Source organism: Coffea arabica, chromosome 5c, assembly GCF_036785885.1.
Source record: "Coffea arabica cultivar ET-39 chromosome 5c, Coffea Arabica ET-39 HiFi, whole genome shotgun sequence".
Classification (NCBI taxonomy): domain Eukaryota; kingdom Viridiplantae; phylum Streptophyta; class Magnoliopsida; order Gentianales; family Rubiaceae; genus Coffea; species Coffea arabica.
The window spans coordinates 652,930-725,018 of NC_092319.1; the positions used below are offsets into that span (position 1 = coordinate 652,930).

Sequence of the window (72,089 nt, forward strand, 5' to 3'; positions counted from 1 at the left end):
TACAGCCAAAACCAGCCCTTAGTATGCCATGTCCTGCAAGGTACGGTGGATGTTGGTGCTCAGAAACCAAGCTGCCCCAGAAACTGCCAATCTCAATATGAGGTAAAGCAATTTATGATACATTTTGTGACACAAAACCACAAAGATCCATATTTCTCAACTCAGAACCAATCCTTGCAGACTCTGCTGAGAAGCATAATGACCAACTTGTGTCAAAATTGAATTGAAATGTCCCTAAAACAGAAGAAAAGCGTTTAGTTAGCAACAATGTTACTATTGTTCCTTGAGTTCGTCGAGATGATAGAGTTGGCGTCATGCTTTTCTGTCAATTCGGATTCGAACCTTTTATAGACATCTGCTTGTCGCGTGGGGCTTGTCTAGTGCGTCTTACTTCTCCGTGTGGTTGGCAGACTATTGCACAGGGTGGGATTTATTCATTGCGCAATCTCGAATAGCGGCTACGATTTTCTTATATATACATATATATATATATATAAAAGACTATTACAACTGAAAGATAGGAAGGTCTTGCATGCGTTTTACACCCCTTTAAGAAATAAGATATTTGTAATATGTATTCTTTTGACGCATCTAGCATTTTGAGTTTTTCTGTTGCAACTGGAGCCAAATTGAAAACACACATCAACTTAAAATAAAGCCCGATATTCAAGAGTAAACTTATTGGAATTAGGCTCCCACCAATATGTTTTCACCAACAGCTTTTAGCCAAGTGCGCATCAACCTTCGATTTTAGACACAAACTTGAGTACTACACCCATTACATTTAGTTTAAAGTACAGTTTTAGTTCATTCACATGATTTTTCACAAAAAATAATTTACCATAAATTTCATAGGGATCAATGTCGACGTCTCTTCGCCTGATGATCCACTCCATAGATTCACCACGATTTTCCCTTCTCTTCGATCTTCATACAATGATTTTGAGAATGAAAGTTTGTTTAATTGGCTTGCTTGCACCGCTCTTTTTTTCTTTTCAGTTGATGCATTAATGTAAGTAAACGGTCAGTGGATTGACAACAAAATTGCCCATGTGGTTTGCCATGTGTAATGCTAATTTCAGAAATTAAGAGCCATTACTGACGAAGTAGGCACGGGTGGACTGATTAAGTTGTTTAGTGGTCAATCATTGACAAAAAATAGTTCGATAGCCAAAACATGATCCTAAAAAAAGTTTAATGGCCGCCCAAGTTTTTTGCCCATATCTATATGATGGTAGGCCACAAAGTTTTTTTTTTTTTTTTTTTTTTTTTGCCTTTTGATGATGGCTGTCGGGCTGACATAGTCTGGTAGTCATCCGTTTTTTTTTCAAAAATCCAACTGGACTCAGCCCGGCAGCCCAGCAATTTGAAAAAAAAAAATTTGTAGATTAAGCCCGACAGGCATAGTTCAATACCTTTTCCTTGTCAAATCAATACTTGTACGATTTTTTTTTAGCAATAAATAAAGGAATTCGCTAGATTTAACGCTATTCGACTCCATCATTGAGCCTAGTCCACGGAAAGAAACTCATTCTTTTTTATGAAAAGAAAACCCTATGTAATAATACAATTTGAACCCAAGTCTAACTCTTGTATGTCATTTCTCATCTTTCAAGAACTCTTTCTCACTCTATGTATAAGGATACATGTCGTCTTTTTGTACCATTTTATAGTATGTTGCTTGGCCAACACCCAAATAATAACAGAAAATAACTGATAATTTCTAATCTCATACGAAATAGGAAATAATTTCTAATTTCTAAACTTCTATAAATAGGAAATTCCTTGGCTACTATTTCAAATAACTAAAATCAGTTAGAAAACTAGTTATTTCAACACAAAACAAGAAGCTTGCATAGAAGAAATTAAGTCAATTTTCTACCAAATTTTTACCTTGGTGAATATTTCTTTTAGCAACTATTTCCTTTAACTACCAAATAATATGGTTTCGAACTACACATTCGAATCAATACAGTCATAACACCCAATTGATTTAATTAACAAATGAACATGTATAGTTACCCCAAATCTAATTTCTTGTTGACTTGCGAGAATGTGCCTCAATTTATCATTTCTTTTTGCAGGATTTTTTCTTACCACTACTTGCAATTCGGAATCTTTTATGAATTCTATTTTTAATCATTGGAGCAATTAAGTGGTAAAATTACCATATTCTTCTCATCTTTAGAATTGTCTTACTTTTTTTTTTAAGGCCAATAGAACTTTTTTTTTTGTTTTTTTTAAGGAAACTTTATTAATAATAAGTGAAAAGTACAGGGCAAGAGTATATGATATCTGTGGACCTATCATGTGGTCGCACTTGACCTCTTGGAAAATCTAAACCTCCCAATCCCAAACCTGTCAACAGTGCACAATCCCCGCACCATTCGCGGCAAGGATTGGAATGTAAGATATAAGCAAAAATTACTAGGCCGACTCCCCAATGATGCCAAAGCATCAGCAACAGCATTCCCTTTTCGATGCGTATGCCACCAGGAGGACACCATTGTAAAGAGTTGCCGAATGCAACGAAGGAGTGGCCATAACGATGTTGGTGCACCCACCGCCCCCTATACTGCTTGGATAAGAATCATGGAATCACCCTCTACTACGAGTGGACCATACCCCAAGATCTTACACAATTCCAACCCAGTACACAATGCCCTAGCCTCAGCTCGCAGGGACGTGACATTTCTGTAGGACTCTGAAAAAGCAAACACCACCTGACCCACTGAATCTCTCAAAATCCCACTACCCCCTGCCCAGGAGGGATTCATAAAAGAACCATCAAAATTCAGTTTGGCAACCCCCACCGGAAGGCGGGCCCAAACAATATAACGTGTCTGGATCGGCGGGGGAAAGCTACCCACACCTTGAACAACCTCATACCAACTGCTACCCAAAAACCTACTCTGGAGGAATGGGAACTATATGACAATTAAATCTCTTAAGTTCCCCAGGATCCTCTGCGAGATGGTATCAGCCGAGAGGACATGTCCCTCGTATGTAAACAAACATCTCGCCCTCCATAAGTGCCATAAGATAACTGCCGGCCCTATCCGTAGCACCCATCGTAAGATCCAATATGCCGACGGAGTAAGCCACCAATATAAGCATCGGTCCTTAATTGTCCTGCCGAAGGAAGAAATACCAAATGGCATTTCGAACAATTTCCAGACTGCTATGGGGGTGTCTCCCAGTGAGAAGACGTGTTGCAGCGTCTCTAAGTGATTATTACTACAACAAAAGCAACGTGACGGGCCATGGACATTGAACTGATAGAGAATATCTGAGAGTGGGATCTTGGAATGCATTATACACCATAGTATACAGGAGAACTTCAATAGCAATCCCTTCACCCATATTTGCTTGAATACCCAAGAGTCCGCGGCACTTGGCACAATAATTGGGATTACAAACCGTATACTGAAGTCCCCGGACTGCGTCCCAGACCAAAACGGAACATCCCTACCTCCAACCTACCAGCACTCAAATCGCTCCTCAATTTTATGAAGGACCTCTTCTAGCAATATGCAACATAATTTCCCAAAGTCCCAGTTACCATTCACCCAGTAACTTGCCACCACTTCGGTGCTGGCCAGATGTGGGAACCGCCATGCTAATGGACCGTCCCCCAACCAATTATCCCACCAGAAATCAACCTGACCTGCAACCACATCCTAGGTTAGATGTGGCTCCACCCAAACTCGAGCCCACAACATTCTCCTCCATGTGCCCGAAGCAGTTGGAGTATTTTGTACCTGATTCGGGTGACTACCCTTGCAATACTGTGTCTTCATGAAATCTGCCCACAGAGATCCACCATTCCTAAACCTCCACCACAACTTACAAGAGAATGCCTACACTGTCGTATAGAGTGAGCGGAGAGCCAAGCCCCCATTTCCCCATTGCTAACATACCGGCGACCAAGACATCCAGTGACGTCTCTTTTTCCCATCCACGGCCTCCCACAAGAAGTTCCCTAGTAACTGAGGGAGACGATCAATCACTCCCTTAGGTGGAGCCAGCACCGAGAGTAGGTATACCGGCATTGACAACAGGACAAACTTTATCAGGACGAGACGCCCGCCGAACGATAACCATTTTGATGTCCAAGCCCTTATCCGCCTTGCAATATTGTCCTCTAGCTCCGAGAATAAGAAGCTAGACTTCCTCCCGGTAAATAGAGGGCAACCCAAATATCTAATGGGGAAGGCCTTAAAGGAGTACCCCGTCTCCCTCGCAATCAGTGCGCGCCTCGGTGCTGGGCTTTTATTTGATGTGAGGAAACAACTCTTACTATTATTAATCAGCTGACCGGAACAAGCTTGGTATTCCTGAAGCACTCTCATCAAGCATCAAATAGATCTAATGTCTCCACGAAAGAAGACAATAATATCGTCAGCATAGGCGAGATATGTAATTGGGTCCGCCTGTCTACCTGCCAGAAAAGGAGTGAAACCCGACTCCTCCAATAGCGCATTTAGACCATGCGAAAGAACTTCAGCTGCAATAATGAACAACGCCGGAGAAAGCGCATCCCCTTGCCTCACCCCATAGGTAGACTTGAAGAAACCACAGGGTTGTCCATTAACCAGTACCTAAAAATGACAGTTCGAAATTAACCGCCATACCATATCTATAAATGCCTCCCCAAACCCAAACGCACGAAGAACCGATATAAGAAATACCCAAGATACTCTATCATAAGCCTTGACCATATCTAATTTGAAAGCAACATTACCCCCACGGACCTTTTTATTTATCGCAGAAATCATCTCCTGTGCCAGCAAAATATTATTCGAAATTAACTCCCTTTCACAAAAGCACTTTGTTGGGGAGAGATAATCCTATGAAGGATTCCTTCCAAGCGAGCCGCCAACAGCTTGGAGATAATTTTATTGACAAAATTACATAGACTGATTGGGTAGAAATCCGAAAATTGTGATAGATTCTCCACCTTCGGGATTAATGCTAGTAAAGTAGCTGTATACCCCACCGGTAGATTGGCTCCCACAAAGAAGTCTTGAACTACTAAGACCATGTCATCCCACACAATTTCCCACGTGGCTATGAAAAACTTCCCCGTGAAGCCATCTGGTCCAAGCGCCGAATCACCATCCATCGAAAACACAATCTTTTTAACCTCCTCCACCCCCGGAATCTCTTGTAAAATCTCATTTTCCATGTCCCCTACCAATCTAGGAATGGTCCTTAACATGTTGGTGTTATCCTGGTGTTCAAAATTTGACGGTCCCAAAAAGACAGCAGAAAAGAACTATTCTGCCAAAGCCTTTATTTGCACGAAGTCCTCTTCCCATCCATTATCCTTGTTCTTAATGCGATGGATGAACAAACGAGCCCTTCTCTGCCGCACTGTTGCATGAAAAAACTTAGTGTTGGCATCTGTCTCTTTGAATTATTTGAGCTTAGCCTTCTGTTTCCAGAAGTCCGTCTCCCTACATAACTCCTGTCTCAATTTTGCTTGGGATTGGTGTAAGAGACTCTGATTAAGGTCCGACGAGTCTGCTTCCAAAGCCAGTTCACTCAACCTCACTGCCTCATCTGCCTCCTTGACCCTGTCATAATATTATCAAACACCTCCCTATTCCAGATACTCAAGGCTGCCTTAACATTCTTCAACTTCGATAACAATCGCCGAATGGGTCGTCCCTGTACCGGTTGCCCCCATGCATCCTTAACCACATTTAAGAATTGGTGATGGGAACTCCACACATTCAGGAATTGGAAACTGCGAGAGGACTGAAGCCCAATGCTTCTTGAAGAGACCAGTAGAGGGGCATGATCTAACATTAACCGGTTTAAGTGTGTAACGGACACCGCAACCTTCAAAGTATCCCAAACGGAATTAAGTAGAAACCGATCCAACCTCTTCCACACACGGGCCTTTCCAAACCTGTTATTACACCAGGTAAACTTAGATCCCGAAAACCCCACATCACATAACTCCGACATGTTAAGAAATTGGATAAAGTCTGTCGCCTCCGACAGGGCAAAAGGTCTACCCCCATTTTTCTCCTCTGCCGCCAGAATAACATTAAAATCACCTGCCATAAGTACAGGTAGGCGGGTAGAACATACGAAAGCCAAGTCCCTCCATAACTCAGACCTCTCCTCTCTACTACACGCTGCATGAACAAATACTGCAACAAACTCCTGACCCATATATAGGTGAGTTATTCGTAGGGCAATAAACTGTGAATTTTGTGCCACGATCACTGCCGTAAAAGAAGAATTGTAGAAGACCCAAATCCTACCTTCCAAATTTGCCAAAGCATGATGAAAATTTAGCTTGACCCATTTGTACTCCAAACGAGACAAATCTAGCAACGGCTCATATAATGCAACCAGAGACAACGCATGTACACGACACAACTTACGTAACCTTGCTAGAGTAGATCAGTTACCCACCTCCCTAACATTCGAAAATAAAGAGTTGATCATGGAAACAATAAAGAAGAAGCTTGAGAAGAAGAACCTTGCTTCTTGGAACGGTGTGCAAGTGGCTGCCAATCATCACCCAATCTAAAAACATCAACCGGTTACGAAATGCCTCCATTGATTGGCTTATTATGGACACCTTCCTCGGTGACAGATTCATCCCATTTATCAAACCATCCTGCTACTGTGAGATCATCGAGACCATGCCATCATCAGCCTCCAAACCAGCATCTGTACCCACCTCCCCCGCCTCTGCGCATACCAGGTCAGCCAGCCTTTCAATCACTTTCTCCGCCGCAACTTGGATAGCTTCCTCTACCAATTGCCCCTGCCCAGTCCCAACAAAACTGTCCATGCTTGGTATCACAGCCCCTTTCCCCTCCAGGCCGTCAGCACATGTTCGGAAGTCCGGAAATACCAATGCAGCAGGTGTGTCCTTCCCCTCCTCCTCTTCGCAACGCTTCTCCTCATGCAGTTCCTTTGGACTGGTGGCTACCCGCTCCTCCCTAGCCACCATCTAATTCTGCTGCCGCCCCTGCCGTCGCAACATCCCCAACGGCAGCGGCTTTCTCCATTCGTACCACATCAACAGTAGGCTGAGCCGCCAAGGTCCCGGCCTCTCCCTGTCCATTCGCACTCGTCGACGCGAAGACGCTTCTCGACTGGTAAACTTGTACCACCTTTCTACACTGATCTTGCACAGATATAGGCTTCAGTTCTGGGTTTTTAACCTTGCATTCAGCCTCATTATCTCCCTGATGGAAACAGTGCCCACAATACTTTGGGAGATTTTCTGGAATCAACGGCTTCTAGAAGCCCGTCCTATCCCCCACTGCAATCCAAACCCTAGACGGGAGCTCTTTCAACAGATCGACCTCGCAACAGACCCTAGCCATGTTCGGGGGTGAGCTCCTCGCAGTTGCAGCATCCACACATAGTGGCCGACCCAAGCAAGCCACTATGGGAAACAGGCACTTTATGAAACAGATGCACCGGCAGCTTTGGAAGCGCAAACCATACAGGAGCCACGGATGTTTCTCTATCAATATGAAAATCGATGGACCATTTGAAAACCCTCATAGGGACCTCTTTAATGTACCAGATTCCTCTAGCCCACATACGGTAGTAGTCAGCTTCAGTTGTTAGCCGTATCAGTACATGTCTACGATCCAGCAAGCCGATAGAGAATTCTGCCTTTAAATCTAGAATGTGGAAAAATTTTCTTAGATCTTCCATTGGCGGCCGCCCCTTCGAAAACTTACCCATCAAGGCGTATTGAAACGGAGCAGCAATACGTTCCATATCCTCCATGCAAAAGTTCACTGCCGGTTCTCCCCTATGTGTAGTTGCAATGGCTTGCACCCGAGCTGTCGTAGATGTAGACGCTAACGAAGCGAAAGACTTTGATTGGAAACCCATCGCCGACTTGGATGAAACTACCTCCGCAAAGGACAAGCCGGTACCAGTATGGGTTGTAACCGAAGGTGGTATCCCTTCCTCTGAAGAGGGGGGACGGCCTGCCATGACGGCCACAGACGTTGATGCAGTAGTGGAAAAACCTTAAAATTCTAAAAATAGAAAGTTTTTTAGAGAAAGTTTTTGAGAGCCCTAGAGTTTATTATGGTAAGTTATGTGTGTGTATTCTCTAATTTTTTTTTAAGACTATGAGTGATTTTCAAGACTCCATTTACAAAGAAAAAATCGTAATTGTCAGAGTCTTATAGCACTTGAAAATTAGATTCCATTGCTTCTTTGGGACATATGCTACATCACCCAAAAAACATAATCTGAATCTAAAAACCATCCAAGATGAAATATCAACTGTTGGAGTTGTGAGAATATCTCCATCGATTTACGTCCAAAATCAATAATGGACTCCACTTTTTTCTTGATTCTTAAATCACTTGCCTAGATTTATATTGTCAAGTGTTTCCATGCTTTCCAACTTCTCATCCTTTACCATCAATGCGTCTTGCCAAACTATTGAAACAGGAATACCAACCATTAAATTGTTGAATTGGTAATAGCCACAAATTCACTTGTTCTTAATAGTCAAATAGGATCCAACCATGAACCCTATTCTAATACCAGTTTGTTGGGACCAAGCACGAAATAACAACTATAGAGACATCAAGAATATAACAATTTAATGACGAATAAGTCACAAACATGAAAAATAAATGACACACAAGATTTAATGTGGTTCGCCTTCATCATTGTGCCTACGTCTATAGAGAGAAATCCGTTTTTTATTATGAGAGGAAAATCCTATATAAGAATATAATTTGAATCCAAATCCAACCCTTGTATGTCGCACTTGTGTGCCACTTTGTAGTATACCAACCTCACCTATTTATAAGTTACATTACTTGGCTAACACCCAAGTAATAACAAGAAATAATTGCTATTTCTTAACCTTATATGGAATAGGAAATAATTTCTAAACTCATATGAATAGGAAATTCCTTAACTACTACATCAAGTAACTAAAACCAATTAAGAAACTAGTTATTTTGACACAAAATGAGAAATCTGCCTAAAAGAAATTAAGTCAATTTTCTAACATATCATTTGTCCATAAATTATACCAAGGGTAATTTTACCCAGGAAATTTTTGGAATATTACCTAAGAGAGAACTGGATTCTTCAAGACAACTTTGCTACACTTGACACCGTTTGGCTAAGTGTATGCCTTTATCTTTTGGACTTTTGCTTTGGATAAGCAGGCACAATCAACTTTAACTTGTTTTGTCACCATTTGCTGTTGATATGGTGCTGAAGTTGGATGTTGAGAAACTTATCAGATTGTGGATTTGCAGGTTATTGAACATCTAGTACTTCAAGTACCTATCACAACGAAAATAGATATTGTGTAGTTGAATAATGAATATCCTTGGTTAGTTGGAAAAAGGATATACCTTATAAAATTTGGACTTCGGATGAATTGGATTCTTGCATATTCTTGCATTATCATTTGGTTGAAAGCATCTCTTGCAATGTGTAGCAAGTTCCTTACTCATTGATGTCTGGCCTTTCCTTGGTTCATCAACTAATCTCTTTCTCATTTTTTGGGCCTTCCAGGCATCTTTCGTACTGTCGATGGATTAATGGGGTCCTCAAGTGCCCTTACCTAGTACTTGACACTTGAAATAGGATTAATCACGTGGGCATATGTCTTCAAGTATGTCACCCTGCTATAACACTTACGCACATATCATAAAACTAGTCCTTTTTTTTTTTGCCTGTATTTTAGCACATCCATGTACTCAAGGACATCCATTTAATTGAAATAGGTCATAGGTACAAGTCCAATCTTGAAAATTCACAACTACTTCATGTTAATGCCAGAATCTCATATTCCAAGCCACTAGCCATATATTGCAACACACAACCTACTTTACTTTACATTTCTTTTTCAATTTTCTCCTGGATATTGGGACAAATTTTGCCTTGAAATTTTTTCATACCAGCCCTCTTGACTTGAATTCAATGCATTAACCTTCTCCTAGTCCATTCAAACATAGAAACCATTGCCAATTCCCTTACTTTAAGAATATAGTTGTTAAAAGACTCAATCAGCTTATTTACCAATATGTCATTCTTGCTACTTACTCCAAAATGAGATCTGGACCACAATGTTAAGGGAAGCTGGGCTAGCCATGCTGCAGCATCTTTGTTGGCCTTTTCCAGGTCTTACATAGCAACCTTCCAGTTATGTTCATTACCATCATCTATGGTCTCTAATCCTTCTTATAACTAGCCAGGCTCATCATTCTTCTTACTTTGGTTCACATCAGCTCTAGTTGTGTCCTGTGCAATATGCTTGTTCCCTTTTCCATTGGCTTTATTTGGTTGGTCGATATGTATACCTTCCTTTCAATAGTACTAACTCCACTAGCAGCATATAGGGGTGGCTCTTTAAATGCTTGTTCCCACTTTCACTATATATTACGCTTATAGGAAGGTAAAGATGTGAAAATTTCATGAGATTAATATCATCATTCCCTGTAATTGATAGTAATCCACTATCTATGTCTAAACCAGGGAAACACCACTAAAAATTAACCTTGGTTGCATCAGGGCCCACTTGCTTAAACATTCTCCATAGCCAAATTATAGACATTTCATTTGGATTTTTATTCTTCCATATGCCTATTTTATACTCTCCTATATAAGCAATATTTGGATCACTTCTAAATTTTCCCCCAAAATACATGTAAATATCAACCATTTTATCTCCTTTCTCATTTTCTTTTGTTTCATAAAACAAGACAAAAAAAGCAAATGGGGTTTTAGCTTTGAAATTTGTCCAGCTTTGAAGTTCTCTCATCCTAGGATTTTCTTGCTCGTTTTTGTCTCTCTCTATCTCTCTTCCTCAATCGTTCGACTACCAAACCAAATGGATGAAAGAGTCTTAGGGTTTCATTATTTACAAGGGGTAATTGTGACATTTTGCATGCTAACATTAATTTAGACGATTTTTGTCTAAGTTACACTTTAGTTAAAATCACAGGGAGCTAAAATGTAGGTTTTTGAACTATAAAGAAATAAATTGAACATTTTCCAAACCACAAAGAGTTTTTTGGTATTTTACCCTATATCTTTCAAATTGAAACACGACAAGTGCTTTCCAAGAATCTACGATCCACAAGAATAAAACACTCACTCTTCACTCAGTACTCATCGTTACCAGTTGCTAGGTAAAGTAGAGTTCAACCCAAACAATACAGAGCTCAGTTAATCCCCAACCCATTAGTGCTAGCATTAAATCCAAGTTTGGGCTGCAATAGTGTGCTTCAACACTCTCTTAACTTCGCAATCTATTACATTAAACTTTCAATTTTTAGCACCATCAAAAAATCAAGCAAAATCTAATTAAAACAAAAGAGATGTGACTAGTTTACCTCAATTTCTTATTGTAACTTTCAAAAATACCCTAGTAAGATTTTAGAAAAAAAAAAAGGTCAAAATTTTAAAACGCACAAATTTCTTTAAAAACACAGTCGTCGTACAAATTAACATCTAAAAACTTAACAAAAAAGAAATATAATCAAAAAGTAAAATTAAAAAAAAACCCACCCCCCCCACAACTACACCATCACCACCACTATAACCTCTTGCCTTCACTATTACAATATCACTATCACTTTTCAGAACTCATCAAAACCACTATAAACCTCTCTATAATCACCAAACCAAGTAGTACCTCAAAACCCATAAAAAAAGGAAATCTATATCAGAAAATATCCTAAATCTAAATTTAACCACCATCAATAGCCATATTACCACAATTATAACCTTTTTAAATCCATCAGAAAACTTAGCACCCAAAAAATCATCAGATGGAAAAGGACAATTAAATGATATACCATGTCCAAATCTACCTACCATTGACAGCACTACCATTTAAACCCCATTACCACCCTAATAATCTCATAACCTCTCACTCCTAGTAGAATCACGAACTCTTGTACAACATAAATAGAACTAAACTTTTTCTTATTTACATCACTAGGGAGGGAATGCCCGTGCATCATGCAAGTGTTTGGTGCGTGTGGTTAAAGAGAATTTTTAAGTGCTTGTGATGAGTAAGTAAATGAAGATAAATATAAGATAATAGCGCATATTAAGTAATACTAAGAAAATATAGCTTCTGCTGAAAACCATTATCAAATGCTGAGTGTAAAGGCTAAAAAAATAACGCAATCCTGAAAGTTGAAAGGGGGAAAATTGAAGAATGTGGAGAAGGAAGAATTGAAAGAGCCATAACTGATGCTCAGACAATAACTCAGCAGCATACCCACATTTATTGGCCATTTAATTGGGATGTAAACAGTGTTTTTTTACTAGTAGAGAAATTGTTTCAAATGGCTAAGTTTCAAACATAGGAAAACAGGTGTTGATATAATTATGAGTGTTTCGAACAACTGAATGGAGTTATACTACAATTACTGAGGTTATCAGCAACGTGGCTCTATTTTAATTACATAATAACCCTATTTCAATAATTGCACAAAATTACATGCTTATATGAAATGGACCAAATGCACAAATGATCGTCAAATAAACCCACATTCCACAAAAATACCCAAATGTGTCTATAAATACAAGTTTTAAACGTGCAAACATGGGGGCTTTAATGTAAAAACACCCAAATACATGCTGCAATCAGTTGTACCAAAAGTTTGAAAAAAATAACACATTTTCTAAATTTCCAAACTGCCCCCGTCCATGCAGTTGAAATTCAACTCTCTCTTTGATTAAAACTCAATCTTATATAGCATAAGGAATCAAGATCATTTTTTTACATCAACTCTTGCCAACACCAGATTGGATTGGAATCCTCTATCACCATTTTTTTGGTCAAAAAAATAAAAGAAAGAAAATACATCCTGAGCCCCTACTCTCCTTGTCACCTTTGTCTTTTTCAAGGCCATTGGTAGGAGAGGGGAGCTATCCTATTGCTGTGTCTTCTTTAGGTGAAGAGTTGCTAACGCTAAGACAATAGTGTTGTTATGTCTTTTTTAGGTGAGGGGCAAGGAGGGGGAGAAAAGGATGGACGAAAGCAAGGGCATTGTTGTTTCTATTTTCTCAAATAGTGATAGGGTTTCAGGACTTCCGTGGGCGACCGTATTTTGAAATTTGTAAGGTAGATTTTTTTTTTAAATTTTCATTCCGTAAAGTTTGTGTGCTAATGTGCGATGATAGAGGGTATTTTTGAGACAAAATAAAATTAAGGATGAAAATAGTCGTTTTAGCAATTGAAATTGAGTACATTGAAATGGATTACATAAAGTACAAAAAAAAAAACTCCCTATGATTAAGCCCAACCATAAAGAAGTATCCCATGATTTGAAAACATACATTCTGACCCCTCGTAATTTGAACTAATTTAAAATAACGACAGAAATCATCAAAAGTAATAGGGGCAATCGAAATGATGCAATTGCATAAGATATTAAGCAAGGTTAGCTGAAGAAATTCATTTGTTTCCTTCATTCTAAACAAACAAAGAGAGAGAACATTTTTGGTATATTGATAGTAGAAATGTCTTCAATTTGTGAGTTTTGATGCTAATAAATAAGGAATTTGCTATTTTGATTAATTTAAATTCATGATTATCTAATTCTCAGGCTTGTTTGTACTTGAATAAAACTCAACTAAGTATGACAATGTGTTTGAGTAGGACTCTTATAAATAACTGTCAAAGTCAGATACTTAATGAGTAGTTTGCACAAGACTAAGGTAATCTATTGCACCGTTTGGTCACTCAAATTTTTTTTTCGGATTCTCCAAAAAAGTCATTCGTCTCTTTGAAGCAATCCTTTTAGGTCATTCTGACTAATTCACTCAATTTATTTTACCATTTTTCTTATCACGTTCTTCCTCTTATTTTCTAGTAAGAGCTTACAGGCCATCCATGGTGGATCCGAGCAGTAGTGGCTTCCGTCAACTGCTGGCAACACCACCTTTGGTTATAGAACTAAGCAAAATTCGTACCTTAGAGTCTATTTTTATGCGTAGATCCCGACTTCAGCATTGCTTTTGGTTAAAAAAAAAAAAGAAAAAAGAAAAGTGGTCAAATTTGCAAAAGACAGCCGAGTCCTCTTTCTACATTCTCATCCAAAACCAACCCAAATTTCACAGCAACCTCCACCAAAATGAACCTCATACACTCCGTAATGCAACCATATTTCCAATTTATCAAACAAGAGCATGAATTCCACAGCTTGAAGTAAGGACAGAAGCTCTCTTAAAAAATCAATTTATTTAAACTTTAAAGTTCAAACCTCCAAATCTTGTTCAGAAAATCACCACAAAGTTCAAATAATTAGCCTAACACTCGAGTGAACATGGAAGACACAATCCCATTGAACCAGCAAATTCCTCGTGCGGGTCAAGCAAAGAAAGCTGTAAAACTTTAAATTTTAAACTGTAAAATACAAAGAGGAAGAGAAATATTCCGGTATTGGCTGGATTCTTGGCCAAAGCAAACAAACCAAAATTACAGACCTCGTGCAAGCACCTTAGTCTACTTCTGCCAAAAGATTTGCGTGTATTCTGTGTGATTTATGATTTTTCTGGTGTGTGTGTGTGTGTGTGAGGGAGAGGGAGAGGGAGAGGTGAAATTACTATAAGATCCAAAAAAGACAACTGCTTTGTTCACATAAAAAAAAAAATTCCCCAGGAGGGGAGAGTGGATAACAAAATAATTGATGGCACTCCAACCATGATTTGAAACTTTACTTAAGCACCAAGTATGAAACATTTCAAAAAAAAAAAAAAAAAAACATAAGAGGAAGGGAAATTATATATATTTTTTAAAAAAACTGCAAAAGCGCGCTGTCAGCCCTAAATCTTTTAGCCCAAAATAAAGAAAGCAAAACAGTTAAAGCAAATAAATCCAGGCAAACTAATTATACTGAGAAGAAGCAAGTAAATTTCAGGCAAACTAAAATACAAAAATATGCTGATAAGGTACTTCCAGACATTTCTAATTCTAATGAAGAATCTTAATATCCCTGCAGAAGATTCTCAAAGAACCCGGGAGCTGGCGATAATTGCGACAAAGAACACATTTCAATGGGGGAAGGGTCAGGAGGCATCCGGAGACCTCTAGTTGAGAAGAAGAGCATTGTGTCATGCAATTCATTAAATTATAACCCTGCAACTGTTTATAGCCTTAGCACTTGCACTTCCTGTGACACCAGAAGAAGTAAAATTTTACTCCATCCAACTCATTTACCTGCAAGAACTACCAAAACTTCCTTCTTCAACAGAGCATAGTCATAGCAATATGTATTCGTGTCTCTCTTATGATTCCAGAAATCTCTGGTGCTCTTATATATCAGGACAGGAATTTCCACCCAGTTGTGTCATGAGCAGCATACTAGCAGTCAATAAATCTAGTCAAATGAGCTGCAAGAGTATGTCTAACTTCCAAAGGTAGAGAGAGAAAATGGAAATACAATACCAATTCAAATGTTCTCTTGGGAAAAGAGCAGCAGGGACATCTGAATCTCTTCCTGGACCTCCTTTTTAATTTGAGTAACTCAGGAGGCTGAATTGCAAATCAAATTCACAAGGCAACAGGTCAGCCAATAAAGGTGCATCATCCTCATGCATGCTTAGCACTGCCTCCAGGCAACTGACCAGATCTAACATGGGAATCATCCTGATATAGGGGTGACACAAGGTGATTTGTCTCCTTTACCTAACCATCACAATGCTACTGGAACACAATAACATTGCTTATTTAAGGGACTGACCTGTAATCCATAAGTAAAACTTGGTGGTCTAAAATCAAGATTCCCCTGCATAAGCAAATATTCAAGTTTCCGAATGTGAAATAGCCAACTCATTAAGGTATCAAGAAGTAAAATACACTACCAGTCCATGCATGTTTTGCTGAGTTCCAAAAAATCCATCCTGGCTAGGTGCAATTGAATTTAATTGACCCTACAATCAATTCAAAAACTATTTAACTGCTTAACTTCATGCTTCATACATTGTAAACCACCCTTTTTTGAACTATTTATCTGATTTCACCATGGAAGAAAAGCCTAACATACAGAAACAGTTTCACATACCAGTCCTTGCATGTTCTGCTGATTAACATAGTAAGCATCATGAGGTGGCTCCATCAAGTTCAACTGTATCTGCAGCTTAACACACAAGTAAGATTACATTACCCTTGCTCAGGAGCTTATACCTTAGCATTTTTATAGCTTAAAGCAAAATCATTAACAAATGAAACTTGTAATCTGATCAAGGGTTATAAAGTTCATACGAGTCCCTGCACATTCTGCTGGCTTCCATAATAGCCATTGATGGTCATTGCATCCGAGCTGAGATTCTCCTATGAGGAAGAAAATTCAGTTTCATACAGTAAAATCAGCTAAGAAGACACATACTTGTGAAAGTCAACTAGATTTCTTATTCTGATACTAAAACAAGGTCAATTGAGAAGAAACCATTGGCTGCAAGCTGCCTTCAACTTGGAGAGTCGCAACTTCTGAATCTGATTGTACCTGTCAAATACATGGCCTCTTTCAATCAAGAATTCAATGGAGAGGAACTGTAGAGAAGAACTCACCAAATAATTAGAGAATATGAACAACCTTTCTTTTCTTGTTTGAGATCTTCTTTTTACTTTCTTTAGTAGAAAGGACTCCATGCTTCTCCTCTTGTGCACCTCGGAGTACAATAGGGTTGCTGCTATACTCGGTACCAGTTTTGTTGTTAACATCTACACAGTTCTTCAAGCCTTCAACGAGTGCATGAAAAGCGATATTGTAACGCTCCTCAGATAAAGACCCTTCTTCTCCTAATTCAATTGCACGTCTACATAAATCATTGTATCGTTGAACTCTAGTCAGAATCCTTTCTGTTCCATCCACCACAGTTTGCCTGTTCTTTACATCTTTTGTCCACCTCTTTAAAATGTATCGAAAAGGGATGCTAGAAAGACCACACATTTGCAGAACAATCATAGCATGTCTACAAAGAAAACCTTTAAATTCAAACATAAGGCATGAACAAGAAACCTCTGACGTTGCCTCATTCCACATGACAGTAAAATCTTCACCTTTTTCACAGTCATCGACTCTAAAAGTCACATCACTTCCGTTCTCACTTTCCTTCTTAGGATGGCAGCCCACTACACCCAAAACCTCCACTTGAAACTTCTTGAAAATTGCATGTGTGTAAATTGTTGACATTTGTTTCTCCCAAGGAGAAGGGGACTTCAGTGCTGGTTGTTTGTGCCACGTATCAAAGTCAGCTATGGCTTCTTCTTCATACCTATTTTGAAGAATTGTACCATATTGTCTAATAAACTCTTTCAGACTGATCTTTTTATGTATATATTTGTCAAAAAATGAAATTAAACTTTCAGATCGTTGAATTGTTGACATCCCTGCCAAAAAAGCATCTCGCAAGAAAGCTGGTACCCACTTTTTGCGGTCTTCATACAAAGAATGAATCCATTCATTTTCATGTAGTTCAAATCTTCCAACCATCTTCCACCATTTCATATCAAACTGTTCATCTGTCAGCGACTTAAAAACACACTTGCTGAATTTTCGTGTAAAACTTTCATGCTGTTTAATTGTATGAGAAAGGGTATCAGGTAACCTTTCCATTATGTGCCAAAGAGCAAAACAATGGCGTGAATTGGGGAGGACTTCCTCCACGGCGACCTTCAATGCTTTATCTTGGTCAGTAATTATCACTTTAGGAGCTTGTCCACCCATTGCTTTATGCCATGTCTTCATTAACCAAAGAAATGTCGACACAGTTTCATCTGCTAACAATCCACATCCAAGCAACATCGGTTGAAAATGATGATTTACTCCAACAAACGGAGCAAAAGGCATTTTTTCATTTCCTTTCATGTAACTTGTGTCAAAAACAATGACATCATTAAAGCTTCTATAGTCTTTCCTACTTTTTGCATCAACCCAGAACAAATTCCTTAAACGCTGATCTTCATTCACGTCAATTGCATAGAAGAAATAAGGGTTTTCTCTTTGAAGGTGCATGAAATATTCAACCATTAATTGAGAATCTCCCTCCTCTACCACCAGTGAACGGCCTCGATCAAGCTGGGAGTCTGAGCCACTCCTGAGGAAGCCTATTTCAGGACTTCCACCAGATTGTCTTGACATCTGGACATACATTTTTCTTGTCCTTTCGCTGACAGCATGCAGAATATCAATGTTATTCTTTTCAGCTAATTTCACATTTCTATGTATCCGGAAATGATAAGCCAGGGCTGGTAAGAGTTCATGATTATGTTCTTTTAGGAATTCATGGATATACCACTTTCCATCCTTCTTTCTCTTGACGTGCATGCTAGCTTTGCAATCTGTCTTTTTCACACTAGGACGTCTACTACTGCCCCCATCTGATTCAGGTGTGATACCATATCTAGAACAAGCAAATTTAGCATCAATGAATTCTTTTGATTTCTTTGATCGTCGACTGTTCTTTATGGAGGTGGTGAACCCCATTGACTTGGCATATTCCTGATAAAACGAATAAGCCGCCTCATGAGATTCAAACTCAATACCGTCATGGGGCTCAAATTCAGTAACCCCACCAAATCCAGTTATATCCTTGGCGGTTGAGTGGGCAATCCCCACATCCCTGTGAGATGCTTGATCGGCAACATCAACCATATGTGCAGTCACTTGGATTGCATTTTCAGAACTATCCACCATACCCTCAACCACATCCACAAGTTAGATTATCCAAAAACGTTCAGTAGCCAAATGCAACCTTTTAGTGCATATCCTATTCCCCAAATTAATAAACTAAGAGCTGCAACCGAAACAGCAGTTCAAGAGCAGACACAAATAGTTACTATAGATTTAGCAAATGGGACAGCAGAGCTTACATTTCCTGCTGGCTTTCAAATAAAGTTGTAATACACCCAACAAAGCAATGACTAAAGCAGCTAAATTCAAAAGAAAAGAAGAAATGAAAAGAGACGGCCACCAAATGAAGCACCAAATGAAACACTACTCGATAATCGGGAACATTATCACCAAAATATTTATTTATCTTTTGGCGGAGAGTTTTTTAGAATAGAAGAAAGTATTGAAATTATGCACAAATAATACTATAAAGCTGTATTTTTAAAATAATAAAGGAAAAACGAAAGAAACCCTAAAGCTACGAGTCAAAAAAAATTGAGTACATGCTTACTTCAGACAGAGAAACCACCTAAGATTCCCACGTTCTGACAATTGACAGGCGGAAGCCAATTGGTTCGGGAGCAATCACGGTTGGATGTGTGGGCGGTAGAGGAATCCCAGCCAGAGAGGTGATCCTCTATTCCTCTGTCACGAAAAAGTTCAAAGAGTTGTACAGTAATTGGTGGGACTGGAGAAGGGTGGCGTTAACTTGGGGCGCGTAGCAGAGGGAGAAAGATATATAAGGCTGTGTTTGATAGCGCCATAAAGAGATTGCAGCCGTAGGAATGGGTTTTGATTTGGGAAGAGAAGCGGCGCGTGGGGGGAGAGAGGGGGGTGGGGCGAGGGCGGCCCTAGGAGGAGGAGGGTAGATAAAATAACATTAGTGAGGTTTGATTATTTATTTTTATTTTTAAAAAGGGATAATTTCAGAAACCCCCCTGAAGTTTCTAACAATATCACTGGCCTCCCTCTAGATTTTTTTATTAGTTAATAATCTTGTTACATGTAAGTCCAAGGAACAATAAAAAAATGATATCAAGAGAGAGAAAGTTTTTTTATTCCATCAATGCCCTTCAATTTAGTACATTGTGTAGTTAATGTCTACAAAAAAGTAACAACATATTTTAACACAATAAAACATTAGGGGGTGTAAATACAAATTTTGTGAAAATTGCATGAGAGAAGCAAAAGTTAGGAACAGATAGTTATGCTGCACAATGGCTCTCTTAGTGTGAGTATATATAACAACAAAAACAATGAATTTGGTTGCAAACATTGTGGTGCTTTGTTAGCTCATGAATTGGAACTGTGGTCACAAGGCCACATTTGAAAGAGATGAGCACTTAATGTTCAAAGAGAAGACCAAATCCAGCTACCCCAAAGAGGAACTCCCTAATTCCATAATCAACATTGTAAAAGTTGTCAGATGAACGTTTACAAGGATTCAAGAGTTCTGCAAGAATTGTTCCAACCATTTGTGTCCTATCTGGTTGTTAAAGATTGAAACCCAAAGGATGAGAAAGTTGGATTTCTGGATTAAGCCAAATAAGGAAATAGCAAACATTGTACTTTCAGCTATATTTATTGTATCTTTAGACAACAAATTTCCAAACAAATTTCTAAGAAGACAGACATTGATCACCAGTAAATAAAGTAAAGAAGCAAGCCACATAATATAATAACTAACATTAGATTAGACATCATAATCATACAAAGTCACCTTTTCTTAATCTATTCTATAATCCTACAATGCAAAACACCATCTACAACCAAGTAGGCCAGAGATGATGAGGATTGCAGAATGCTAGTTCATTATCAGTAGTACACTAATATGCTAAAATACCTAGTGGGCAGCAAATTCTGCATCACAATACATGGCACCACTCAAGAGTAAAGTATAGACAGTCATAATATTAAGGGTAAAATACATAAAACCCCTCTGTGGTTAAGGAAATTGACACGAAACTTCCTCATTATTCAAAAACTCCCACATAACCTCCTTGTGCTTTGGACTAATTTGGAAAATGGACGGAAATCATCCAAATTGACGGAAAGATATAAATTTCCTATATTAACCCTATTTACAAACTGAATCAAAGTTTAACTCAGGGCTCAATTAAAGTTTTAAAAACTTTCTTCCTTCATTTGAAACAAAGGTAGAACTAAGGGGCTCATTTGAAATTTTATAAGATGTATCATCTTCTTCGAGAAAATGTCGGAACGTTCTGGGCTTTGTGGTCATTCCGGCTTCATCCTACATACCATCTTCGAGCTTCCTAGCTTCGGAGCTAAGGTGCCGCCAAAGAAACAGAGATGGATTTCTTGCGGCATGCTCCTAATAGCTCTTAGTAGATAGCCAAGCTTTATACTTCCCAACGACTTATATTGATTCGTTCCCGGCCTTGAGAAATGCCCCACCGTGCCTTAAGAAGGTCTGATTCTTTGGCGGTTGAACAGACAGGCGCTAGATCCCACCCAAGTGACATAGATTTAGCTATTTTAGTGGGGTTCATCCTTCTGTTTCCTCAAATCAAGTTTACTCCGTCAAATGGTTTGATGCCCAATTCTACTTTTTTTCTTGAATTTGAATCACTTCCTCTTTATCGTCATTCTTCTGTTTAACTGCGTTCTGGGCTTTGATGTCATTCCGGCTTCATCCCACATACCATCTTCGAGCTTCCTAGCTTCGGAGCTAAGACGGAGCCAGGGAACTCAACCCGTCCATTGCCTTATTTGAAGTGGAATCAGTAGCATATTGGCATCAAAGGCCTTCATACCATTCTCTTTGGATGCTCTAGGCACTCAGCCTTTTATACGGTGGATCGGCTGAGGTCTATCGGCCTCGCCTTGTTCACCATCTTTAGATTCCGGCACAGCAGCATTCTCGCTACTATCTCTGCCGCCAAATCAGAATCGATCTCTGAAGGAATCTTTGTTGTTGTTGGCATTGTTTTTCCCAATCCCCTCTCCCTGGAGGGCCGCTATTCTGCTTCTTTGCATTCACGATCAATTGGTGTTATGTTGGGATCAATTGATCGAGAACTTTTTGTTAATTTTTGAGACTATTAGATTGAGAATTTTTATTGTTATTTTGTGCTCTATCTAATTGGAAAATTTTTGGTGTTATTTTGGAATCATTGAGCGTTGAAATCAGTGATGATTGGTGATAGAGTTACTAGTGATTGGTGGTGATAGTGGAGCTACTGGTGATCAGTGGCGGTACTGATGATGATTGGTGTTCACTGGAGTCGTTGACCATTTTGGTGTTATTGACCAGTTTGGTTGCGAGCAAGAAAGAAATGGAGAATGAAAATAAACAAAAAAAAAAAAGAAAATGACAAAACACTGCAAAATACTAAATTGTCCTTGACAATATCACTTGAAACTCCCTTAATAGACGAGCGCATCTCAAACGCCGTTAATTTGGATGATTTCCGTCCATTTTCCAAATTAGTCCAAACCACAAGGAGATTATGTGGGAGTTTTTGAATAATGAGGAAGTTTCGTGTCAATTTCCTTAACCACAGGGGGGTTTTATGTATTTTACCCTAATATTGACTAAGTAGTTCCAGACACTAGTATATAAGAGGAATAGTTGATAGTGATTGCTCAAAACCACATGCTAAAGTTGCTACCAATGTTGTCTGATTTAAGAGTGGCAGCAGTATAGATGCTCACAAAGGTTGCAGCTTGGGAAGTAGTAGTAGGATTAGAAGTAGGAGTTGGCACCATGGGATTATTTTGGGCAACTTAAGTTGAAGTTGTTCTAGTTGAATTATCAACAATAGATGTATCATCTTTTTTGGAAGATCTTCCTCTCTAAAACATAGTCATGAACACAAATCAGAGTTAAGTAAAATGAATAACATGAGATAACTTCAATGGATAACTAAGTGATTGAAACAAGTAAAAACTAAGCTATAACAAAAATCAAAATTGGCTGCCAAATTAGTAACACTTACTTGTTTTCTAGTAGCAATAGTCGTTATAGCGGCATTAACTTGAACATTAACAGAAGTTGATTGAGTTGGAGGACTTGGACTGCTCCCTTGACTGGAGACAACAACTAGCACATTACCTTGTGCATGGTCCTACAACAGTAACAAGAAATGTATTATAGGGAACATCATTGACAATATAAGCTAAGTAACCAAATGCAACAAAAGTGATACCCATAGAACAGCTCCTGCTAGGCCTATGCTTGCAATTCCTCGGCCTAGCTTTCCCCTCCTTTGATTTCAGTATTCAAATGAAACAACATCTGTATATTGATGGTACTAATAGTACATGAGTAATGAGAAAATGATCTTGACCTGCTGAGTTGGACCATTGTTCCCTTTTCTTACTCTCACAAGTACCAGTTGACATGTTCTCTTATTATGTCTAAAACCTTGATAATTACCACGTTTTAGAGTCCTTGACCTTTTACTATGAGATGGACCAACTTCATCAAGTGCTTTTCTCCTATTAACTCTAGGTCTACCAGGAGCTTTTCTCAATGGAGAAGATAAGCTATTTTTTAGGAGTACATCAGGCATCGGTGGCCACCTCTTCTCATGGGGAATTGAGTGGATCATTTCACTGTATGTCTTCAGGTAGAGAAACATGGATTACAGTATTTCTCAAGTGTTTGCCTTTTGTATATTATTCCTAGTGTAGCATGTTTACATGGAAGTCCTGACAATTGGAAGGCGTACATGACTTCTATCCTAGTTGCACTATGTACATCCTATCCACATCAGAAACTTCAAAAGTTTCATCACTAGCCATGTTTAGTGTGCATCTCCTTGAATGTTGAGCTATTTCCTTCAACTGCTTAATAATAGGGCATGCCATTGCTGGAATCTTTTATCCAACTTTTTCATAAATTTACTCCTCAATCCATCTATAAGAGCGAGTATTGGTCTTGCTTTGAGATCTCCAATCCAAGCATTGAATGACTCAGTGAAGTTGTTTGCAACATGGGCCCACTTCATCTCAGTAGAGAAAGCATGTCTACCCCAAGTTAAGGTTGAAATTTTTTGATAAGTACCGCCATGCCTCTATATTGATCTCCTTAATGCATTCCATAGCTTCATTGTTCCTAATTACATCATAACTTTTTGTTGCCTTCCAAAACGAATTGCTGAGTAGTAGTCCAGGAAATTGAGTCTTCAAATTGTTGCATATGTGTTTACAACAATTTCTACCAGTAGCATTTGGAATCAGCTCTTTGTACGCAAGGTTCAGCCCCTGTATTATGTACAAATCAGCCAACAAAGATGAATTGCCGTAGCAAATAATGTATACTTGAAGTGAGAGTCTAGAAGTGATATGGTATTTGCCTATCACTCATGAAAGTTAAGGGAATATGGTTGCCAAATGGTCCAAAGAACTCCTGGAAAAAGTGAAAGAACCAACTCCAAGTTTCCTTATTTTCACATTCAGCAATGGCAACGACAAGAAGAAATATGCTATTTTTTCCATCTAAAGCCACAGCAGTTAATAGCACTCCACCAAAAGGACCCTTCAAATGGCAACTATCAAAGCCAACAAAAGGTTTGTAACTAGTTAAGAAACCCACTTTTTGTGCTTTAAAGCTGATAAAGAGTCTAAGAAATCTGGCATTGTGTACTTTTTGTGTACTTTACATATGCTATTAGCATTGTGTTGCCTTAAAAGCTCTGCATACTTGGGCAGCTTATTGTAACTTGCTATGTGGGTGCCTTCAATATCTTCCAATTCCTTTGCTTTTGCCCTGTATATTTGCATTCTACTTGGCTCATCTCAGCTTTAATGCCTTTGGTTGACATGCGAGGATGATTTCTCAACACAGGTACCAATTTCTTTGAAATCCAATTAGAGGTGGTCTCACCAGTTTTTCTGTCCATCAGACACATGTGTTCAGCTATATATGATTTAATCATGAATGTCATGAAGTCGGCCATAGGTGAAGCATGAATTCTTCATGGACATCCCTTCACATCACAAGTGGCAATACATCTTGTCTTCTCATTCTTTAGCCTAACTGTGGAAAATCTTTTTTGGATCACATATTCCTTCAATATTGCTCTTAAAGAATCAACATTAGTGAATAATTGCCCCTTCTCAAATTCTATTTCCTCTCTTGGATTACAGATCCACATTTTCTGTTTCAAGACTTCTCTCATTGGATCAGTTTTTTGGTCAGATTCAGAATCATGTACAATCTCACCATATTTATTATTCTCAAAGTCAGAGAAATCATTATCACTACTGTCACTACTAGACATTATCACTTGATCATCACCTAAATCATCTCCATTGTCACTGCTCACTTCATTCTTCCATGAATCACTAGAACTTGAGTCATAACAATCTTCCTTATTCTCAGAGATTTCAAGGACAGCAACTTTGTCTTTGCCAATGTTATCAACCTATAAATTTTCCTTATCATTCACTATGTTCTTATCTACGATAACAGCATCTTGATGAGAAGGGATAATATCTATATCAAATACATGCACATTGATCACCAATTGAGATTGATACACTTTGAAAATTTTCATCACTGACTGGTCATCATTAACATCTATATAGCCATTTGTTGTAGGAATTTCGCATCTCATGTGCAGCAGTATATTCACACTCCCAGGGAATTCATGCATTACTTTCTCGGCAACATCATTCAGTAGGTCAATGTTCGTGTACTGCTTTGGATCAACATTAGGAATTTTGGCTTTTCTTCCCATAAAATGGAGTACAATGTCATGAATGTAGTGTTTACCATCCTAAAGTTACAGTAATTTCAATTAGTCACTAACAAGATTCCTCAACAACTAATAAAACTAATTGCTACACTCTCAAACATCCATTAATCTTTAACAAAATATTAGGTTGAATAACACATAGACCAAATTAACAACACAAAGTTTGCAAAACATCTAATACTACTTATCAGATTATAAGTATCTGCACATCAGTAGCATAATAGATTCTGGTCACATCTATTTTTTGCTCTTTCTCTATATCTACAATTTAGAGAACTTGCCTGAATTTTTATTCTAAAATATTTAATTTTCATAATGATGCAACTAATAACTAACATAATCAATCAAAAAATAGTAGATTATGTGTTTATCAACAACGGTCATATCACATAATATATCACAAAAGGTATATTAACTCATAATTTTCTGATAGAACAGTTATTTGGCACATTTTGCAGTGTTATTTTGTCATAATTTTGGCTATTCATAGTGCTAAGAATTGGAATGTCACTCATATTTGATATTTGCGTGAATTGTAGGTGGTCGGCATTAAAAATGATCTCTTGAGGCAAATTTCCAGAAGACTCGTCATCTCAGAGCGTGGCCACGCCAGAAAAGGTAGACGTTACCGAAAAGCCGGACCCCGGTCCACGTGAACTTGAAGCATGGGATTAGCGCCCCTTAGGCAAAAGCCTCTTCCTGGGAGGAATACTACTGACGGTGGCTATAAAAAGGAGGAAAAAGCAAGATTCGGGGGGATCACTACTTTAAGCTTTAGTTTTACTTTTTGCAATTTTTGGTCAGACGTTTTTCTTTGCTTTTGTTTCTTCTTCGGCTAGCGGTCAGACATTGGAGATTTTTCGTATTGCATCTGGGCTCTGTACAATCGAGACCCTTTTCACTTTTCACTTTTGACTTTTCTAAATTTCGTGAGATTTTTCTTGTGCTGGCGACTCCAGCGCAGACGCAAAATAAGAAAAACTATTCCTTCGTTGTTTCACCTTTCCAATTCTTCGGCAATTAATGGAATGAATTCAATTAAATCACGCGGGATTAACACGATGAGGAGCGGCTAATTTTCTCCTCTACTCAAAGGTCGACGCGAAGGCGAGGTCCATAATATCTGTGAGATCTAATTGAATCTTCATTATTTCTTCCAATTTGTTGCTATTCATGCTTTTTCTGAATTAATTGTTCATGGGTATTTTATTAATTGAATATCAACGGCCGGGTATTTGATTTAATTTAATAGCCTAATGTCACATTAACTAAATTGAATCCGTAATTGTTCGTTTAGTTGATACCTAGTGACAACCACCATAATTGGCATTATGTTGGAGAAACGTAAGATCTAGTTTAAATAAACCCCCTTAGCGTGTTTATTGGTTAGGGTTGGGTTCTTCTAGTTTTAATGCAATTGGGTAATTAAATTCCTACGGTCGTACCTAGGGTTGTTATCTGGTTAGGGAAGCAGTCAATGGTCGTACCTTGACTGTCGAAAAAGTAAGGAAGAATTGACTATCAGAGCTTGTTGACAGCTATAACCAACCTAGTGATAAACGGATGAAATATCTTTGCATCAATGAGCATTTAATTGGACCGTACCTGAGCAGTTGATCCTTTGGGTAGAATTCATTTAATTGCTATTTTTAGTAAATTGATTTTGTTGAATTAGCTTTTTGGATTTTATTTATTTCATTCTTATTTCCATCCCATTAATTATCACCCTATTTTGTTCTATTGATTTGGAAAGAAATAATTTCTTACCTGCTCCTTGTGGAATCGACCCTACTTGCCATTGTACGCAAAATTAATATTTTTATAGACAATTCAGGTATATCAGACTAAGCAAACTCTTCGGGAACAGGGTGAATCAAGTAACCCATTGCACACCTAGGGTCCCTGCTCCAGTACTTGCATTTGTTCTATAATTAATTGTGGTGGTAATTAGGACTTTTTAGTAATTATTATTGCACAGGTTCGGCACCTGTCAATTTTTGGCGCCATTGCCGGGGAGTTGGCATTTGGATTATTTGTTTCTTTTCAAATTCAACTTTTATTTTATTTGATTCTATTCTTCTTGATATTTTTGTTAGTTTATGCCCCGTTCTTTTCGCACAGGTGAATTGGTATACGACTCTGAGGTTGAGAAGACAGCGCGTAGGCGGAGGCAAGAAACCAAGAGACGAAAAGAAGGGCACTTATTTATTGCAAACGAGTCAGTATAAGACGAAATAAGCATGGCCAACACGCAAATATTAGGGGAGTTGGCTGCCTCGGAACTGACTCACCAGCTCTTGTGTATCACATTCCCCATTTTGGCTGAGAATACTGCTTTCGAACTGAAGTTGGAGTTGATTCACCTCTTATCTTCTTTCCATGGTCTCTCTGGCGAAGAACCCCACAAGCACGTTAAGGAGTTCGAGGTGGTTTGCTCTAATATGAAACCTCCTGGGGTCACTAAAGAGCAAATTAGACCGAGAGCTTTTCCGTTCTCTCTCAAGGATGCAGTTAAAGATTGGCTGTACTACCTACCAGCAGGTAGTATTATCACATGGGTACAGTTGAAAAAGAAATTTTTGAAAAAATTCTTCCCTGCATCCCGAGTTACGAGTTTGAGAAAGGAGATCTGCAGCATTAAATAGTATCTCGGGGAGTCATTGTATGAATATTGGGAAAGGTTTAACAAGTTGTGCACTAGATGCCCGCAACATCAAATTAGTGAGCAATTGTTAATCCAATACTTCTATGAAGGACTCCAATCAACTGATAGGAGTATCATTGACGCTACGAGTGGGAGAGCGCTGGCAAACAAGACACCGAAGGAAGCGTGGAAGCTTATTGAAGTTATGGCAGAGAATTCTCAACAGTTTGGCTTCCGTGAGAGTAACCCTACCCGTAGGGTTAATGAGGTGGAGTCGACATCTATTCAGCAACAGTTGTCGGAGCTCACATCCGTTGTTTGACAATTAGCTGTGGAAAATGTGCCCCAAATAAAGGTCTGTGGAATCTGCACAAATATGGGCCACCATACTGACTCATGCCCTATGTTACAAGAGGATGGGGCTGAACAAGTGAACATGACTGGAGACGTGCCTGCGCCTCGTAGACCGTACGACCCATACTCCAACACGTACAATCCGGGTTGGAGAGATAACCCAAATTTCGGCAATGGTAATAGGCCACAAAATGCATTCCCCAATCGTCCACCAGGATTCCAGCAACCTTGGCAACAGAAGTCCCAACCCTCGTCCTCCAACTTAGGAAGTTCTTTGGAGAAAATTGTCAAGAGTTTGGCCACAACTACCACTCAACTCCAGCAGGAGACTAGGACCTTAGTCACGACCACTGCTCAATTCCAGCAAGAAACTAGGTCCTTGGTCGCGAGCACTACTCAATTCCAACAGGACACCAAAGCAGGCATGAAAGACATGGAGACTCGCATAAGTCAAATGGCAACTGCCATAAATCACCTGGAGTCCCACGTTTATGGGAAATTGCCGTCGCAACCTGAAGCAAATCCCAGAAATGTAAGTGTCATGACATTAAGGAATGGTAAGGAAGTGGAGGGGCCAAGGGTCACGAACTTGAAGAGTAAAAGTGAAGACGAGATCGAGAAGGAGATAGAGGAAGAAGGACACATTCGTGGAGGTCCTGAGGTAACTCTTACACCAGCAATACCCGTTAAATCTAATTTACCCCCTTTTCCTTGCAGGTTGGCGAAGACGAAGAAGGCAGAGAAGGAAAAAGAGATCTTGGACGTGTTCAAAAAAGTGGAGATTAACATCCCCTTGTTGGAAGTAATTAAGCAAGTGCTGAAGTACGTGAAATTTCTCAAGAATTTATGCACCCATAAGAGGAAATTGAGAGGGGACGAAAGAGTAGCGGTGGGAGAAAATATGTCAGCTATGCTCTAAAGAAAACTCCCACCCAAGTGCGGAGATTCAGGTATGTTCACGATCCCGTGCAAAATAGGAAATACACCAATTAGAAAAGCAATGTTAGATTTAGGGACGTCAATCAATGTGATACCAAAGACCATTTTTACTTCTCTAAATCTTGGTCCACTTAAAGAAACAGCCATCATAATCAAACTAGCTGATCGCACAAATGCTTATCCAGAGGGACTAGTTGAGGATGTCTTGATCCAGGTAAATGAATTAGTATTTCCTGCAAATTTTTATATCTTAGACATGGGAGATGAGAAATTATTAAATCCGTAACCTATCTTGTTAGGTAAACCGTTTCTTAGCATTGCCAGGACTAAGATAGATGTGAATGAGGGTATTTTATCAATGGAATTTGATGGTGAAACTGTGAATTTTAATATTTTTTAGGCGATGAAGTATCCAGAGGAATCTAACTCAGTCTTTCCTTTGAGCATTACTGAGTCTTTTGTGCAGAAAACTTTCGAATTAGACGGCAAAAACGCATTGAAAGTGGTTCTAATCAAGCATCTGGAGTTGGGTGTAACTCTTGATGTGGACCTAAGGGAAGAGTTGCCCCATGCTGTTCGAGTCTTACACTCACTACCCACCGTATCTCCAAGGTATGAGTTTATTTCTCTTTTTGTGCCAGAGACTCAGACAAAGTTGCTTCCTTCAGTTGTGCAGACACCGAAGTTAGAACTAAAATCTCTCCCGAAACATCTAAAGTACGCATTCCTAGGAGACCGGGAGACACTGCCGGTGATCATCTCTGCACATCTATCTCCAAGTCAAGAGGACAGGCTAGTGCGAATCCTTAGGGAGCATAAGAAGGCAATTGGGTGGAGCATAGCAGATATCAAGGGAATAAGTCTATCCTTATACATGCACCGAATTCGGCTCGAAGAAGATGCGAAACCAGTAAGAAAGGCGCAACGGAGGCTGAACCCCCTGATGATGGAAGTTGTGAAAAAGGAAATATTTAAACTCCTAGAGGTGGGGATCATTTTCGTTATCTCGGATAGTCCGTGGGCGAATCCTGTCCAAGTGGTCCCGAAAAAGGCAGGAGTGACCGTAGAGGAGAACCAGGAGGGTGATATGGTCCCGGTTAGAAAAACTACTGGCTGGCATCAGTGCATCGACTACCGGAGGCTAAATTATGTGACTAAAAAGGACCATTTTTCCCTCCCTTTTATTGATCAGATGGTAGAACGATTAGCGGGTCGTGTTTACTATTGTTTCTTGGATGACTTTTCAGGTTACTTTCAGATCGCGATAGCGCTAGAGGATCAGGAAAAGACCACATTCACATGCCCATTTGGTACATTCGCCTACCATCGGATGCCTTTCGATCTCTGCAATGCCCCTACAACCTTCCAAAGATGTATGGTAAGTATCTTCTCCGAGTATGTGGAAAAGATTATTGAGATGTTCATGGATGATTTCAGCCAATATGGTGATAGCTTTGAGGAATGCCTTGATAATCTAGTTTTAATTCTGAAAAGGTGCATAGAAACGAATTTGGTTCTTAACTGGGAGAAATGTCACTTTATGGTGGAACATGGTATTGTCTTAGGGCACGTTGTGTCGGTTAAGGGAATAGAGGTAGACAAAGCTAAAATAGATCTTATTTCTGCCCTGCCTTACCCCGTATGTGTACAGGAAGTACGCTCTTTTTTAGGCTATGCAGGATTTTACAGGAGCTTCATAAAGGATTTCTCAAAAATTGGAGCACCCCTATTCAAGTTGTTGCAAAAAGATGTGATATTTGAGTTCACTAATGAATGCAAGGTGGTTTTTGATAAACTAAAGGAGTCGTTGACATCGCCGCCTGTCATTCAACCCCCAAATTGGAGCATTCCGTTTGAAATCATATGCGACGCGAGTGATTATACCGTGGGAGCCGTGTTGGGGCAAAGGATAGGAAAGGCGGCACACGCGATCTACTACGCATCGAGAGTATTAAGTGGAGCCCAACTTAATTACTCCACGACGGAGAAAGAATTACTAGCTGTTGTTTTTGCACTAGAAAAATTTAGGCCATATTTATTGGGTGCAAAAGTAATTATTTTCTCTGACCATGTAGCCTTGCGGTACCTGTTGGTGAAAAATGATGCCAAACCGCGGCTCATTAGATGGATCCTGCTCCTGCAGGAGTTCGACTTAGAGATCCGGGATAAGAGTGGAGCCGAGAACTTGGTGGCTGATCATTTGAGCCGGTTGCTCACAAATCAAGAGGATTTACCGTTGAGAGAATCATTCCCTGAGGAGCAACTACTAGCCATTGATTCGTCGGTACCTTGGTATGCTGACATTGTCAATGTTTTCGGTAACGAATCGATTACCTGCAAGTTGGTCCAAAGCTAAAAGAGATAAGCTAAAGAGTGATGTCAAACATTATATTTGGGATGACCCCTTCCTGTGGAGACAATGCTCGGACCAAGTGATAAGAAGGTGTGTAAGTGCAGGTGAGTTCCAATCTATTTTGACTTTTTGTCATTCATTTGCATGCAGAGGGCACTTTGGGCCAAAGCGAACAGCTCGTAAAGTGTTAGAAAATGGTTTTTTCTGGCCTACTCTGTTTAAGGATGCATACTTGTTTTGTAAATCGTGTGACAAGTGTCAAAGGGTGGGGAATATTTCTTGTCGAGACCAAACGAGTCAAACTCCCATGTTATTTGTTGAAATTTTTTATGTATGGGGTATAGATTTCATGGGTCATTTTCCCTCATCTTTTGGTTTCTTGTATATTTTACTTGCTGTTGACTATGTTTTCAAATGGGTGGAGGCAAAAGCCACCCAGACTAACGATTCGAAAGTGGTTGCAGACTTTATCAAGTCTAACATTTTTGTCCGTTTTGGAATGCCAAGAGCCATAGTGAGTGACAGGACCACCCATTTCTGCAATAAGACAATCACTGCATTATTTTGTAAGTATGGAGTGCTCCATAAAGTGTCCACTCCATATCACCCACAGACGAATGGTCAGGCCGAAGTGTCGAATAGGGAAGTTAAGTCCATCTTGGAGAAGATGGTGCGGCCTGATAGGAAAAACTGGAGCTTGAAGTTGGAAGATGCTCTATGGGCCTACCGCACTGCCTATAAAACTCCGATTGGAATATCCCCTTATAGGTTAGTCTTTGGGAACCCTTGCCACCTCCCGGTGGAATTTGAACACCGAGCGTTCTGGGCGCTTAAACAATGTAACATGAATCTTATGGAGGCCGGAGGACATCGAAAGCTCCAACTACAAGAGTTGGAGGAGTTAAGGAATGAACCCTATGAAAACGCCGCAATTTATAAGGAGAAGAGTAAAATTTTTCACGACCAACAAGTCTCAAGAAAGTCGTTTGTAGTTGGGCAGAAAGTTTTACTCTATCACTCGAGACTCAAGCTTTTTCCGGATAAGTTGCGTTCACGCTGGATTGGTCCATTTGTTATTTCTAATATTCTTCATTATGGTGCAGTGGAAATCCAAAGTCTGAAGATAGAGAAGAAGTTCGTAGTCAATGGTCACCGTTTGAAACCCTATTATGAAGGGTTTAATAGTGAGCAAGTGGAGGTTTTATTCCTTGATGATCCAAGTAGTGAGGTCTGAACAATTGAAAGCCATATCTAGCCAAAGACATTAAAGAAAGGCGCTGCTTGGAAGGCAACCCAAGGATTACAGTATTAGTTGCGTTCATTTTTCATTACTCTGCGATTTTTCAGTTTTATTTTAATGTTTTGATTGTTTCTGTGGTAATGGACAGAAGAATAGGGGTTTCAAGGCGTGCCCATGCCTTGGAAGAGGTACGCCAGGTGCCCTGAGCAAATTAGAGACTAGCAGTTTCAAGGCGTGCCCACGCCTTGACGGAAATTCGTATGGTCATCATTTAGATGCCGTGGTCAGAAGCCCAGGTTTTCCAAGGCGTCTCCACGACTTCCAACCCCTCCGATAACGAAAAAAAAAAATCCTTTGACCAAGACCCTACTTCTTCCACTTTTCCTCCTTCTTTGACTAGTCTTGGACAATCTCTTCCCAATTTCTTTTGCCTACGCTTCAAGATTTCTTCTCTTTGTTTTGGTCAAACCGCCGTCACCCATCAGTCACCGCCGCCGCCAGCACAGATCGTTGGCCCACCTGCGCGCCCTGCGGCGCCCACAGTCACTTGCAACAGACCCGTTGCCCGCACATAGCCGCGCGACCTCAGTGCGTGACCAGCACCAGCTGCGCGCACTCGCAGTAACCCAGCAGCCCAGCGCGTCTGCCCTTTCTCCTCTGCTTCTCCCTGCGAGCACCTCGCCAGCCCACCGAGCGCGCCAGTAGCGCGCTTCTACCCACTTCACTAGCTCTACGCCCATCGCTGTCCGCCATCGTAGAGTTTCACCATCTACTGCCAACGACCACACGCGGCAGCCGCTCCCATCGTCGTCCGCCATCAGTCGCCCGACATGAACCAGAGCCGTGCACGCCATAGCGCGCAGATCTACGGCGCGTGCGCCTGCGCAACCCAGTCCTCCCCGCGCGCGACCTACCTGCGTGGTATGCCTGCGGCACCCAGCGCCTGCGCGCGCGCCCAACAGCTGTGCGCCCAGCATCCGTGCGCGAGCCCTGCTCCCCTCGCGCACGACCCCGCCTCAACCAGTCCGCCGCAACCAACTTTCACCGCCCGCACAGCCGTGCGGCACTGCCCATTCCAATTCCAACTTGACGGAGCACTGAGTATAGGAGTGGTACCCCTGTCTCTCTTTTTTGATTTGGTAACTGAGGTCTTGGAGTTTTTATTGCTTAAATTTCGCTTTGTGTTGGGCTATTTGATTGATTATCTGAAGTGAGAAACCTTATATATGCTTTCCATTGACTATCTATCTTGGGGGACATCTGTGGGCTCTGGTGAATCTGTTAGTTGGTACTTGTGGTCCATGTCTCACTGATTGTTGACTATTATCGACTGTCATTGCAATTTGTGCGGTGTTGGACCTGTTTTCTTTATTGTTGTCGGCCACGTGACACCAGTGGGAGACCTTTTTTGTTTGTTGCCTTGTCGTTGTTTGGTGGGGTGTTTGCGTCCCCCTTTGCTGTTGAGCTACTGAATATTAGTAATTTTTGTTGATTGTAGTCCCCTATCTGCTTTTGGTAGTTGGTTGGCTGTCTCTAAGCTGATTTACTCTATATGTGGTCCCCGAATGCCGCCGAAACAGTCAACAACTGCTGGGTCATCTGGGTCCCAACCGCGTAAGAGACGAGCCCCGGTTCAACCCCTCATTCGGTCTCGTTTGAGCCTGAATAAGAGTACCATGTCTCCTGGGGAGTGGGGGGAACCGGTCACTAATCTTACGCGGGCCCAACAGGACCGGTTTAACAGCTTGGTGCACCGTCCTTTTGCTCCTTGTAAGTGCTTTCATGCCCCAACCTTGGACTAGCTGCGAATTGCACGAGAAGTTGAACAATTGTTCTCGACAATAGGTTGGCAAAAGTATCTAATCATTGACTACCCTACGTTTGAGGAGCTATGTTGTGAATTCTATTCCACCTTCGAGTTCACCAGAAATGAATTCATCACTTTGGATGAGCCGGAGATTATTCAATTCAGATTACGAGGCACCCAGTTTAGTATGTCTATTAATGAGTTTAATCTGACTTTGGGGTTTGTCAGTGAGGATACCCTTACAACCGGGGCATATATTAACAGTGCTTGTGACTACACCAGACCGTTCTCTACTGAGTATATTGATATCTGGAGGGAGTGGTCCACGGATCGGCAACTTTACAATCCGAGTTAATCCAATGCCTCTCAACTGAAGGATCCGATCTTGAAGGTCATCCACAGGTTTTTGGCTCACAATTTCTCGAAGCGGAAGGATTCTTCCGACACTCTTACCAAGGCAGAATTTTATTTCCTTTGGTGCATGCGCAACAAAGTTTAGGTTAATTTTGGATATTGGGTAGCCACTCAAATGCAATCAGTCATCCAAAAGAGCAATAAACCGATCATTCTGGACTCACTCATTACCCACTTGGCCATTCGATTGGGTTTGCTAGATCTCGACAAAGAGCACAACTTTGCTCTAGCTCGAGAAATTGAGCCACTGGATTTGCGCAGTTTGGAACGGATGGGGGTTATTTTCAAAGTAGGAGATGTCTATCAGTTTATGCCCCCTGGTGAGGGCGGGCCACTGCCCCGGGTGCCTCCGACTGCACCCTCTTCTGACTCTGCACCCCATCCGGATCAGGCGGGTCCGTCCTCATCTCATACTCCTCCTGCTTGGGACCCTCGTTACTAGAACCTCCAAGATTCTTTTGATAAGCTAAACACCCAAGTGTCGAGATTGGATGGCCGTCTTGAGGCGCTACAGGTTTTCGCCCGTATTCAAGCAGAAAATCAAACAACTTTCTTTGCCCACATTGGATTCCAACCGCCACATCCTCCGCCTCCTTAGGATCTCGGCGCACCTCCTCAGCAGTCAGGGAAGTTTCGCCCCTCTTGTCCTTGCACTTTATTTATTTAGATTACATTGAAAACAATGTAGATTTTAGGTGTGAGGGGGATGGCTTCTATCGCTGGCTTCTATTGCTTCTTTTTGTTTCATGTAGTTTCTTTTATTTCAAAAAAAAAACAAAAAGAAAAAAATTTAATTGGGGTGTAGTTAGTTGACTTTCTCGCTACTGCTTCGTTTCTTAACTGCTGGAGCATGCTGCTATGATGAATTGTATAATTAGGGTGCATGGGTATGTGGTCAAATATACTAGCTATGCCTTTTGTTTTCCCTTGACTGTGTTGCTAGATATTGAATATGCTGGACTCTACCCGTTCCTCAGACTTTTGAGAGCTTTTGAGCCCTATATGAGCATATTATTCTTGTTTGCTCTCTTTTTGTTTGATTGAGTTGGTATCGCACATGGTATTGGCATTCTAGAACTTGCTATTTTATACATGTCAAGACTACATTTTGTTGAACTGGATGCATTTGAAATGATAAGGGCATTTAGGATTTAACCCTCTTTAGCTATCTAAAACCAAGTCCTCATCTTATCTTCCGATAGTGAACCAATTTGAGCTTTTATCCTTCTTTTTGTTTGTTAACCATGTTTGATAATCCATGACCTTTTTAGACTTTCTTGTTCAACCTTGTGTCATTAAGAGATGTCTGAAATTCATTACTTGTGCAAGACAAATAAATCTATGATCACAAGTGTTGGCAGAATAGATGCTATATTGTGCTGTTTCTGTACATCTGAGAATGGAAGAAAAGAAAAGAGAAAAAAAAAGAAAAAAAGAAGAGAGAAATGGTCAATGAGATGGTGAACAGTAGACTCTGGCTTATAAGGCGTGCCCACGCCTTGCAAGATGTCCTTCCTTGAAAAAAAAAAAATTGGCACTTGCACAGTGTGTGCAGCAAATGAAAACTGTCTTGTTTGTGAAACTCTTCCGGTAAAGCACTGTGGTTATATAGTGGGTTTCAGACATTCTCTTGACACATTATCCACTGTCTTCACCTTCTTATCCCGCCTTTCACCTGAACCCCATTACAACCCTATTAAAGTCCCTTTGATTTATGCATTTAGTTCACTTTTAAGTGGTGAAGATGTGATAAATGTGCAAGCCTATGGTAATGGCATTCCATGATGTTGATTTGAGCGTTTCTAGTATTCATATATTTCCTTTGAATTACAACCTGTCCGGTGTATTCTTATTTGGCGATATTGTCGGGGACCTGAGATGCTTGTGTTAGTATAGATTACTCCATGACCTCTGCTCTCTTGGTTGTACTTCTGAGCTCCGAAATGCTTGAGGGCAAGCATTGTCTAGATGTGGGGGGATTTGATAGAGCAGTTATTTGGCACATTTTGCAGTGTTATTTTGTCCTAATTTTGGCTATTCATGGTGTTAAGAATTGGAATGTCACTCATATTTGATATTTGTGTGAATTGTAGGTGGTCGGCATTAAAAATGATCTCTTGAAGCAAATTTTCAGAAGACTTGTCGTCTCAAAGCGTGGCCACGCCAGAAAAGGTAGACGTTACCGAAAAGCCGGATCCCGATCCACGTGAACCTGAAGCCTAGGATCAGCGCGCCTTAGGCAAAAGCCTCTTCCTGGGAGGAATACTACTGACGGCGGCTATAAAAAGGAGGAAAAAGCAAGATTCGGGGGGATCACTACTTTAAGCTTTAGTTTTACTTTTTGCAATTTTTGGTCAGACGTTTTTCTTTGCTTTTGTTTCTTCTTCGGCTAGCGGTCAGACATTGGAGATTTTTCGTATTGTATCTGGGCTCTGTACAATCGAGACCCTTTTCACTTTTCACTTTTGACTCTTCTAAATTTCGTGAGATTTCCCTTGTGCTGGCGGCTCCAGCGCAGACGCAAAATAAGAAAAACTGTTCCTTCGTTGTTTCACCTTTCCAATTCTTCGGTAATTAATGGAATGAATTCAATTAAATCACGCGGGATTGACACGATGAGGAGCGGCTAATTTTCTCCTCTACCCAAAGGTCGACGCGAAGGCGCGGTCCATAATATCTGTGAGATCTAATCGAATCTTCAGTATTTCTTCCAATTTGTTGCTATTCATGCATTTTCTGAATTAATTGTTCATGGGTATTTTATTAATTGAATATCAACGGCCGGGTATTTGATTTAATTTAATAGCCTAATGTCACATTAACTAAATTGAATTCGTAATTGTTCGCTTAGTTGATACCTAGTGACAACCACCATAATTGACTTTATGTTGGAAAAACGTAAGATCTAGCTTAAATAAACCCTCTTAGTTTGTTTATTGGTTAGGGTTGGGTTCTTCTAGCTTTAATGCAATTGGGTAATTAAATTCCTACGGTCATACTTAGGGTTGTTATCTGGTTAGGGAAGCAATCAATGGTCGTACCTTGACTGTCGAAAAAGTAAAGAAGAATTGGCTGTCAGAGCTTGTTGACAGCTATAACCAATCTAGTGATAAACGGATGAAATATCTTTGCATCGATGAACATTTAATTGGACCGTGCCTGAGCAATTGATCCTTTGGGTAGAATTCATTTAATTGCTATTTTTAGTAAATTGATTTTGTTGAATTAGCTTTTTGGATTTTATTTATTTCATTCTTATTTCCATCCCATTAATTATCCCCCTATTTTGTTCTATTGATTTGGAAAGAAATAATTTCTTACCTGCTCCTTGTGGAATCGACCCTACTTGCCATTGTACTCAAAATTAATATTTTTATAGACAATTCAGGTATATCAGACTAAGCAAACTCTTCGGGAACAGGGTGAATCAAGTAACCCATTGCACACCTAGGGTCCCTGCTCCAGTACTTGCATTTGTTCTATAATTAATTGTGGTGGTAATTAGGACTTTTTAGTAATTATTATTGCACAGGTTCGGCACCTGTCAATTTTTGGCGCCATTGCCGGGGAGTTGGCATTTGGATTATTTGTTTCTTTTCAAATTCAACTTTTATTTTATTTGATTCTATTCTTCTTGATATTTTTGTTAGTTTATGCCCCGTTCTTTTCGCACAGGTGAATTGGTATACGACTCTGAGGTTGAGAAGACAGCGCGTAGGCGGAGGCAAGAAACCAAGAGACGAAAAGAAGGGCACTTATTTATTGCAAACGAGTCAGTATAAGACGAAATAAGCATGGCCAACACGCAAATATTAGGGGAGTTGGCTGCCTCGGAACTGACTCACCAGCTCTTGTGTATCACATTCCCCATTTTGGCTGAGAATACTGCTTTCGAACTGAAGTTGGAGTTGATTCACCTCTTATCTTCTTTCCATGGTCTCTCTGGCGAAGAACCCCACAAGCACGTTAAGGAGTTCGAGGTGGTTTGCTCTAATATGAAACCTCCTGGGGTCACTAAAGAGCAAATTAGACCGAGAGCTTTTCCGTTCTCTCTCAAGGATGCAGTTAAAGATTGGTTGTACTACCTACCAGCAGGTAGTATTATCACATGGGTACAGTTGAAAAAGAAATTTTTGAAAAAATTCTTCCCTGCATCCCGAGTTACGAGTTTGAGAAAGGAGATCTGCAGCATTAAATAGTATCTCGGGGAGTCATTGTATGAATATTGGGAAAGGTTTAACAAGTTGTGCACTAGATGCCCGCAACATCAAATTAGTGAGCAATTGTTAATCCAATACTTCTATGAAGGACTCCAATCAACTGATAGGAGTATCATTGACGCTACGAGTGGGAGAGCGCTGGCAAACAAGACACCGAAGGAAGCGTGGAAGCTTATTGAAGTTATGGCAGAGAATTCTCAACAGTTTGGCTTCCGTGAGAGTAACCCTACCCGTAGGGTTAATGAGGTGGAGTCGACATCTATTCAGCAACAGTTGTCGGAGCTCACATCCGTTGTTTGACAATTAGCTGTGGAAAATGTGCCCCAAATAAAGGTCTGTGGAATCTGCACAAATATGGGCCACCATACTGACTCATGCCCTATGTTACAAGAGGATGGGGCTGAACAAGTGAACATGACTGGAGACGTGCCTGCGCCTCGTAGACCGTACGACCCATACTCCAACACGTACAATCCGGGTTGGAGAGATAACCCAAATTTCGGCAATGGTAATAGGCCACAAAATGCATTCCCCAATCGTCCACCAGGATTCCAGCAACCTTGGCAACAGAAGTCCCAACCCTCGTCCTCCAACTTAGGAAGTTCTTTGGAGAAAATTGTCAAGAGTTTGGCCACAACTACCACTCAACTCCAGCAGGAGACTAGGACCTTAGTCACGACCACTGCTCAATTCCAGCAAGAAACTAGGTCCTTGGTCGCGAGCACTACTCAATTCCAACAGGACACCAAAGCAGGCATGAAAGACATGGAGACTCGCATAAGTCAAATGGCAACTGCCATAAATCACCTGGAGTCCCACGTTTATGGGAAATTGCCGTCGCAACCTGAAGCAAATCCCAGAAATGTAAGTGTCATGACATTAAGGAATGGTAAGGAAGTGGAGGGGCCAAGGGTCACGAACTTGAAGAGTAAAAGTGAAGACGAGATCGAGAAGGAGATAGAGGAAGAAGGACACATTCGTGGAGGTCCTGAGGTAACTCTTACACCAGCAATACCCGTTAAATCTAATTTACCCCCTTTTCCTTGCAGGTTGGCGAAGACGAAGAAGGCAGAGAAGGAAAAAGAGATCTTGGACGTGTTCAAAAAAGTGGAGATTAACATCCCCTTGTTGGAAGTAATTAAGCAAGTGCTGAAGTACGTGAAATTTCTCAAGAATTTATGCACCCATAAGAGGAAATTGAGAGGGGACGAAAGAGTAGCGGTGGGAGAAAATATGTCAGCTATGCTCTAAAGAAAACTCCCACCCAAGTGCGGAGATTCAGGTATGTTCACGATCCCGTGCAAAATAGGAAATACACCAATTAGAAAAGCAATGTTAGATTTAGGGACGTCAATCAATGTGATACCAAAGACCATTTTTACTTCTCTAAATCTTGGTCCACTTAAAGAAACAGCCATCATAATCAAACTAGCTGATCGCACAAATGCTTATCCAGAGGGACTAGTTGAGGATGTCTTGATCCAGGTAAATGAATTAGTATTTCCTGCAAATTTTTATATCTTAGACATGGGAGATGAGAAATTATTAAATCCGTAACCTATCTTGTTAGGTAAACCGTTTCTTAGCATTGCCAGGACTAAGATAGATGTGAATGAGGGTATTTTATCAATGGAATTTGATGGTGAAACTGTGAATTTTAATATTTTTTAGGCGATGAAGTATCCAGAGGAATCTAACTCAGTCTTTCCTTTGAGCATTACTGAGTCTTTTGTGCAGAAAACTTTCGAATTAGACGGCAAAAACGCATTGAAAGTGGTTCTAATCAAGCATCTGGAGTTGGGTGTAACTCTTGATGTGGACCTAAGGGAAGAGTTGCCCCATGCTGTTCGAGTCTTACACTCACTACCCACCGTATCTCCAAGGTATGAGTTTATTTCTCTTTTTGTGCCAGAGACTCAGACAAAGTTGCTTCCTTCAGTTGTGCAGACACCGAAGTTAGAACTAAAATCTCTCCCGAAACATCTAAAGTACGCATTCCTAGGAGACCGGGAGACACTGCCGGTGATCATCTCTGCACATCTATCTCCAAGTCAAGAGGACAGGCTAGTGCGAATCCTTAGGGAGCATAAGAAGGCAATTGGGTGGAGCATAGCAGATATCAAGGGAATAAGTCTATCCTTATACATGCACCGAATTCGGCTCGAAGAAGATGCGAAACCAGTAAGAAAGGCGCAACGGAGGCTGAACCCCCTGATGATGGAAGTTGTGAAAAAGGAAATATTTAAACTCCTAGAGGTGGGGATCATTTTCGTTATCTCGGATAGTCCGTGGGCGAATCCTGTCCAAGTGGTCCCGAAAAAGGCAGGAGTGACCGTAGAGGAGAACCAGGAGGGTGATATGGTCCCGGTTAGAAAAACTACTGGCTGGCATCAGTGCATCGACTACCGGAGGCTAAATTATGTGACTAAAAAGGACCATTTTTCCCTCCCTTTTATTGATCAGATGGTAGAACGATTAGCGGGTCGTGTTTACTATTGTTTCTTGGATGACTTTTCAGGTTACTTTCAGATCGCGATAGCGCTAGAGGATCAGGAAAAGACCACATTCACATGCCCATTTGGTACATTCGCCTACCATCGGATGCCTTTCGATCTCTGCAATGCCCCTACAACCTTCCAAAGATGTATGGTAAGTATCTTCTCCGAGTATGTGGAAAAGATTATTGAGATGTTCATGGATGATTTCAGCCAATATGGTGATAGCTTTGAGGAATGCCTTGATAATCTAGTTTTAATTCTGAAAAGGTGCATAGAAACGAATTTGGTTCTTAACTGGGAGAAATGTCACTTTATGGTGGAACATGGTATTGTCTTAGGGCACGTTGTGTCGGTTAAGGGAATAGAGGTAGACAAAGCTAAAATAGATCTTATTTCTGCCCTGCCTTACCCCGTATGTGTACAGGAAGTACGCTCTTTTTTAGGCTATGCAGGATTTTACAGGAGCTTCATAAAGGATTTCTCAAAAATTGGAGCACCCCTATTCAAGTTGTTGCAAAAAGATGTGATATTTGAGTTCACTAATGAATGCAAGGTGGTTTTTGATAAACTAAAGGAGTCGTTGACATCGCCGCCTGTCATTCAACCCCCAAATTGGAGCATTCCGTTTGAAATCATATGCGACGCGAGTGATTATACCGTGGGAGCCGTGTTGGGGCAAAGGATAGGAAAGGCGGCACACGCGATCTACTACGCATCGAGAGTATTAAGTGGAGCCCAACTTAATTACTCCACGACGGAGAAAGAATTACTAGCTGTTGTTTTTGCACTAGAAAAATTTAGGCCATATTTATTGGGTGCAAAAGTAATTATTTTCTCTGACCATGTAGCCTTGCGGTACCTGTTGGTGAAAAATGATGCCAAACCGCGGCTCATTAGATGGATCCTGCTCCTGCAGGAGTTCAACTTAGAGATCAGGGATAAGAGTGGAGCCGAGAACTTGGTGGCTGATCATTTGAGCCGGTTGCTCACAAATCAAGAGGATTTACCGTTGAGAGAATCATTCCCTGAGGAGCAACTACTAGCCATTGATTCGTCGGTACCTTGGTATGCTGACATTGTCAATGTTTTCGGTAACGAATCGATTACCTGCAAGTTGGTCCAAAGCTAAAAGAGATAAGCTAAAGAGTGATGTCAAACATTATATTTGGGATGACCCCTTCCTGTGGAGACAATGCTCGGACCAAGTGATAAGAAGGTGTGTAAGTGCAGGTGAGTTCCAATCTATTTTGACTTTTTGTCATTCATTTGCATGCAGAGGGCACTTTGGGCCAAAGCGAACAGCTCGTAAAGTGTTAGAAAATGGTTTTTTCTGGCCTACTCTGTTTAAGGATGCATACTTGTTTTGTAAATCGTGTGACAAGTGTCAAAGGGTGGGGAATATTTCTTGTCGAGACCAAACGAGTCAAACTCCCATGTTATTTGTTGAAATTTTTTATGTATGGGGTATAGATTTCATGGGTCATTTTCCCTCATCTTTTGGTTTCTTGTATATTTTACTTGCTGTTGACTATGTTTTCAAATGGGTGGAGGCAAAAGCCACCCAGACTAACGATTCGAAAGTGGTTGCAGACTTTATCAAGTCTAACATTTTTGTCCGTTTTGGAATGCCAAGAGCCATAGTGAGTGACAGGACCACCCATTTCTGCAATAAGACAATCACTGCATTATTTTGTAAGTATGGAGTGCTCCATAAAGTGTCCACTCCATATCACCCACAGACGAATGGTCAGGCCGAAGTGTCGAATAGGGAAGTTAAGTCCATCTTGGAGAAGATGGTGCGGCCTGATAGGAAAAACTGGAGCTTGAAGTTGGAAGATGCTCTATGGGCCTACCGCACTGCCTATAAAACTCCGATTGGAATATCCCCTTATAGGTTAGTCTTTGGGAACCCTTGCCACCTCCCGGTGGAATTTGAACACCGAGCGTTCTGGGCGCTTAAACAATGTAACATGAATCTTATGGAGGCCGGAGGACATCGAAAGCTCCAACTACAAGAGTTGGAGGAGTTAAGGAATGAACCCTATGAAAACGCCGCAATTTATAAGGAGAAGAGTAAAATTTTTCACGACCAACAAGTCTCAAGAAAGTCGTTTGTAGTTGGGCAGAAAGTTTTACTCTATCACTCGAGACTCAAGCTTTTTCCGGATAAGTTGCGTTCACGCTGGATTGGTCCATTTGTTATTTCTAATATTCTTCATTATGGTGCAGTGGAAATCCAAAGTCTGAAGATAGAGAAGAAGTTCGTAGTCAATGGTCACCGTTTGAAACCCTATTATGAAGGGTTTAATAGTGAGCAAGTGGAGGTTTTATTCCTTGATGATCCAAGTAGTGAGGTCTGAACAATTGAAAGCCATATCTAGCCAAAGACATTAAAGAAAGGCGCTGCTTGGAAGGCAACCCAAGGATTACAGTATTAGTTGCGTTCATTTTTCATTACTCTGCGATTTTTCAGTTTTATTTTAATGTTTTGATTGTTTCTGTGGTAATGGACAGAAGAATAGGGGTTTCAAGGCGTGCCCATGCCTTGGAAGAGGTACGCCAGGTGCCCTGAGCAAATTAGAGACTAGCAGTTTCAAGGCGTGCCCACGCCTTGACGGAAATTCGTATGGTCATCATTTAGATGCCGTGGTCAGAAGCCCAGGTTTTCCAAGGCGTCTCCACGACTTCCAACCCCTCCGATAACGAAAAAAAAAAATCCTTTGACCAAGACCCTACTTCTTCCACTTTTCCTCCTTCTTTGACTAGTCTTGGACAATCTCTTCCCAATTTCTTTTGCCTACGCTTCAAGATTTCTTCTCTTTGTTTTGGTCAAACCGCCGTCACCCATCAGTCACCGCCGCCGCCAGCACAGATCGTTGGCCCACCTGCGCGCCCTGCGGCGCCCACAGTCACTTGCAACAGACCCGTTGCCCGCACATAGCCGCGCGACCTCAGTGCGTGACCAGCACCAGCTGCGCGCACTCGCAGTAACCCAGCAGCCCAGCGCGTCTGCCCTTTCTCCTCTGCTTCTCCCTGCGAGCACCTCGCCAGCCCACCGAGCGCGCCAGTAGCGCGCTTCTACCCACTTCACTAGCTCTACGCCCATCGCTGTCCGCCACCGTAGAGTTTCACCATCTACTGCCAACGACCACACGCGGCAGCCGCTCCCATCGTCGTCCGCCATCAGTCGCCCGACATGAACCAGAGCCGTGCACGCCATAGCGCGCAGATCTACGGCGCGTGCGCCTGCGCAACCCAGTCCTCCCCGCGCGCGACCTACCTGCGTGGTATGCCTGCGGCACCCAGCGCCTGCGCGCGCGCCCAACAGCTGTGCGCCCAGCATCCGTGCGCGAGCCCTGCTCCCCTCGCGCACGACCCCGCCTCAACCAGTCCGCCGCAACCAACTTTCACCGCCCGCACAGCCGTGCGGCACTGCCCATTCCAATTCCAACTTGACGGAGCACTGAGTATAGGAGTGGTACCCCTGTCTCTCTTTTTTGATTTGGTAACTGAGGTCTTGGAGTTTTTATTGCTTAAATTTCGCTTTGTGTTGGGCTATTTGATTGATTATCTGAAGTGAGAAACCTTATATATGCTTTCCATTGACTATCTATCTTGGGGGACATCTGTGGGCTCTGGTGAATCTGTTAGTTGGTACTTGTGGTCCATGTCTCACTGATTGTTGACTATTATCGACTGTCATTGCAATTTGTGCGGTGTTGGACCTGTTTTCTTTATTGTTGTCGGCCACGTGACACCAGTGGGAGACCTTTTTTGTTTGTTGCCTTGTCGTTGTTTGGTGGGGTGTTTGCGTCCCCCTTTGCTGTTGAGCTACTGAATATTAGTAATTTTTGTTGATTGTAGTCCCCTATCTGCTTTTGGTAGTTGGTTGGCTGTCTCTAAGCTGATTTACTCTATATGTGGTCCCCGAATGCCGCCGAAACAGTCAACAACTGCTGGGTCATCTGGGTCCCAACCGCGTAAGAGACGAGCCCCGGTTCAACCCCTCATTCGGTCTCGTTTGAGCCTGAATAAGAGTACCATGTCTCCTGGGGAGTGGGGGGAACCGGTCACTAATCTTACGCGGGCCCAACAGGACCGGTTTAACAGCTTGGTGCACCGTCCTTTTGCTCCTTGTAAGTGCTTTCATGCCCCAACCTTGGACTAGCTGCGAATTGCACGAGAAGTTGAACAATTGTTCTCGACAATAGGTTGGCAAAAGTATCTAATCATTGACTACCCTACGTTTGAGGAGCTATGTTGTGAATTCTATTCCACCTTCGAGTTCACCAGAAATGAATTCATCACTTTGGATGAGCCGGAGATTATTCAATTCAGATTACGAGGCACCCAGTTTAGTATGTCTATTAATGAGTTTAATCTGACTTTGGGGTTTGTCAGTGAGGATACCCTTACAACCGGGGCATATATTAACAGTGCTTGTGACTACACCAGACCGTTCTCTACTGAGTATATTGATATCTGGAGGGAGTGGTCCACGGATCGGCAACTTTACAATCCGAGTTAATCCAATGCCTCTCAACTGAAGGATCCGATCTTGAAGGTCATCCACAGGTTTTTGGCTCACAATTTCTCGAAGCGGAAGGATTCTTCCGACACTCTTACCAAGGCAGAATTTTATTTCCTTTGGTGCATGCGCAACAAAGTTTAGGTTAATTTTGGATATTGGGTAGCCACTCAAATGCAATCGGTCATCCAAAAGAGCAATAAACCGATCATTCTGGACTCACTCATTACCCACTTGGCCATTCGATTGGGTTTGCTAGATCTCGACAAAGAGCACAACTTTGCTCTAGCTCGAGAAATTGAGCCACTGGATTTGCGCAGTTTGGAACGGATGGGGGTTATTTTCAAAGTAGGAGATGTCTATCAGTTTATGCCCCCTGGTGAGGGCGGGCCACTGCCCCGGGTGCCTCCGACTGCACCCTCTTCTGACTCTGCACCCCATCCGGATCAGGCGGGTCCGTCCTCATCTCATACTCCTCCTGCTTGGGACCCTCGTTACTAGAACCTCCAAGATTCTTTTGATAAGCTAAACACCCAAGTGTCGAGATTGGATGGCCGTCTTGAGGCGCTACAGGTTTTCGCCCGTATTCAAGCAGAAAATCAAACAACTTTCTTTGCCCACATTGGATTCCAACCGCCACATCCTCCGCCTCCTTAGGATCTCGGCGCACCTCCTCAGCAGTCAGGGAAGTTTCGCCCCTCTTGTCCTTGCACTTTATTTATTTAGATTACATTGAAAACAATGTAGATTTTAGGTGTGAGGGGGATGGCTTCTATCGCTGGCTTCTATTGCTTCTTTTTGTTTCATGTAGTTTCTTTTATTTCAAAAAAAAAACAAAAAGAAAAAAATTTAATTGGGGTGTAGTTAGTTGACTTTCTCGCTACTGCTTCGTTTCTTAACTGCTGGAGCATGCTGCTATGATGAATTGTATAATTAGGGTGCATGGGTATGTGGTCAAATATACTAGCTATGCCTTTTGTTTTCCCTTGACTGTGTTGCTAGATATTGAATATGCTGGACTCTACCCGTTCCTCAGACTTTTGAGAGCTTTTGAGCCCTATATGAGCATATTATTCTTGTTTGCTCTCTTTTTGTTTGATTGAGTTGGTATCGCACATGGTATTGGCATTCTAGAACTTGCTATTTTATACATGTCAAGACTACATTTTGTTGAACTGGATGCATTTGAAATGATAAGGGCATTTAGGATTTAACCCTCTTTAGCTATCTAAAACCAAGTCCTCATCTTATCTTCCGATAGTGAACCAATTTGAGCTTTTATCCTTCTTTTTGTTTGTTAACCATGTTTGATAATCCATGACCTTTTTAGACTTTCTTGTTCAACCTTGTGTCATTAAGAGATGTCTGAAATTCATTACTTGTGCAAGACAAATAAATCTATGATCACAAGTGTTGGCAGAATAGATGCTATATTGTGCTGTTTCTGTACATCTGAGAATGGAAGAAAAGAAAAGAGAAAAAAAAAGAAAAAAAGAAGAGAGAAATGGTCAATGAGATGGTGAACAGTAGACTCTGGCTTATAAGGCGTGCCCACGCCTTGCAAGATGTCCTTCCTTGAAAAAAAAAAAATTGGCACTTGCACAGTGTGTGCAGCAAATGAAAACTGTCTTGTTTGTGAAACTCTTCCGGTAAAGCACTGTGGTTATATAGTGGGTTTCAGACATTCTCTTGACACATTATCCACTGTCTTCACCTTCTTATCCCGCCTTTCACCTGAACCCCATTACAACCCTATTAAAGTCCCTTTGATTTATGCATTTAGTTCACTTTTAAGTGGTGAAGATGTGATAAATGTGCAAGCCTATGGTAATGGCATTCCATGATGTTGATTTGAGCGTTTCTAGTATTCATATATTTCCTTTGAATTACAACCTGTCCGGTGTATTCTTATTTGGCGATATTGTCGGGGACCTGAGATGCTTGTGTTAGTATAGATTACTCCATGACCTCTGCTCTCTTGGTTGTACTTCTGAGCTCCGAAATGCTTGAGGGCAAGCATTGTCTAGATGTGGGGGGATTTGATAGAGCAGTTATTTGGCACATTTTGCAGTGTTATTTTGTCCTAATTTTGGCTATTCATGGTGTTAAGAATTGGAATGTCACTCATATTTGATATTTGTGTGAATTGTAGGTGGTCGGCATTAAAAATGATCTCTTGAAGCAAATTTTCAGAAGACTTGTCGTCTCAAAGCGTGGCCACGCCAGAAAAGGTAGACGTTACCGAAAAGCCGGATCCCGATCCACGTGAACCTGAAGCCTAGGATCAGCGCGCCTTAGGCAAAAGCCTCTTCCTGGGAGGAATACTACTGACGGCGGCTATAAAAAGGAGGAAAAAGCAAGATTCGGGGGGATCACTACTTTAAGCTTTAGTTTTACTTTTTGCAATTTTTGGTCAGACGTTTTTCTTTGCTTTTGTTTCTTCTTCGGCTAGCGGTCAGACATTGGAGATTTTTCGTATTGTATCTGGGCTCTGTACAATCGAGACCCTTTTCACTTTTCACTTTTGACTCTTCTAAATTTCGTGAGATTTCCCTTGTGCTGGCGGCTCCAGCGCAGACGCAAAATAAGAAAAACTGTTCCTTCGTTGTTTCACCTTTCCAATTCTTCGGTAATTAATGGAATGAATTCAATTAAATCACGCGGGATTGACACGATGAGGAGCGGCTAATTTTCTCCTCTACCCAAAGGTCGACGCGAAGGCGCGGTCCATAATATCTGTGAGATCTAATCGAATCTTCAGTATTTCTTCCAATTTGTTGCTATTCATGCATTTTCTGAATTAATTGTTCATGGGTATTTTATTAATTGAATATCAACGGCCGGGTATTTGATTTAATTTAATAGCCTAATGTCACATTAACTAAATTGAATTCGTAATTGTTCGCTTAGTTGATACCTAGTGACAACCACCATAATTGACTTTATGTTGGAAAAACGTAAGATCTAGCTTAAATAAACCCTCTTAGTTTGTTTATTGGTTAGGGTTGGGTTCTTCTAGCTTTAATGCAATTGGGTAATTAAATTCCTACGGTCATACTTAGGGTTGTTATCTGGTTAGGGAAGCAATCAATGGTCGTACCTTGACTGTCGAAAAAGTAAAGAAGAATTGGCTGTCAGAGCTTGTTGACAGCTATAACCAATCTAGTGATAAACGGATGAAATATCTTTGCATCGATGAACATTTAATTGGACCGTGCCTGAGCAATTGATCCTTTGGGTAGAATTCATTTAATTGCTATTTTTAGTAAATTGATTTTGTTGAATTAGCTTTTTGGATTTTATTTATTTCATTCTTATTTCCATCCCATTAATTATCCCCCTATTTTGTTCTATTGATTTGGAAAGAAATAATTTCCTACCTGCTCCCTGTGGAATCGACCCTACTTGCCATTGTACGCAAAATTAATATTTTTATAGACAATTCAGGTATATCGGACTAAGCAAACTCTTCGAGAACAGGGTGAATCAAGTAACTCATTGCACAGCTAGGGTCCCTGCTCCAGTACTTGCACTTGTTCTACAATTAATTGTGGTGTTAATTAGGAATTTTTAGTAATTATTATTGAACAAGTTCGCCACCTGTCATTTTCACTTGATATACGATCCAACTTGCTATTTTTTAGTTATAGTGCAAGGAATGAAATTTGGTCAACAAGAAAAACTACAATATCTGTATTTGATACATAGCAGAGACCACAATTTAATATGATAAACGTGTGGCCACAAACTTGAGTGTGTTGACTAGAAACACAATTTCCCGATACAATAGAGAGGAATTGTATCATTCCCTTCAAACTGCCTAAACTCACAAAATGCTTCACTCCATTTTTGAAAGGGGAGTTTTCTCTCTACAAAAACTTGAAATGGCTCCTTTATGTCTTAGTCCATCCTTTATATCAAATTTATCAATCAACAAAATGGCGTCTAAAATTGGCGCCCTTTTCTTGATTGCATATTAGGAAGAACTTATTTCCAAATTACCATTTAATTTTGCTAATGACAGTTATAAACAACTTAACTAATTATTCAAACATAATTGTGTAATATTCCAGAACTTGTAAGGCTTGTTAAGTAATTTTAGCATGAATGATGTAAGATTTGGACCCCATTTTCCTGACAAAGGAGGTCAGTGTTATTAACGAAAGTTTGAGAGATGCTAGTAATATTGTCAGAAACCTCAGGGGAGGTTTCTAAATTATCCATTTAAAAAATACAAGGAAAAGAAAAGATCGCAATGAAAGTCTTCTGTACTTCACTCTCTTCCTTCCTCTCCTCAGCACTAACCCTCCCCATCTCTTTTCCAGTTGATTTCACATCTTTTTTTTCTTTGCAACTCTCTCAACCTCTTTCCTTGGTGCATTACGTGGTAACAGCTATATCATGGTAGTGGCTATTGCCAGTGATAAAGAGGTAGCGATCATGACAACAATCAATGACTAGAGAAAGTTAGTGAATGATTAAAAATATGACACCAAATTTTTTTTTTTATGAATATGGTGCTTTTTTGTTGAGAGCATCATATATTTGTTTGACTTGTTTTAGGATTAGAACTTTCAATTTGTGATGCTATAGACCAAATTTGGCAAGTGTCAATGGGGCAAAATGGTTGATCTTTCATGTGTTTTGCATGTTAATTGCGGCAACTCAATAGTGAAATTGTATTTATTTTTGAAAGATTTTAGTATATTTTGTACTGTTTTGGAGATGACGATCCGTTCTACTTGAAGAAAGATTAGAAACATGTATTTGTGAAAAATGGTTTCCACTAGTCGCCAGTAAGGTGTAACAAACCTAAGTTTATTAATTTGAAATATTTGAAGACATAAAATTTGAGCTAATGGTAGAATCAGATAAGATGAAAAGAATCAGATGAGTAAAGCAACTAGAAGAAGAAAGTTCAGGAAGAAATAGAGATGAGAGAGAAAATGAGATTTTCATTCAGATTATTCTTACTAGATATGGTTATAAAGGAATCCTTTATACCAGCTATTTGGCTGTTACAATCAGTCAGTTAGGAAGACGATGTAATCAGACCTAACTACTTCTTAATTAATTGCTCCAATCAACTCAATGGCTTAAACGCAATATGATCAATACAAAACAACATTTCTTTTACTTGAATTCTTGAAATTTCCTCTCGGTTAAAATCAAGCTTGTCCTCAAGCTTTGAATGTTGGAAACTGATGATCAATAAATCCCTTGTCTTCTCATGATGATTCATCTTCACCCAAATGATTTCATTTCACCAGATATTGAATGACTGGTTGTTAATGATGCATCATAACTCTTCTTTGTAAAACCTTCTCTAGTTCCAACAAGTAATGATCAGATCCATCCATCCCTGGTAAGATTGGCACAATATCTTGAACCAGTCTAATACTTGGTAAGGTTGGCATAATGTCCTAAACCAATCCAATCTTCTTTTTGAGAAGAGAAACATGAAACATGAAAGACTGAATGAATTCTAATTCCTTGTGGCAGTTTAAGTTTGTAAGCAACCTTGCCTATCTTTTTTAAGATCTAGAAAGGTTCATAATACTTGGATGCTAGCTTTAAACTCTTTCTAATAGCCAATGTTTACTGATTGTATGGCTGTAATTTGAGGAACACTCATTCTACCACTGAAAACTCGCTCTTGAATCTATGTTGATTAGCATAATGCTTCATTCTGTTATGTACCTTAGCCAAATTTTCCTTCATAGCAACTAATATTTGAAGTCTATCATGAATTGTAGTAGCAGCAGAAGGTATTATTGTGTCATGAAAAGTTCCTAACGGCAGATGGTTGGATCCATATCCACATAACACCTCAAATGGAGTCTTCTGTAAACTAGTATGGAGATTAGTATTGTACCATAATTCTGCTAGAGAAATCCAAGTACTCCATTGCTTAGGATACTCACTAAATATGCACCTTAGATAATTTTGTTCACTACACATCCTAGTATCTCCATTGTCTAGGATTTACACGTTCACTCTGTCGATCTGACTGTGGATGATATAATAAGCTGTAGCGTAATTCTGCTCCCACCATCTTGAATTTCTCCTACCAGAATCTACTGGTGAATACTTTGTCCTTGTCAAATATAATGTTTTTTGACAACCCATGCAATCTATATATACATATACATGGTCAAATTGTGCTACTTGTCTAGTAGTAAAAGAATGTGTGAGAACAATAAAATGGCCAAATTTGGTCAATTGATTAACTTTCACCAAATTGTAACAAAACCTTTGGATAAAGACTATTGCTCAATGAAGTCCATGATTATATTTGACCAGCTATGGTTAGGAATAGGAATTGGTTGGAGAAATCTAGGATAGGGAAGATTTCACTCTTGCTTCTTTGACATACATCACAAGCCTTAACGAATTGCAATACTTTGACTTTTATGTTCGGCTAATAAAAAAAGAGATTTGACCTTCTGTAAACACCCTTGTTGCCCTAAATGTCCTCTAATTGCTGATGAATGTAATGCCTTGATAAGTTTTGTTTTAGTCTCATTAGCATATCCAACATACGATTTCTCCTTAAATTTGAGCAAACTATTTTCCAAAGTGAAATCAGAATCAGAAATACGATCTAATAATATTATGCCATAATATTTTGAGCATAAGAGTTCCCTTCATGGCTTTCTATGGGTTCCTTTATCTACATTGGTTGCACAATAGATATAGCCCCTAGAAAACTTGTTGTCATCTCAAAACTTTCTTCCTTGTCACTCAGTTTCTTTCTAGGCAAAACATCTTCTACTCCATTGTTAGACCCTTTCTTGTATTGAATGGCATAATCCAAACCCAATAATTTTGTCAACCATTTGTGTTGCAATGGGTGAGTAAGCCTCTGCTCTAATAGGTCTTTAAGACCCTGATGGTCTATTTTGATAACAAAGTGGTGGCCAACCAAGTAATATTTCCATTTGGTTATGGCCATGACTACTGCTAAAAATTCCTTCTCATATACTGACATTCTTAGATTCTAGGAAGCTAAGGCTTTGCTAATAAAAGCGAATGGATGCTTTTCTTGCATTAACATTGCTCTAATTCCCACTTCACATGCATCTGTTTCTATGACGAATGGGATACTAAAGTTAGGCATACTTAAAATTGGAGCTGTGGTCATGGCTTCTTTTAATGGATCAAATGCATTTTGAGCACTATCAATCCATACAAATCCTTTTTTCTTCAAAAGCTAAGTTAATAGTTTGCAAATGGCCTCATAACCTTATATAAATCTTCTATAATATCTAGTTAATCCAAGAAAACCTCTCAATTCCTTCACATTCTAGGGTGATAGCCATGATAAGATGTATTCTACTTTAGATTTATACATGCTTACTCCTGCTTCTGATATAATATGTCCTAGATACTCAACTAAAGTTTGAGCAAAAGAACACTTCGATAATTTGCAATACAATTGATTTTCTAATAGGGCTTCTAATACAGTTTGAAGGTGCTGCACATGTAGTTCCAAAGAAGAACTATATACTAGAATATCATCAAAGAAACCAACACATATTTTCTTAGATAAGGCTAGAAAATCTGGTTCATCAGTACCTAGAAAGCAGCTAGTGCGTTTGCCAATCCAAATCCAATTACTAGAAATCTAAAATGTCCATGATGAGTCTGAAATGTAGTTTTTGGTATGTCTACTACTTTAACCCTTAGCTAATGATAACCTGGTATGAGATCCAGCTTTGAGAAATATTTGGTGCTATGTAACTCATTTTAAAGTTTATCAATGTTAGGAACGGTAAACCTATCCTTAACAGTGAGAACATTCAATTTTTGTAATCTACACATAGCCTCCAAGTGTTTTCTTTTTAACGAATAATATAGGAGAGGCAAATTAGCTACTGCTTTGTCTTATAATCCCATTGGAAGCATTTCAACCACTTGCTATACAATTTCAATCTTATGAGCCTGAGGATACTTGTAAGGTTTCAATTTAAAAGGTATAGCACCAAGTTTCAAGATAATTTGATGATCCAGGGGTTTTTTAGGAGGTAAGCCCTTAAGAGTAGCAAAGACCTATCAGAATTGTTGTAGTAAAACTTTCACTTCCTCAAGAGCCTTTTTTTCCTCCACTACAACTTTCTCTATTTACAAGGAGGCATAACACCTCTGCCTCTCTTATATGAATGATCTGAGACCCTTTTTTTTATTAATTCCATTACTGGCTAGTTGATAAATCCTTGTAAATAGATCAATTCCCGTCTACTACTGAGTGCAATATTTAATTCATGAAAATCAAATGTAACAAGACTGAAATGACTTATCCAATCAACTCTAAATATGATATCCCAACTAGGGCTGCAAACGAGCCCAGCCGAGTCGAGTTTTGACCTAATCGACCCGAGTCTTGACTTAATTTTATCGAACTCGAGTTCAAAATATTAAGCTCGTTAGCTCGTGAGTGGCTCGATTCGTTTGCACCCCTAATCCCAACCACCTAATTCCATAACATTCAGACCAAAATGGAATTGATAGTCCTGTACCTTCCAAGCCACTCTGGTATATATTGCTCCACTAGTGATACAAGAACCATCATCCATAATCATAGATAATGGTTGAACCATTTGATCGGGAAGGTTTAAGAATTTTACCAATCCAAAATGGATAAAATTGTTTGAACTACCAATATCAACCAAAATTTTTATTGCCAATCCTTCCATAGTGCCCAATAACATGATAGATTTCCTGGTCATTGTGAGGACTTGAAAATTCACCTATTTTTTTCTATAATTTTCTTTTATTTTGAATAAGTTAATTTATAATTCCTTTACTACTAATTTAATCCCTCATTAGTTGTAATAAATAATAGAATCAAAAGTTTTACTTTTACTTTTATAGTTAGAGTAAATTAGGGTTTTGGTGCACTTTGATCGTGTGATCACTTGGTGAGATATGTGTACTAAATTTGGTAGATAAGAGTGAGTATTAGATAAGAGAACGTGTGTGATTAGAAGTGCTAATAATAAGTTAGTGAATCATAAAGTTAAAACAAAAGTACAAGGGACTTAAGGGAAATAGGCTTAAACCGACATGCACCGTTTGTTACCGGTTGACCAATATTTTCTTACCTTAATCTCTTTGATTTTATTTCATTTAATTCTCCTTAAATTAACCCTTAAAGCAGCCGAAAATTTTGACTAAAGAAAAGGTGAGAAAAGAAAAAAAAAAAGAAAAGAAACTTGATTGCCAAGTGTTGGCAATCAAAGAGATGTTTGACCAAGACATTTCCTTTTTTCTTACCTTCCTTTCAGCTAAGTTTTCTTCCATTTTTTCTTCATGTTGGCCGAACCATTGGAGAGAAAAACAAGAGAGTGGAACTTCCAACTTCATCTTGATTTTGCCTTGTTTGAGTTGAAATCACAAACACTAAACCGATTAAACTAGCACCAAGGGAGTTAGGAGGCTTGGAATGGAGAGTTTCTTTGAAAAAATAGCTTGGTTCTTCACTTCTCAAGAGGTTTTGAAGGTATAAGTTCAACAACTTCCTTTCTTTTTCTTATTCTTGTAAAATATGGTATAGATGACTCGAATCTTAGAATATTATGGATGATACTCTAGGTTTGGTGTAGATTAGTGAAATTTTAGCTAGGGTTTCCAATTTTCAACCTTGATTTATGATGTTTAACTATAATATGTTGGTTTTGAGTTTGGTTTTGAACTTGTGAGGTGATTAGTAACCTTATTGTGACTTTTTAGCTTTAAAAGAGGATATTTTAGCTTTCTTAAGATTTTTTCAGCTTTGATGTTGGATGATTATTTGCTAGATATGAGTTACAATTTGGATGGGTTTTAGCCTAGATTAAGAACCATCTTTATATTCTTACCTGTGATGATTGAGTTGGGCTGATTTGAGAAGAAAGTGAAGCCTTGAAAATGGTTGGAAAATTAGGTAAAAACAAATGTTGTATTTGGATCCACTGTTTTTGTAGTCAAACTACAAATTTCAATCAACTTAGTGTATTTGAAATGCTACAGTTCCGCTATTGACAAATGGTACCGTTTAGGCCAAGAAAAAGTAAAACAAGTTTTTCCAAATAACTTTCTTGTCCTTCTCGTTCCTGCTTCACTTTCCTCTTGTAACAGTCGAGCAAAAACATTTGGAGCTGCCATGCCAAAACTGAGCGTCAACGTATCTCTAAAAATCACCAACCATTTCAGCTCATCTGTTAATAATCAGGGGAGGTTTGTTGCCGCGCGTTTCTGTAAGTTTTATCTTAGCTTCTCCCTCCAGAATTTGTAACTTATCTTCAGCAGAGCAAAACTATTTGGCGGAGCGGAGTATCAGCTGCAATAGCCACCCAGGAGAAGCAGTAGGGACACATATCAGACTCCAAGAAGCATAATCAGCTTCCAAGTGCCATTTGGAGGTTGCAGCTACTTGCTCAGCGAAGGGTCCAAACCACCACTGCAATTTTGTCGCTTCTTCAAGGTTCGTTCTACTGTTTACTTAATTGGGGCCTAATTCGTACAAATTAGGGCTACAGTAATTATTGAATGTGCTTTCTATTCAATCATACCCTCTGAAAATTTCTCATGCTGATAGTATATAGTAGAGACAGTGAGTTCAATAGTGAAATATGCGTATGACATGTTGGGAATGAATTGCATTTGACACAACTGATATTCATGCTTCTTCATTTAAGCGTGGTTACTACTACAGTTCCACTTTTTGAAATCCAGTTCTGGTTTGGCACCTAAATTTTCCAATTCACACTGGTAGCTTCAGGCTTTATTTGCTTTTGTGCTCTTCCCCGCATATTTAATGAGTATGCCCAAATTAGTGGTTTGGAGACAGGGTACAAATGTCAATAATAGCAAATAATTGAATGTGCTTGCATTTGCTAAGAATTTGTCATGCACAGCAGAGTTTTTTTTAGAAACTCATGGTATACGTGCTGTAGAGAATTGGGTGGATATTGATGCATGCTTTTGGATTAGATATTTGATCAATTGTTGCTGTAAGAGTAAATTGATCAATTCTGGGCCAGTTATCTGTTATTGGGGTGTTCTTGTGAACTTTTATTTTGGATAAGAAATTTGATCAATTGGTGCTATTATTAAGCACTAGTGATTGTGCTTGGATTATTGCAATTCGAACCATGTGCGTCCCTGCGACTCGGAACTAGATTGAAATTCGGTTCTTGCATTTGGATTAGCTATTTTTTGCTACTGTTGTTGTTGTACTTGAGCCAATGCCATTCTCGGCCTTGCAATTTGGTTGGGTGGCCTTGTGAAATTTTAATTAGTCCTAGCTTGCATGCTGCAAATTGATGCATTATAGCTGCTATTTCGTTTTGAACGAAAGAGAACCTGTAGATGTCCGAAACCTTTTCTGGTTTTTATGTGACACTATTTTGGATGTGTGAGAGTGTTTCCTCGCATATTATAACCTAAGAAAATGTGTGGCTCGTTTGTGTCTGTGTTGCTGCTATTGTTAATCCAGTGTGATTGCATTTGGGGCTTTGCAATTCGAACGTCCAAGCCGAAGGTACAAATGCCCTGGTGTTTCATTTTTTAATTGTAGTATGAGTTTGAATGTATTGGTTAAATAAATGGCTTTGGGTTATTGCAAAGAGTTCGGTTCTTGCTTTAAATTTCATGAATCAGAAATTGCTCTCCATTCATTAATCTCCCCACTAATTTTGGAAAAAGAATTGCCTTTAACCATTTGATAGGATAAACTAAGTAGTTTCTTGACTGGCCGTTAATCTCCTGTGAATACTTTTATGGTTTTTTTGCTGCAAATATCACTTCTCATTCATGTTGTTGGGCAGCCACACAAGATTGCACCATGCTACTACTGATTTATCGATACAAGTGGCCCTGGCCAACCCTTTTTTGGGAGCTTTTTTACTGCATATTTTTTTACATTATTTTGAGAATTTTAGCATCCCTATGTATTGTAAAAACTTCTGAAACTTCGATAACATGGCTCGAACTGTTTTATTTGCTTGGAACAGAAAAAATAGCGCTTATCTATTACCATTTTATTTGTTTGGCCTGCTAATAGCATTTTAGTGGTACTTTGTACATATTTTTAGGAGTTACATGCCCCCTGTGACTCGGAGAGCTTGGAAGGGTAAGGAGTAACTTGTGTTTGGGTAAATTCTGTCAAATTTTCATCCTTAAGAACTGTAGTAGTCATTTTTTTAATATCCTTACTCGCAGCTTTGCAAACGACTAGGGGATTTAGCAATTGTTCTTCAAAGTCGGCTCAGGGAGAAAACGATTTGCGTCTTTTTGTAACTAACTACTTCAAGGTGAGTTATAAGTAACTAGGCTCTTATGAACTTGCACATGAGTTATAAGATTCTCTTAGAATGTGTCTTAGATGAATGTGAGGTAACCCTAAGCATTTTTTTTGGTTTCTCCATCCTAAAGAAAATAAAGATGCCCAAACCACGAGCAAAGTACCTGGAACATAACACTTTCACGCCGAATATGGAAATTGCCATTGTACAACAGCTTGTGAACATGCATAGGAATTGAGAACTATCATCGCATAATATCGGGAGCCATGTTGTCCCCGAGATTACTAGGATGCTCACTGAGACCTTCGGGGTTTCATTTTCGAGTGGTACTATTCGGTCGAAGTATTATGCCTTCAGAACCTAACTAGGCTGTACATTTTGTTCAAGAAGCGTGGCACTAGTATGGGCTAGGACTCAACCAACTATACCTTCATGATGGACGATGACCGATAGAGGCATCTGCTTCACGTCTGGTATGTTTTTTTTTTAGTTTTTTTATTTCTAAAAGCTACCTATTTAATTTTTGCTTATTTTTTAATTGTAAATACTGTTTTGGTCTTCTGTAGGTGAACAAGGGACACAACAGATTTTACGACCGCCTATATCTGGTCTTCCATTTGCTTGAAGAAATCTTCATGAATCAAGGGGCTACTGGGGATTTTAGCTCTGGATTTGAAGTATCGTCCCCCAATTCGGCCGACGAATTGAAAATGAAAAATGCTACTAGACGTTCTAGGGGCAAGGAGGTTGTGGACGTCGATTCATCAGACGAAAAAGTTGCCGTTCATGTGACTCGGAAAGGGAAAGAGAAAGTGAAAAAGGGCAAAAAACGCAAATCGGGTGACATGTCAACTGATTCATTCTTTTCACCGTCCTCTCCCCAATTCCAGCAATACGTCTGGGTTTTAGATAGCATTAAGACATATTTGAGCTGTAAAAAGAGCACTAGAATAAGCGATTCAGTCTCTTCACCTGCCAAGAGTAAAAAGCCTCCAGTAGATAATGACGAGGAGCTAAAGGCTGCCTTGGCCGACCTCTGCGCTCTTCACCTGGACATAAATGTGCACCTGCAGATGGCTGATTTCCTTGGAAACCGCAAGGAGCGTCTCATTTGGTTCACCTGCCTGACCGACGCTGATCGTCTTGCCTCCGTGAGACATCGAGGGTTCCTTCCCCCCATATAGAGGCACAGTTTATCCTGAGTTGCGGTTGCGACAGCCTGCTACTTTTTTATTTTTTCCCATGAGTTAAAATTTCATCTGTTGTTATGCTGTTTATGCAGTATGTGTTGACATTACCTTGTACAATGATTGTTCAACTGTACCCCGAACCAGACTTCTTTTTTTTTATTGAGGATATTTAATAATTTATTTGTGTGTGTTCATTAGATATTGATAGTTGAACTTATTTATTTGGGGTTTTAATTAGGGATGTGTCCCATGCTTATTATTTTTCGTGGAGTTGCCTTTAAACGTAATTGTATTGACAGGAAGGCGATCATATCTTGAGAATTTTTAGTTCTTTGCTATTGCTACCAACTCAGTTCACCAATTGTTATTTCTTTGCCATACTACTTTGTCATTGTTGTGTTTTTATTAGCTAATAGGGGTTTGTTCTAAACTAGCCCATGCTAAATATCCGCTTTGCATTTAAGTACTTTAATTCGTTTATGATATGCGTTTAAGAAACTCATGAAATTGCCAAACAGATTAGTTCATACATTCGCTATTGCTTACACTGTACTATTGTTTTTTAGCTAAACTTGTTATTTAGGGGCAAATTTGTTAACTATCTCTGCTAATGTTGAAAAAATGCCCCATGGTTTTGACAGTTAATGTTAACCTATTCGATCCTTAATATGCAAGGTATCGCTTGGACACTTGCAGAGTTCAAAGGTGTTGATATAATGGATAACCAGGGGCACATTCAGGGAGGACAACTGGATGATGAGATGGATGATATTGATCTCGATAACATCCTTATGGCGGTTGTACTATTGTGCGATTCATTGGTTCATCAGGGTTACTGGCATGCATACCTTCTCATAGGGTGGGGATTCATGAATTCGTTGCTTTAACACTAATGTGCTTGAACCATGATGAGCAGCACTGGGTGCTTGCCGAGTGGTTTCAGCATTCAATGGAGACGATTGATTGACACGTTCGTCGTGTCTTACGAGCCTTGATTCGACTCGATCGTGATCTCGTTAGGCCAAGAAACTTCGATGACACTCAACCAAGGATTTTAAACAATGCATTGCTCATGCAGTGGTTCCGGGTATGTAATCTTTTTATCACTAGGCATTTTTCTGGTTTCTTATGCGCTTTAGAATGATTTTAAAACCATCAAACTTCTATCGAATTGTGTAGAAGCCTTAGATGGGACCCACGTCTCCGTTAGGTGTAAAGTGGAGATAAGAGAGTGGTTCAGAAATTGGCATGGCGACTTATCCCGAAATGTGCTTGCTGCCTGCGATCATGATATGCGTTTTGTCTATGTTCAGGTCGATTAGGAGGGTAGTGCTCATGATACTCGAATTCTCCAAGAAACCTTTCTAGATCCGGACTCGAGTTTTTCAGTGCCACCGCAAGGTATTTTTATACATTTGCTATTTTTTAAGATACTTGATAAGGAATTGCAACTTAGTGATGGTATTAGCAAATAGCATCAAAATTATTTGACAGTTTTTTGCAGTTGTTGATATATACATAAGCAGGGGGTTGACATCTATTCTATGTCATAATCAGCAGGAAAATATTATATGGTAGATGCTGCCTATACTAATATGCCGGGGTTTATGGCACCATTTAGGGGTGCACAGGGCACGCATCATGAGTGGGCAACTAAAGCTCTGTTCAACAGACGACATGCATCGGTTAGGAATATTATTGAGCGAACATTTGGAGTTCTTAAGAAACGTTTTTCAATACTCAAAAGTCCAATGCAGAACTATCTGATAGCAACTCAAGATAATATTGTGTTTGCATGTTGTACTTTGCACAATTTTATGCGCAATTATATGCCAAATTATGAGAACTTCAACGAAGAAACTGCAAATGGGGCCTTTGCAGATGCACAAATAGCAGGGGATGAAGTGCAGTATGGTCAACCCATCGATATGTCGCAGTAGGGTATAGATAACTGGAACGAAGATTGTAAGGCCCAAACACTACCTAAGAGGGGGGTGAATTAGGTTGATTAAAATCTTAATCAAATTTATGCACTTTTTCTTTAATAAAAATTTACCTTCTTTTCTAGTAATGATCAACCAAGTAGATTAGAAGAAGAGAGCAATGTTGATTAGAAAAACAAATATAGATAAGTAATGAGAATTTTATTAAACAAAAAGAATAAGATAGAATATCAAACCGATTGTCTACCAAGCTTTCCTCAAACTTGAAGACCAATTATTAGGTTGAGCAACTTCTCTTTGATGAAAGATGATCAACTAGATGTACAATGGAGGGAGCACTTCCTCCTTACCCTAAGCCTCACTTAGTCAAGCTAAAAAGTTTTACAATCATTCAGATAACCCTCAACAAAGCTACACTAATAAAACTTTCAACCACAAGAAAAATGCTCACAAGAAATTCACACCACTTGGAGAACAAATCTAGTTTTGGAGACTTTTTCTAGCTAAAATATCTCTTGAGATCTTATAAACAAAGTGTGGAAAAGTCCCTTCTTGGTTCAGAACAGTTTATTTTTAAAGGGGACCAAAAAAGGGCTTCATTAATGCTTCCAACGGATAGAAGGCAGATGAAGAGTCAGCTAGCCGTTGGGGCTGTCGGACGTCCGACGACCAAATCATCGTCCGAACCTATCGTCCGAAAACAGCCAAGTTGTAGTTCGGACGTCCGATGCATTTTTATCGTCCGACAGCATCAGCGTCCGATCGTCGTCAGAGAGTTGGCAAGTCTTCTTGAAATTTTTCGGACGTCCGACGCGGTTGATGTGCGTCCGAGGCGTGCGTCCAATCCTTCCGGACGTCCAACGCTTCCTTATGAGCGTCCGACAGAGCTTCCTTCTTGATGTTCTTTATCCTTTCGGACGTCCGACATGAGTGTCCTGTTTTTGCTTCTTTTTTTGGTTGATTTTCATTTCTTGACATATTCGTACCTGATTCTTTGATAGGCAAAAAACACTTATATTTGAAGAAAATTAGATAAATATTTCAAAATACTTTGTGATCATCAAAATCAAGAATAACATTCTCCCCCTTTTTGATGATGACAAAACAATGGTTTGAAATGAGATTTGATGATTGCAATATAAGATCCCTCTTTCTCAATTGACAAACACTCCCCCTTACTTAGTGGATCATAGAGCAAAAATTTGAAAAACTCCCCCTCACTTGGCTACCCTACCGAATTAATCAATTATCCAAAAACATATCAATTAAGCAGCCAACATCCAACATTTTATCAATTCAATTCATCAAACCAATTCAATTTCAATTAAATTATCAATTAATACAATCCAGTCCTCTCCCCCCTTTTTGTCATCACAAAAGGCCAATCAATCACATATATCACGGAGAACTAATAACAAAAATATTCATCACATCCACACAATCATCATTCAAAATACTTAAACATCCATCCACATATCCGTAACCATTACAGCCATAATCATCCATCAAAAAGTACTAAACGAACACAACATAAACATAAGCATTACATCTACATATCCATTGTTGAACACCACAAACACTAGAAACACATGAAATAGTCAAACAAAATGCAAATGACCCTATGTGATCCTAAATGGTGAACTAGGTGGATCCAGGTGTCCTTCGAGAAAGCTGATATTGGGAGAGATCTTCTTCTTCAGTTTCTTCATCAACTTCAGCAGTTTCTTCAACTGGTGCCTTGCCTTTATCTGATGTGGAAGGGCCATGAGGAGTCACGGGAGTTGATGAGCTTGAATCTGGAATTGATGAACTTGGATCAGTGGGGCGTGGCTCTTTGCCATGAAAAACTTCCTCAACCACAGGTGGGGGAAAAAGAAGGTTCTTTCTGTCTAGGCAAGCTGTTTGTTGCTCAGAGGACATGGTGAGCATTAGACCATGTTTCAGAAGAAAAACATGCTGTTTGAGTTCACGAAAGAGCTCAATCACTTCATCATTGGAGGAGGAAGATGCCTTAGTGGCAGACTTCCTGGAATGAATGGGAGTGATTGCAACAGATGAAGGAGTGTGTAGTGGATCATGTGCAATCTTAGACCTAGGTTCACTAGATGATGCCCCCTTATAACCCATAGATTATCCTTAAAGACAAGATTTTTCTTTTCAAAATATCATTTGGTAAAGGCATAAGAAGATGCTTCTTTGGGACAAACACCTAGAATTGGTACTTTGTAAAACTCAAAAATCTTTTGAAGAAATTTTTCATAAGATAATTTTCTGCGAGAATCAGTGGCATAGCGAAGTAAAAACATGCACATGACAAAACCAAAATCAATACGAATCTTTTCTCGAAAACAGTAAAAGAGATACAACTCCATTTTGTTTGCATCTGTTCTATGGCCATCAGTAGGCACAATCAGGTTTGAAATGATTGAAAAGGCAATTAGATTCATAGGGGTAAGATCATTCAGTTTAGCATCAGCAGGGGCAGAAAAACTTCTTTTAAAATAAGTCAACATCTTAGCCCCATCAAAATGATTATCAGCAGTAGGATGCTCTTCATAGGAAAAGAAATCTGTAATTTTACTCTTGCATCCAGGTTCAATAGTAATTTTTAAAATATCATTCACAATTTCAGAATAAAAAACTAAGTGTACCCCATTAACCCTGGACATAATCTCAACTTGGTCAGTGCCTTTTCTAAGATTGGCAAAGAATTGAAACAGCATTTCAGGATAATAGACATTAGGCATAGAAATGAGATGTGACCATTTCTGGAAAGAAAACAGACTCAGAATGGATTATAAACCTATTTGGCGAAATTCAGAAGAATTTACGGTGCGTTGAGGGATGACACCTTTCTGGGATATCCAGGAGTGTTTGTCTTTTGCAGCATCATCAAAGAAAGTAGGGACTGTGGTTGATTTTGGAGGCGGTTGAGATGAGATTCCCTGTCCAGATTCAGGCTGAGGGGTGGGTTGTGGTGTAGGCTGTGACATTTGACCCTTTACAGCTCCCCTCTTGACGCGTTTGGATGATCATTTGACCGTAGGAATATCATCATCCTCATCCCTGAGTGGATTCTTGCGTTCGGCAGTGACCTTCCCTCCTTTTAGATTCACCATTGTGCCAAATGTGTGGAATGAAGGATGCAAATGATGCACACAGTAGTATGGAAGTGAATCACACAGAAATTTTGGGACAAAAAGGCCTTGAAGAAGATTGAACAGAGCGGTTATGAGAAAATAGGGTTTTGAGGAAAATTTGGGAATTTGTGAAATGTTATGCGATTCGGTGAAATGATCAGGAGAAACGAATCGCAATCGATCAGGAAAAATTTTGGTTGAGTCAATTTGGGAATGAGAGCTTCAGAATGGTACGAATTTGAAAGTGAGAAACGAGAGGTTTCGTCCGAGAGGAAATAGAAGAAGAAGAGTTTGAAGCAAATGAGGAAGAAAGTTACTTTAAAAAGTGAACCATTGCACTGTCGGACGGCCGAACAAAGTCATGCGTCCGACAGCTTCGTCCGAACAGGTGTTTTCTGAAAAAATAGCTGAAGAACATTATCGGACGTCCGTTCATCTTCTTTCGGACGTCTGAAGGCTTTGAAAAATTTTAAGATGATTTTTCGATTATTCATAATTTTGATCTTAGATGAATGAACTGATCTAATGGCAAAGCTTTTGTAAAAATATCAGCAAATTGATCTTTAGAACAAACATAATTTACACATACTTCACCTTTTTGAACAAGATTGCGAATAAAGTGGTGCTTTATATCTATATGCTTTGTCCTAGAATGTTAAATTGGATTTTTGGTCAAATTGATAGCACTAGTATTATCACAGAATATAGGCATGCAGTCATATGACAATCCAAAATCATTCAAGGTATGCTTCATCCATAAAAGTTGAGCACAACATGCACTAGCGGCAATATATTCCCATTCGGTTGTAGACAAAGAGATTGCATTTTGTTTCTTGCTAAACCAAGAGACTAAGCAATTACCAAGAGAGTGACAAGTTCCACTAGTACTCTTTCTATCCACACGACAACCTCCAAAATCAGCATCCGAATATCCATATAGTGCAAACTCACTAGATCTAGCATACCAAAAACCATAGTCTAATGTACCTTTCAAATACCTAAAAATCCTTTTAACAGCATTCAAATGTGATTCTTTTGGACAAAATTGAAATCTAGCACACAAGCAAACAACAAACATAATATCGGGTCTACTTGCGGTTAAATAAAGTAAGCTTCCAATCATACATCTGTAGTGCTTTTCATTCACATGTTTACCTTCTTCATCTTTGTCAAGTTTTGTTGAAGTGCACATTGGAGTTCCAACTTGCTTTGAGTCCTCCATGCCAAATCTTTTCAGCAATTCCTTAGTGTATTTTGCTTGATTTATGAAAATGCCCTTTATGGCTTGATGTATTTGAAGTCCAATGAAGAAATTTAATTCTTCCATCATACTCATTTCAAATTCACTTTGCATAATGGTGGAAAAATCCTTGCATAGATACTCATTAGTAGCACCAAAAATAATATCATCTACATATATTTGCACAATAAGAAGATCATCTACATATATTAGTATTGTGTCTAACTACCCACATGCATTTCCCTCCTTTGTTTAGATTTCTTTTAACATAACAATCTCCTTTCAAATGCCCTCTTTGACAACAAAAACTACACAAAATAGAAGAGTCTCTAGCATGTAATGGTTTGATAAATCTCAATGCACTCCTTCTATATGTTGTGAAACCATATGTATTTTTGTTGTGAGCAAATGTTCTTTCATGAGCAGTAAGAAAGGTTGATGACATGTTCTTTTTGAGATAATTTTGCTTTCTAACTCTTAAGATCTCATCCAAATTGTCCATCATTTTATTCAAATCACCATGTCTTTTCTTTAGCATTTCACAAACATTTATCTTTCTATCAAGTTCATTTTAAACATCACATCCGGCTCTTATAAGACACTCATTGTCAGTATTTAGTTGTTTATTTTGGTAAAAAAGTTTTACATTTTCTTGAATGAGAAACACAACTTTCTGTTTTAACTGCTTATTTTTATCATAAAATTCCTTTAAGGCATTATGCAATTTTTCAACAAAGGATTCAAGATCATCATCATCTTCATCATCACTATCAGATTGAGAGTGAATGGAAGTTACCCCATTATCTCCAATAACCATGAAGGCCATTTGAGCTGATTCTTCCTCTTCTTCAACTTTCCCTTCGGAATTGCATTCATTCCAAGTAATCTGGAAGTTGTTGAGTCTTGACTTTCGATCAGCTTTCCCATCTTTCATTTTCTTCATGGGGCATTCGTTTGCATAGTGTCCAAGCTGTCCACATTCATAGCATTTGTCCACTTGCTTCTTGTTGAATTCTTGTTTTCCTTTGTTCCTTGCATTTGATGAATAATTTTGGAATTGATTGCTAGGTCCTCCCCTTCTAAACTTTCTTTTATTCAAGATTCTCTTGAAACCTCTTGTGATGAGAGCAAAATCATTATCATCACCATCCGAGTCTTCATCATCCAAGTGAGTTGGATCATCTTCACCTTGAGTAGTTTTTAGAGCAATGTTTCTCGTTGCTCTAGCATCCTCTTCCTCCTGCACTTTAGATTTCAATTTCAACTCATAAGAGGTTAGTGAGTTAATGAGAGATTCAATAGGCACAGAATTTAAATCCTTAGCCTCCTCTATTGCCGTCACTTTATTTTCCTATTCTTTGCCTAATGCATTGATAATTTTCCTGTTTTTCTCTCGCAAGATGTACTCTTTGCCCAACACCTCGAGATCTTTGATCAAGTCATTGAACCTGCAATACATTTTGTCAATATTCTCAAGAGATTCAATTTTAAATGATTCATACTTTGTGACCAAGATAGTCTTTTTCTGTTCTCTTACGTTGTCACCACCCTCATGGATTTCTCTTAACTTATCTCACATTTCTTTGACCGATTTACAGCTTTTTACTCTAATAGATTCATTTGAATCTAAGGCACTATAAAGAACATTCATGGCTTTGACATTCAATGTGAGATTAGTCCTATCTTGAGCATTCATTTCAACTCTCATTTTTGGTCGAAGCAAACCTGTATCTGCATCAAGAAAGTTAGCTTCATGCGGTCCTTCACTCACAATAAACCATAGCTCAATATCAATAGATTGTAAAAAGATAATCATCCTTTCTTTCCAACTAACATAATTGGAGCCACTAAACATGGGAGACCTAGTAACAGATTGCCCCTCAACAAACATAGCATGACTGGTTGTCATCTTTACTCCAAGCCGTTTGAGCTTAATCTCTAGGAGACCAAACTCTAATACCAATTGTAAGGCCCAAAAATAACCTAAGAGGGGGGTGAATTAAGTTGATTAAAATCTTAATCAAATTTATGCACTTTTTCTTTAATAAAAATTTACCTTCTTTTCTAGTAATGATCAACCAAGTAGATTAGAAGAAGAGAGCAATGTTGATTAGAAAAACAAGTATAGATAATCAATGAGAATTTTATTAAACAAAAAGAATAAGATAGAATATCAAACCGATTGTCTACCAAGCTTTCCTTAAACTTGAAGACCAATCACTGGGTTGAGCAACTTCTCTTTGATGAAAGATGATCAACTAGATGTACAATGGAGGGAGCACTTCCTCCTTGCCCTAAGTCTCACTTAGTCAAGCTAAGAAGCTTTACAATCACTCAGATAACCCTCAACAAAGCTACACTAATAAAACTTTCAACCACAAGAGAAATGCTCACAAGAAATTCACACCACTTGGAGAACAAATCTAGCTTTGGAGACTATTTTCTAGCTAAAATATATCTTGAGATCTTGTAAACAAAGTGTGCAAAAGTCTCTTCTTGGTTCAGAACAGTTTATTTTTAAAGGGGACCAAAAAAGGGCTTCATTAATGCTTCCAACGGATAGAAAGCAGATGAAGAGTCAGCTAGCCGTTAGGGCTGTCGGACGTCCGACGACCAAATCATCGTCCGAACCTATCGTCCGAAAATAGCCAAGTTGTAGTTCGGACGTCCGATGCGTTTTTATCGTACGACAGCATCAGCGTCCGATCGCCGTCAGAGAGTTGCCAAGTCTTCTTGGAATTTTTTGGACGTCCGACGCGGTTGATGTGCGTCCGAGACGTGCGTCCGATCCTTCCGGACGTCCGACGCTTCCTTATGAGCGTCTGACAGAGCTTCCTTCTTGATGTTCTTTATCCTTTCAGACGTCCGACAGATTCCTTCGGACGTCCGACATGAGTGTCCTATTTTTGCTTCTTCTTTTGGTTGATTTTCATTTCTTGACATATTCGTACCTGATTCTTTGATAGGCAAAAAACACTTATATTTGAAGAAAGTTAGATAAACATTTCAAAGTACTTTGTGATCATCAAAACCAAGAATAACAAAGATCGACGGGTAATAGCGGCTCACATGTATTGGAATGCGCATAACTACAACTTTAAGGCCTTAGACTCCAACCAGAACAAGGCACAAGTTTATTAGTTTTTCTTCGATTCCACGTTGTAATTTCTTAAGCATTTTCAATTTGGGACCAGTGACACAAGATTGGAATGTGCGAATGTATTTATTTACGCTGCAATTTGCCGACTCGTAGTAGTCATTGTTGGATCGTATATTCAGTTCACAAAGAATTTCTTTGGTTTCAATAAGGTATTGTCCCAAACAGGTGCTATTTTCAACTTAAGTTCAGTGGCATTTGGAGACAGGGGTTACGGCCATATACAGCTACTTCGAAGTGCTGTATGTGGAAACAACTTTTCATTTATGTTGTTTTTAATTTCATGTAATGACCTACAGTTATTGGCCAATTGCATGATTGGACCGTACACAGAGAAATTGTGTAGGTGTATTTCAAATATTACTCAATCCAAATGCATGTGTTTTTTAAATACAAAGAATTTTTCAAAAACAACGATCCAAATGACAATATTACTATTTCAAAAACTGCTATAGTGAAATATTTGAAAAACAGGTCCAAAAACAAGTAATCCAGACACAGCCAAAGGAAATGCTACCCTTTTTTCCTCTTGTGGGATAAGTGAGCGAAAGCGGAAATAGGGATGTGACTTGTGAGTGATTTGAGACTTAGTTATTTAGGGATACTTAAGTGACCTTGTGGGTGACTTATAAAAGAAAATTTTACCCAAAAGTGTATATTTCTCAAAAATAAAGTAACGACCACATTAAACGCGATTTTCTCATTTCTTATATCAAGTTACGAATTTACAAGTTTTAATCGCTTCTTTATTAAAACCAAAAGAGCGAACATAAATTTTCTAGAGTTTGATAAGTAAAATGAATACTACTTAAACGAGTTTCATTTACTTGATTTTCTTTAAGCGAAACTCCCATATTTTGAAATCCTAGTTGATTGCAAATTGTTAAAATATATTTTATCACAGATTTGGACTCCAGCTAGGGAATTGAACCTGAACTTGGTTTTGGAAAGCAATAACTCATTGGTGAGTGTTTTCAAATGCATGTTTAAACTTATTACTTGAATGAATTGCTTGGTTAACGTGATTGGACGGTACTTAACTTGTTTGATAGGGAAAGAATGTAATTTATCGCACTTGTCCTAATATGACTTATTACAGTACATTGGTTACAAATAGTTTGATATATATATGCGCATGACTTGAATACTACCTAGAATTCTAACCCTATTGGTTATCAGTTGAATTGAGCCAGTAAGGGCTTGGTCGAGGAAACTGACGAACCATAGGTACTATTTATTATTTATCGTTTATTGTTTATTGTATACTACTTTAGATATGGTCCACTGGATTCGGTATACTTGAATATTACCATTACTATTAATTTGGAGTTCGGGCCCGGTAGAAGATTGATTGGTGGATGAAGTTTAGAGTTAAGTGATGATCTACTGGACTAGTTACTCTACTTGAAAGTTGACGGAGTGTCAACTACTACTTGGTGAAACTACGGCAGAGTTAAATCGCAAAAGCTATTGTATCCTTTTACCTGAAATTGTTGAATATCTAATGATTTGCTATTTGAAATGTTATTGCTTAGTTTTATGAACTCCTATGCTCACTACTTTGATATTTCAAGTTTTTACAATGGATAATTTGCTACTTGGATTTACATGAAGTTTTGGAATCTTATTGAGTTTTGACTCACTCTATTAGTTTTGTTTTCCTTACAGGAGGTACGAGCGTGGACGTGAGGCTAGTATAGGTTAGCATCGTCTAGTTTTTGACTTTTGTGAATTGTACTCGTGCTAGTGCTTGATTAGAGTTAGAAGTCATTTGGATATTAAATCTTTTGTTGTATTTTGGGAATGTATGAATATTTGAGATAGACTTGAGCATAAATGTACATTCTAAGTTTGGAACTGTGATTTCATTTCCTTTCGAAGTTATAACTTGTTCTTTTGAAATGAGTGAGTGAGTTATGGTGAGAGTTAGGCAGGCGATCCGCTAAACCTTGAGATATGCCCTAGAGAGAGCTAGGGTCGTCACAGTCATAACATTGAAAAGTGCATCTAGTGACACCTCTGGCAACTTTCCTGACCTGCCTGTTGATTCATCCTGCTCACCAATAGCATCTTCAAATCCCATCCTCATATTCCTCATATACTAAAAAATTTAAATGCCTCATTCTACATTGATGGTCTACACCATACTTTTCTCCACACTTGAAACGTAAGCCATGATTGCACCGGTATTGTATTTTTTTCTACTATAATTTTCTTGGAATCTTTGTTTTCATAATCATTCTTCTTGAAGATAAGTGCTATACTGGAAGTCGATATGATTTTCCTATATTATGACTACCTCCCCAGCTTTTATACTTTCCAAATTTGGCCTCTAGCACTGTTTTTCCTTGATTCTTGGAAGTTTTTGATTGAATTTCCAAAGAGTATTCCTTCAGTTCAACTATTTCAAATGTTTTTCTCAATGTTTCTGGCTTGAACATTTTCACCAAAGGTTTGACTTCCTCTCTCAATCTATTGATAAAACTGGAAATGAAATACGATTCATCCAATTTTGGATTCTTTATCAACATTAATGTTTTTAATTCCTAAAATTTCTCCTGGTACTCATCTATAGTTTCCTTTTATGGCAGTTTGTTAAACACCGCTACAACATCACAAGATCCTTTCGTAGAAAGTCTTTCAATCAACAATTCACTAAATTCCAACCAACTGAGACGAAGCTTTTCCAATTTAATACTTTGATACCAATTGTCAACTTTGCCTTCTAGAAACATTTCCATCACA

At 39.4% G+C, this 72,089-nt stretch overlaps 2 protein-coding genes and 2 non-coding genes across 13 annotated transcripts; all 4 read right to left on the reverse strand.

Annotated features, from left to right (window-relative positions):
- Positions 1-2,570: 2,570 nt before the first annotated feature.
- On the reverse strand, positions 2,571-5,188 carry LOC140007655 (uncharacterized). The gene is made up of 5 exons (XM_072050581.1): positions 4,961-5,188; positions 4,692-4,781; positions 4,446-4,601; positions 3,921-4,337; positions 2,571-2,912 (listed from the first exon to the last, which is right to left on the reverse strand). The coding sequence occupies exons 1-5, from the start codon at positions 5,186-5,188 to the stop codon at positions 2,571-2,573; spliced, it is 1,233 nt and encodes a 410-aa protein (XP_071906682.1).
- A 9,677-nt stretch (positions 5,189-14,865) lies between these two features.
- On the reverse strand, positions 14,866-19,515 carry LOC113710194 (protein FAR-RED IMPAIRED RESPONSE 1). Of its 10 annotated transcripts, none has more exons than XM_027233056.2 (9): positions 19,192-19,515; positions 16,584-18,786; positions 16,437-16,493; positions 16,253-16,321; positions 16,053-16,127; positions 15,853-15,921; positions 15,732-15,776; positions 15,437-15,637; positions 14,866-15,352 (listed from the first exon to the last, which is right to left on the reverse strand). In XM_027233056.2, the coding sequence occupies exons 2-8, from the start codon at positions 18,684-18,686 to the stop codon at positions 15,581-15,583; spliced, it is 2,475 nt and encodes an 824-aa protein (XP_027088857.1). In that variant the 5' UTR covers positions 18,687-18,786; positions 19,192-19,515; the 3' UTR covers positions 14,866-15,352; positions 15,437-15,580. The 10 variants fall into 10 exon arrangements, with proteins under 10 accessions (XP_027088857.1, XP_027088858.1, XP_027088855.1 ...); XM_027233057.2 differs by having other exon boundaries at positions 16,053-16,121; positions 19,174-19,515; XM_027233054.2 differs by having other exon boundaries at positions 19,174-19,515.
- Positions 19,516-28,002: 8,487 nt separating this feature from the next.
- LOC113710825 (small nucleolar RNA R71) lies at positions 28,003-28,109 on the reverse strand. Its single transcript, XR_003453005.1, has one exon. It is a non-coding gene; the product is annotated as a small nucleolar RNA R71 (small nucleolar RNA).
- An 11,198-nt stretch (positions 28,110-39,307) lies between these two features.
- Positions 39,308-39,414, reverse strand: LOC113710826 (small nucleolar RNA R71). Its single transcript, XR_003453006.1, has one exon. It is a non-coding gene; the product is annotated as a small nucleolar RNA R71 (small nucleolar RNA).
- Between the last annotated feature and the right edge of the window lie 32,675 nt (positions 39,415-72,089).

Coding starts and splice junctions, on each gene's coding strand:
- LOC140007655 (XM_072050581.1), bottom strand. CDS start 5,188: ATGGAAAATGAGATTTTACAAGAGATTCCGGGGGTGGAGGAGGTTAAA. Junction 4,782..4,960: donor TACTAGCATTAATCCCGAAG/GTGGAGAATCTA, acceptor TTGCTGGCACAG/GAGATGATTTCTGCGATAAA. Junction 4,602..4,691: donor CTTATGATAGAGTATCTTGG/GTATTTCTTATA, acceptor TGTCATTTTTAG/GTACTGGTTAATGGACAACC.
- LOC113710194 (XM_027233056.2), bottom strand. CDS start 18,686: ATGGTGGATAGTTCTGAAAATGCAATCCAAGTGACTGCACATATGGTT. Junction 16,322..16,436: donor AAGGCAGCTTGCAGCCAATG/GTTTCTTCTCAA, acceptor TCTTCCTCATAG/GAGAATCTCAGCTCGGATGC. Junction 15,922..16,052: donor AGCAGAACATGCAAGGACTG/GTATGTGAAACT, acceptor AATTGATTGTAG/GGTCAATTAAATTCAATTGC.